Raw genomic sequence first — 51,856 nt, forward strand, 5'->3', positions numbered from 1 at the left:
AGTAATAAAGAGGCATTGTCAGGGAGAAGCAGTTGGTGCTGCAGACTCACAGCAACCCATGGCTGCAGAAGATGGACATCTATGCATTTCAGAAACAGAAACATGCACACAGGAGACCTCCTGAAAGCACCCAGAGCACCTGGAAGTTTGTGGTGCTCAGCCGAAAGTTGTGGTGGTGCAGACACTAACCATACAGTGCTGACAGCCCAGCAAACAGAGCTGATGTGATGAAGGTAGGCACAACACCTAAACAGAGATAGTGCCACTGACTTGACTTTAGCAGCCTTCAAGATTTTTACTAATCATTTGGATGCATAGACATCACTGTCTGTTCTTCTGTCTTCTGAATCTTCCTGTTTTTCACCATAGCTGACAGAGACTTTTACTTATACCAGGAACCATCTAACCATCACCCATGCAGCTGCAGAGTAATAGCAGAGTAGTGATCCCTGGTGTTCAATAACAGCCTCAGAATCCAACTCTGATGTCTTGGCAGCAGTATTGCCTACAGCAGCATATGAAGCACTGTGGAGAGACAAAGCCACCAATTTTCCAGGCAGTCTGAGCACACTAAGAGATGCCACCATCTATGGGAGAATTGCCAGGAACGCATTATCAGGAATGTCTCCTATCTGGAAGAGGCTTTTCTGTAGTGCACAGCTTTGACTAACATAGTAAGCTACTTATCCTAGTTCATGGGGTGTGACAGTGTTAGACAAGGTCCATGACCTCCTCTACCCATGCTTTTGCTGCACATGAGCAGTGCCTTACTGAGGGTACTGTGGCATGAGGATGCACTTATCAATAAGAAAGTGATGTGTACCATTACTGTGACCTATGTAAGCATTTTGGCCTACAGGCTCAGAGAAATGGTGACTACTTTGTGAGGAATACCTTCTCAAATGCTTTCTAAAAGCACTTTCTCTTAAAAGACTGGAAGAAGAGCTGGATCTCTTGCTGGCAGCCTTTTGTTTAATGGGCAAAAAGAGAAAATCAGATTCTATTTGAACAAACAGTAGCTCTGTCTTCCTTAAACTGCAGCTGCTTACATGCTGTGCAGACAGTGGGGGCTTGAACTGCAGGACCAGAGACATCTCAGTTTGGAAACATTAACCTTCAGAGTCACAGTCCCTTGTTGCCTCTTGGAGCCCTTTTGCAATCCTCAGAAGCTGAAGTAGTTAAGCACCAACTTCATGTCCAGAGGAATCAAAGCAACTCAATTTCTATGATTCACTGGTTTTACTATAGAAGGAATCACCAGCTGAAGGGTTAAGACACTTTAAGGTATGTTCCTTACAGGAGACAGAATCATTTATACCTATCAAAGGAAAATCCTTAACAAAACTCACTGCCTGGCAACACCAGCCCTTGTGCTGATCCTTCTCAGAGCAGCAGGAACTATCTCACCAGCCCCTAAGTTCGCTAAACCCTTCTCAGTGTCCAGGTGAGATATTTATTATTTCCTTTGAAGCACTGTACCACATAGCTTCACCCTGATTCACCTTTTTTTTCCACTCTCTCACTGCCTCCACTCTTGCTTTTTATAATATAAAGAAAGGAAGGTTCATTTAGTGGAGCAAAGTCAACAAGTATTTTTAATTAAAGCAAACACAACTGAAATCGTTTATATTTAGCAACAGGAATATTTCTTAGCTGCTGTAGAACCCTTTGACTATAACTCATCAGTGGGACCTCGAATAGTTATTGCAGGGAGCAGAGCTCCTAACCACTACCGTGGGGCCCTGGAGCCTTTGCAGGAGCCTGGGTGAACACACAGATGCATAGTAATGCCAGGTCAGCGTGAGGTATAGCCCACAGCATCTCCTGTGCCTTGCTTTCCCAAAAGGGAAACCCAAGCACAAGAGGCCAGAATGAGGTCACAGTGGTGTCCAAGAGCTCCTCCACTGGTCTAGATGATCAGTCAGAGAGTCAGAAGCTGGGAGGTAGATCCCAAAGGACATTTGCTCTGCAGTATAGACATAACCTCAGTTACACTGATTCCTGCATAGTGCTCTCAACTCAGAATAACACCCTGTCCACAGACTGTCCACTCTGTAATCTCTGCATTTTGATGGGTTATCCAATGTTGTTGTCATACAAAGGGTGTGTTATATACACACTCCACTGAGCTTGTGTGTTCTGGAGAAGTATCAGTTCCCTAAAGGGATCAAACAAAATACATTAATATAGATGAGAGAAACCTGGTGCTTTGCTTAAAAATGCCTATGATCATAAATAAATAAATAAATAAATAAATAAATAAAGCTTCCTACTTTTTCCCAGCTATTATTGGAGTTTCTTAGTCACAGGTCCTTACGGGCAGCTGTTCACACACAGAGTTTTCAGAACCTTCTGCTGATGAGACTTCAGGTTCATGTATAGGCAGTCAGATGCCAAAGAGGAAGAGGTAGAAAAAGGGCAGCAAGAAAGCACACTTTGTTAATTTATTTATCCAGAAGATCTGACCCTGTAACTCCTTTCCAGTTGTGTGATTACACCAATTTTTCCTTCTTCAGCAGTTCTTTGGTTTTGCCTCCTTGCCCAGCTGCCTTTTTTATTGTCCTCCAAACCTCAGCTTCTCTCCTTTGTGTTCGCACAGGTTACTAAATATTTGTTTGCACATGTTGTGCAGCATTTAGAAGCATTGTTCCCCAGAAAGCTTTGATGCACTTTGAATATAGATCTTCTATATCCAGACAATTCAGATTTCATGATAGCAAAGCTAAACACTGTGACAAACTAAGTTGTGTTTTTGCAGTAGAGAACTAATTTTCTGCATTCAAAGGTAGCTGTGTAGTCATAATAAGGAGAAATGCTAAGTAGATAAGTGGACAGTAGAAGGCCTCATTGTTCCCAAATAAGGTGGAAGCTTGAGAAAAACAGGACGAGCAGTGGGGGAAATGTAAAACAAAGATCACAGGTTCTCAAAACATATGAAAAGGAAAAAAAAAAAAAAAAGGAGAAATTAAAGGGTTGAAAAAAAAAGAAAAATTGTACATATACGGTATAGAGGAGTGTCGAGTAGCTTGTGAACCCGTAGTACTCAGCCAATAAGGAAACAGGGGAGGTGATCAGGTGTCAGGTAATAGGGAATAAAAGGTTATGATTTGTTTACTATAATGCGCTCCTAATTGGCAGGACACCCGCCATTGCAATCGCAAATAAAATAGCTTCACAGAAGATCTCGTCTGGAGAAAATTATTGAGATTTTTCTCACAACACAAAACCCAGATATGTAGTGTAACTGCCAGTTAGGTTAAAGTTAAACTGAAGGAATATGCTGCATTTATGCAGATCCTTTTTTATCAATGCAGGCTGAGTTGCTACTAAATAAATTTCACATGCACACAAGTCCCCAGGTAAAATAAATATTGATCCACAAAGTTAATGTTTCCTTGTTGTGCTGTTCATGCTGGTAAGACCTGATCATGCAACACTGGAATGAACTGAAGGTATTTATTAAGAGTTAATAAAGACCAAATTTTGTCACGAAAGAGTTCTTGTGAAATTTGAGAAGTGTATTTTTAGAAAAAGAGGTCAAACATAAATGCTGACCTACAAACCCACTTGAAGTTAATCATGACTTTGCACATAAATCAGCCACCAGACTATTTGTACATACTGTCATAGTAAATATTCCGCTTACAGCAGCACCACCCACAGATTTTTAACTGGTTTACATCAAATACACAATGCCTGTGTCATTGTTAATGTCCCTGGCCTACAGACATCCTTGAAAATTCCACCCCTTCCCTCCAGACCAAAATTAGCTACAGATGTCTCCCAATTTGTTTTTGCTCTCTGAATGCCATATACAGGGAGGAAAAAAAATTCTGTATTTGACAATATATCATGAAGCATCTATAATGTGTCACTCAGGAAGAGCTTTCCAGGATGATGCTGAGATGCTTTCATGGTTAAAGCTCTGCAGAAGAACTGCCACACAAGTGGAACAAAAGGGTGGGTAGTTAAGCCACTCTCGAGCAACCCATTGCAGATAATTCCAAGGCCTGCTGTATATGGGATGTTGGTCTCTGATCTAGGCTTTTCTGCTAAGCATTTTTTCTATGTGGAGAAATTTATAGGTCAAACAGTGTTGGTATAATTATCCCACTAGAACTATAACAGCGTGAATCTTTGCATGAACACTATCCTTCCTAAGATTGCTCACATGGGAATATATTCCAGCATAACTACAACAGTAGATTTAGATCAATATAGTTCTACTGGTAAAAATTCTCATCTAGAAAGTGGTATCAAAATTGCAAGAAGAAACTATACGAATTTGCTTAGCCACATTTCTTCACTTCGTTTTTGTTATATAGGATAAGAAAATAATTTTTCTTCTCTGCATAATGCAGAAGGAGGATTCTTTTACATTGTCTGGTGTACTATCATTTTCTGTGTCAACGGTAATTGCTATAAAACCTCACATCAAGCATATGGTAGTATAATGCAACTCAGAACCCAGGAAATCAAATGACAACACAGTGTTTTCCTTTTTTTTTTTTTTTTTTTGTTCCATTTAACACCCCAAAAAGGCAAAATACTACTTGGTGAGATACAACTAAGGGGGGAAATGGCAAATTTCCCACTCGGACTGATTAAACATAATCACAGCTGACAAGTAACTGTTCCCCTGAGGGACTTACAGAATCTGTTTGAAAGCTCTAATTCTAGATTAAGTCAAAGTACAAACAGTTCCAAAAGGCATCAGAGATAACATGGTCACTACTGGAATATTAAAATATAACATCAGCCCTCTGACACAAATCCATTGATTTCTTATCTGTCCAGTTCCCATCGTGATGAAAGACCCTGTTCATCCCAGTTTAACATTCTTTTCCTCTGCCTGCATGCAATAATTTGCTCCTTTCTCCACAGCTAGCAACAAACTGTGGAGGTGGAACAATGAACTCTTTCACGGCAAGAAAGAGAAGAAAATAAAACCCTTTTCACTGGAAATCTTTTGCTCTTGGTCCCTTTTCCTGAGACCTACTGGTCTACCTACTAGGCTGCCTACTCATCTTCAGAAAAAAGGAAAAAAAAAAAAAGGCTAAAGAAGTGATTATTAAAGTTATAATGGTCAGAGAGGACACCTTTTTGATAGAAAAGTTCTTATCTATACAATTTCAACATGAGAAGAGCCACACCTTTACCAGTTATAGGCTGGCACCCATTTAAAAATGCTGGAGAATCTCTGCAGGTACTCATGGTTTGACCCCATCTCTCCTTGTGTGGTAGCAGGCCTCCACACCGCTGGTCTCTGCAGAGGACAGGCACCCATGCCTCTGACCAGCACTGCTGATGTCAACCAACCATGCTCACATGGCTCCAGGACTCCACTGGCCTGAACCTGTGGGTGAAGCCAGCGTGATCCCCAAGGCCCATCTCTTTGGCCACGTGGCTTCCAGACACAGTTCAGGCTCACTCCTCACCTCCACGCACACCTGGGAAAGCTGAGGTAGCCCCACTACAAGTGCAACATGTGGTGTTGTGTGGATGGACGCACTGACCAGATGCAGCATGTAGGCACCGTACAGACTGGGCAGTGCTTCTCCTCACACCTCAGCGTGGCCCGCTGTCCTGGAAGGTCAGACCCACTCAGCAATGTTGTCATCATCATAAAACATCCCTGGCCAACATAAATGCATGTTGGTAACACCATAAAGCATGGACCCAGATAAGGAGTGATGTTCCCCAAAGCTGCCAGGTTTCTCCCTTTAGGACACTACCGTACCATTGAATTAGTAAAATCAATGGGGCTCGTGACAGGCCAAGGAGTTTGCTGGAACTCCCACACAGAGTGACTTGTGACACTGGGGCTTTCTTTTCTCGTTAAGTGGTGCACCAAGAGGTCAAATAATGATTTCCATAAGGATTCCTGGATTTTTTTAATAGGATCCCAACCGAAGATTATGGTTTTAATTACAGTTGGTAGAACTGAAATTTGTATTCTATCCCCTCAACCCCAATGATCTTTTTCCATGAGATTTTGATTTTAAAAATATGTTCTTATTGTTCCTCTGAGTCTTTTAAAATGCCTGCCCTTCTTTAAGAACAGTGTCTTAGGCTGTCTCCAGGGCTTTGTTTCAATATCAATTTATTTTCTCCTCTAACATATTCTTTTCATTAGAAAAAGACCTTGTCATTTACTACATGGTCTGGTTCCTCTGAGGAGTTCAGCAGCTCCTGAAAAGTGTGAGTGCCTAGCTCCTCATAGGAAAGGATCAAGACAGCATCCCTCAGGGAGCACTGAGAGGGAACTGGGAAAAGGTTGAATGCAATTCCCATATGACTAAAAAGCAGATGAATAGCTGCCCTGAGAACAAAGGCTGTATGAGCTGACAGAAAGAACTGAAAGTAATCCAGTATTATGGGCCTGGGACTTGGATTCCACTTGGAGCATCTTCACATTTATATTCAGCCTCCCAGACTGGAAGAGGAGAGGAAAGGAGAGAGCCTTGTATTGTACACCATTCAGGAAGAGAGGCCTGTAGCCCAGGCTGCTTTACACATCTCTGGTTTTACAGTTTAGCACTTTAGGAAACTTAAGCCACTTGGGCTGCTACAGCTATCAGTTACTCTCTTATTTGAAGTGGGTAGAAGAGTGCTATGATTCCTTATCTCTGTGTAGGACCCATATGACAGGTTGTCAGGAGAGCTCAGCAAAATGACTTCTTAAGCTTAAGGGGTGACTTCCATTAAGTTTAAAAAATCTCTGGAAATTACAGCCCCACATTTCCAGCTTTCTCCACACAAAAAGAAAAGCCTTATGCTAGATAAAATTTAACAGTGCAAAGTCAGACATCAAAAAGTTTATAACTGTTAGTGTTAAGGTAGGCAAGATTTTGAGTAGAAAGAAACTTATGCAACAACGTAATTAAAGTCTGTAGCATAATGCATAAGCCCAGGGAGGCTGAACTAAGGCTACTCAGCAGCCCTGACTTTTAAATGTGAGGGTTCACGGCATTAATGTTTCTTTCTAAGAGGTTTCTGGAGTTTGCTTGTAGCTGTATGGAAAACACCATTTCTTTAAAAACATGAATTCACAGACAAATTTGAAAAATATGGATTTTTAAAATACTCTAAAACATTTTTGTAGGAAAAAAAAAAAAAAGAAAGAGGAAGAAAGGAAGGGAGAAAGGAAGGAAGGAAGGAAGGGAGAAAGGAAGGGAGAAAGGAAGGAAGGGAGGGAGGGAAGAAGGGAGGAAGGCAGGAAGGCAGGAAGGCAGGAAGGCAGGAAGGCAGGAAGGAGGCCACTTGTATTAATTTGGAAAGTTTCAAGTTCCATGAAGTTTGCCTGTTCCTAAAGTCAAGCAAAATACTGTAGTGACTACTGTCACTGACTGACAGTGACTATGAGAAGGTATATTGTTCAGCACTTGCTTTTGAATTTCATAAAACAACCACAAAACCTTCTTCCTAGAAAACATGTCTTAACTCCCAGTTCTTACACTGAGGACACAGTCTAGTTGCTGATAGTATGGATCCGGCACTTCCAGTATTAGCACTTCTCTAAGCTCTTATGTTATTTGGCAGATCCCCATCTGTAGGCTTTGCCAGCCTTGTAGAGGTCTAACAAAGATCTTCCTGGTAAGTGGTGACATAATATTCCCACTAAATTACTCATACTGGACAAAGAAAAGGGAGAACAAGATGATGGTAATTAAGACTCGCAAACTGCCATCTTTGATGGATCTTAAAAAGCAGGTCATCCTTAAACACTTTGAAAGCTTCTAAAACAAGTGCAAGGCCAAAGCTCAAAAGGCCTGCACGCCTGAGTGGTACTACAGTGTTGTGTCATTTGTCACTGCTTTGGAAAGGCTTGTTGTAACAGCTGGGTGACTTCAGGCATGCAATTTTACTTCTTCAGAATAACCTTTTAATCTTATGAGCTTGATTTCTTGCAGTCTAAAGTGGCTTAAAACAAAATGAAAAAGCAGACTTTCACCAGTTAGATCAAACTGCATTTCTCTAATGAATAACATCTTCCTCTAAAGCACTAACATTATATAGAAGATTGAACTTTGAGTTGTTTTAATGTAAAATTAGCAGTAAAATTCCCCCCAGAATAATGATAGGATTTATCTATTTTGCATTGAAGTACAATCTCAAAACCAAATTTCCCAGTTAGAAAAAGAATAATTATAACAAAGTCAGTGACACTAGGAACTGAAAATATATAGCATGATAATTAGAAAGTGCTCATGTAACCTTAGAAAAAGCAGCTGAAAAATCTTCAGGGAAGCAATGGAGCTCTTGAGCCAAGGGAAACTTTGATGAAGATGATGCACAGATCATTCTTCAGAAAAATCTAAATTTATTAATAAAGTTGCTAAGATTCTTTAGTGGGTGGTAAGCAGTAAGAAATATACAGTTCCTGTCCATTTCCCCGACCAGTAAGAGTTCCTCTTTTATCAGACATGAATTTATGTGTGGATTAATGGCATCATGATCCCCAGAGTCAGAATATATATGTGGTAAAGTTTTACCACAGTTTTTCGTTTCAATAATATAAGCAGCACTGCTTACTGAACATCCTGAATAAATGTATGTATATATATAAATATGTAAAAGGAAAAAAAAGAAAAGAAAAAAAAGTTGCTCTCTTTGGAGATGTAGGTGAAAATCAACAACATTAAAATCTGCAGTCTTAGATACTCCAAAATTTAATCTGGGTTAGTAATTTGCATTGCACATCAGACATACAGTGACTCATGGTAATTACTGATGTATACAGAAACAGAGACTATTTGCAAATAGGCTACACATCAAAGTTGAATATAAACCTTTGCAGCTCTTTTGTTCTTATCATTTGACTCTTTTGGGACTCAGATAAATGAACATTTTAATAATACTGCGGTTTCTAGAAAGATGGTCTATAGGATTATTTCTGTCACCAGCTCCTGTGAGCTGCCAGATAACTCCTTCAATTGCCAGGGTGTGACCAGAGCCCCATAAAGCCTTTTTGTCATCCTTGCATTACCATGAAATAGGTTGGCTTCCCCTTTGCTCCACCTACACACTCTGATTCCCTGTTACTGTGATGTAAATCAGCACAATTCTGAACACAAAAAGGGAAAGAGAGATGCATTTTTACACTCCACAGTTAATAGAAGACATAGTTAGACGTACCATGGTGGCGTGGATGATAGATGGGGCTTGATGTCCAGGGCTGAAAGCAGGGAAAGCATGGAGCAAGACAAAAGTTACCAAAATATATTGCCAATGTAAGAGTACTAAAAAGTCATATCTTTTCTCCAAAATACCACATCAGGTAAAATGTAGGGAGACCAAAAAATAAAATAAAATAAAATACAAAACTATGTCAGACAAAATCTACTACTTACAGTGTGAGAATTCATTTGAAATTTTGATTAGGGGGGAGAGAAGCAGAGTGTCCAGACATTGGCACCGGGCCAGATGCCTCCCAAAGGCAAACACACACTGCCAAGTGTGCTCTGCTTATCCCTTTTTTCAGCAGTTTTGAGCCCACAAGCAGCTAACAGGCCATTCATTTCTTTTAACAAAAGCCACAGTTCATGACTGTAACCTCCCCAAAGTCACCAACCCACCGACTTGGCGCAAGCACTTATGAGCATGACTAATTTTACAGCTGAAATAAGCAAAGTCCTTGCACAAAGGGGTGACAGGAGCCAGAAGCGTGGAAAGCCTTCCACCACACTTCTGCTCAAACCCGAACATGAGAAAAGGCAGCAGCATACAGACAAGTCCAGCCTTTGTCTGCCTTTGTTCCCAGAGCACACACCAGCACCACCACCAAACAGCTGCAAGCTGGAGAGGGACTCAGTGCATTAACATTCATCTGTTCGACCACGCATCAGGCCTGAAGCACTTACTAATTCCTGGCTATTTAGTAGCAGCACCAAGGCTATCAGAGAAAACTGAAAATTAGCAGTGGGCTTGAGTGTGGCCTGGCTCTCTCTTTATACAGGGAACGGTAAAATGAATCAGTAAATTGTGGATGTGCCAAGATGATTTTTCAAGTCATAAGCTACAAAATTTTCATGTGGTATGGTTGGTTTTTAATTTTAAAGCATTTCTGCTAATGGCTGCAGGGCTGCTCTAAAGGCCAGGTAAAAAGCCTTCATACTAATATGAATGAAAGCTGATATATTGAACATGCGGGTTAAATGGCAGGCTTGTTGTGATCTGTGTATCACAGGAGGGGGACCTGGGTGGATTCATCGAGACCTCCTCCTAATAAGTACTGCACCACTGTGAGAAGATGAGGAAAGAAGAAGATGGGGAAGAAATGCTCTGGTCACCAAGCACAGGTATGGCAAAACTCTGCAGCTCATGGTCCATGTTAGGAGGCATATGACTGAGCAGCACTTTACTTGGTCTTTGCCTTCCCATGCTCCCATTTTCTGCAAAGTAGGAGGAACCATCTTAGAAAACCTCGGTAAAGTATCAACACAAACTTATGTTGCACTCCTGAACAGAGAGATTTCATGTGACTTGGGCCATTCTCAGGTTCTTCACAGAGCATAATAGCTTCATTAGTATAATATTTGAAACCTTTGCCTACTTATTCCTATCCCTGTTTCCTGTGGACTAGCCTCACCACATCTAGGTAGCGTAACACCTTTGAGAGACCATTAAAATCTACCTTGAACTAAAGCTAGCTAAACTGGTCAGGCTGTGAGCAAACAAACACCATGAAGATTTTCACATTACATTGCTGAGCAAACACAGCCATTCAGGCAGGACCCTCACTCTTGCTCCTAAATACAGTCTTGCCAGCAGTGTAAATCACATTTCCAGCTGGTGGTCACCAAAAGGCTGCCCTGAACTGATTTGCATACTTACTAGCCACAGGAAATGCCCAGCTTTTGCTGTGACCGGCAGAAGCCCTCACTTACCTGCATCCAAACATAGGTCTGGTGGCTCCCTCCAGTCTTTTTTGCCTCAGGGCAGAGTCCCAGAATCTGAATCTATAGCAGGAGGAAAAAAAAAAAAAAAAAAAAAAAAAAAAAACCTCCATGCAGTGCCTGGGTTAATTTTGCTGCATAGAGGGAAGTGATTGATGCCCAATATTCAGCCACAAAACTTTCCATGCACCTGTTGGAAGGGCAAGATGAGACACTATGACCAAAAGTTAACATCAGCATTGTTCACTACAATTCCTCTGAGATCCTAAAACTAAAAGCAGGAGTTACACTGAAATAATTTGTAGATTTTGCAGATTTAGATTTTGTATTTTCCTTTCATTACTACTAGTTCATTATTTTATATTATCTTATACCTTCATTGGTAATGACTTTAGTCCTTGATGTACTGAGACTAATATTCAAAAAGTTCTGGGATGGAAAGCCTTCAGTGTAGAGGGTAACCACAGTGTTTACTTTAACAATACCACTGCACTATTTTTCCTACTGTACAGCAAACAGAAGCAAAGAATGAGAAAATGCAGAATATAATCCCTTCATGGTTTGAACACCTTGATGCCCTGTTAATGTCATTTGCAGTGCTTCGGCTTCTTTGCATCTTTGGCATCTTCCTTCTATATCTGTAAGAGTTCTCTGTCTTCGTTATCCATTGGTTATAAAAGCAGCTTCCCCAAAAGAGATAAACTGGTATTTGGTATCTTCTACCCATAGGGATTTCAACAGGCATCTGATTGGGCTTGACAGATGCTGTGTTTATCCATCTTTGGCCCTCTTCTGGTGTCCTAACTAAAAGTACGCAATGCTTAATATTGTTTATGTTTTGCTCTGCTACAGCCAGCAAGAGTTTCACCATGAATTACAAAAGGAGCCCACTTACATAGTGATAATATGGTAGGCCTAATTGTATGCCTCTGTCGGCTGTCAACTTTTATCACTATTACCTAATCTCAGTTACGTCACTGCTAACTGCTTTGGGGTCATCATTTTGAGACTGATGACAATCACATTTGTGTTTCTTTTGGCTCTTCTAATGACTCAGCCAATTTCCTGCCCACTCTCCTCTGCTCCCCCACTACACCTCTGCCTTCCATCCTGTCAATAATTGGCTTCAGATCTACTTTCATCATTATGGCTTTAATATTGCCGAGTATGCGGGTCAGCTAACTGGGCTGTGCAGTTTGTGTCTCAAGAGAAATGCCTCTCCAAACTGAACCCTGGATTTTTGCACATAATCCCTGGTTGTACCTGAATTAGTAGCCCTGGGGAAGAAACAGAAAGCGCCAAATATGGCCTGTTAGCTAGAATTTAGGCAAATAGGAATGTTCGGTTTGTGGATTTTTTGGTAGACTCCTGGTCTGCCTGCTTGCACTGCCCTGCCTCAGTAGTATAGGGGTGCCCAGACCTCCTGCCTGCTCTCCTGTCTCTCTTGTGCACCCATCCCAAACAGCAGCACAAATCTTAACTCTGTTTTTTGTTGTTGTTGTTGTTGTTGTTGTTTGTTTGTTTTGTTTGTTTGTTTGCAGATTGTGCTTTTCCACTGACATTAGGAATTTTTGATCTCGAATGGTATCTTAATTTTCATAGGGCTTGCAAAGATGGTTAAGATTGCAAAATGAAGCAATGAAGCAAAGAAACTGCAAGATACCAGTATTAATGTTAAGTTTGCAAACAGGTTACAATGCAGACATCTCTGTCTTTGACAGAGCAAGTTTTCCCTTACAAAAAGCCTGCTCTGTTATTACTGGCAAATCACTGATGTTCCAGCAAAGTAATTCTGGCACTAGTATAATAAAATCTCACCGCTGTTCCTCTAACAAATGAAAGAAGCTATGTTGATGAAAACACAGTTATTGTCATTATAAATGTCCTGGCACTCAGAGAGTCTGTAGCACAGTCAGTGTGAGATAACATTGACAAAACATGCTTGTACCATAAACTCACCCCACAGACATCTAATCCCAAATTTGGGCCAATGGCAACTGAAAGCTCAGGTCTCGGCATTAGCAGCTGTTCCTGTAGACCTTACTATCAGGCCTCCTACTGAAACATCCTCCAGTTTCTTTTATCACTTTCTGTGGACTGGAGCAGTGAAAAATTTCCAAGCATAAAGCTGTAAGTTTTGTTTATTTGTTTTCTGTTCTTGCTTTGTGTGTGTTTATGTTTTGTGTTTTTTTGGTTTTTTTTTTTTTAGAAATATGTCACATATAATTTTACATTATTGGTTATATTTTAGACGTTTCTTTTTTTTCATAATGAAATCAGACTTCATGGAGCTCATCCACGCTATGTATTTTATCTTTGTTTCATATTTTATGAGCTATAGTAATCACTTTCTTCAAAACATGGCTTACAAGTATATTGCCTCAGTCTTGCAGAAGTTGTAAGAATTGAAATAAATGTTTTAAATATTAAACTACACATTTGGGTGTTACATTTTACTGTGCACTTCAAATGTTGAAGTAATACATCAAATGAAGTGAAAAGATCTCAGTGTGATAACCTTTTTCCTTCCACAAACTGCTCGAATAGGAGGGAAGACCAGGCTAAGAAGGTGACATTCAATTACTTGCTGAAAGCTGGCTATTTAATAAAGGTACCTGATAACTGGATCTCTTTCCAGGAAAACAAAACAAACAAACAAGAATCACAGAATCATCTAGGTTGGAAGAGACCTCCAAGATCACCTAGTCCAACCTCTGACCTAACACTAACAAGTCCTCCACTAAACCATATCACTAAGCTCTACATCTAAACATCTTTTAAAGACCTCAACTTCTGCAGGGCTGAGAATCCAAAGTCCTGAGAGTTCAGTGAAATCTGACAAATTTTCAGTAAACTCCTTAGTGGCTATTTAGATTCAAAATCTTCTTTATTCATAAACAGTGAGACTTAAAAAATAAAATGTGATGCTAAAAATAGATGATAATATGCAGGTTATCAAAAGTAGAAAACCAACAGAAGGAACGAGAAGAAAAAATCAGAACTGCATAAACCAAATCAGTTAAGCCCAGGCACTGAACAGCTAACAGGATGGAAGTATATAAGTGTATAGGATACTTAGGATATTTAGACTTAGTGGAAAAAGAAGCAGGAGAAGACAAGTATAGTTTAAAGAATGAATACCTCCTTGGTGTTCTGTTAAATGGTGATGGTAATATCACTTACCAGATGGAAAAATCTGTATGACAATTTTATTATTTTACTTTTATTGTTGGAATTCTCAGTTTAAAGAATCAACAACAACAACGACAACAAAATAACATTTTTAGGCCCAGGATGACAGAGAATGCAAGATTACTGATGGGTGAACTAAGCCAAAGTGCTTGGGGAGGTATCATTGACTTTGCTCAGGGCAGGCCTGGAAATCTCTATCAGTACTTAAAGATTGAATGCCATTTCTCCAAGGAGATTCTCCCTGCCTCTGCAGCTTTTAAACTCCTTATTATCAAACAGTAAAACTTATCTAGCAGCAGAGTAAACTGTCTAATCTCTGCAGATCAGCACAGTAAAAACAGCAACCCAATGCCATGAAGAGGCTCATTCAATGAGCAAATTTGCTTCTTGGAGTTATACAATGTCTGGAAACAGATTTAACTGAGTTTGTATGAACTAGCAGGGACTGACTGGGCTCACCTCTTACAAGGAGGAGTACTTGGAGTATTGAAGCAGTCTCCTAGAGATTAAAACAATGGCACAGTACCAAGACTTCTGGCATCCTTCTTGGATTCTCCCAGAGCTATAATTTATGTCCTTGTCCCAATCTCTTAGGTCAACATGTTCAACAAAAAATAAGTAGCTAAATGCATATTTTGGCATCTAAACCTATATGGCCCTGCTTTCTAGATGTGTTCTGTATAATTCCCGCTTTGATCCCCGTCCAGCCAGACCCCTCCAGCTGAAGACAGAAATGCATCTTCTCCCTAGCAGCTGGGATGGACTTTCTAAAAGAAGAAGCACATGTGATGAGATGAGCAGTTCCAAAATGGCTATGCATGCATGTATCAGTGTTACAGACAAACGGTGCAAATGTTGCCTTTGTTTTTATTATTCCAGATTAAAATGCAAGGGAGCATGCAGCATTACCGAAAATGGCAGGACAGTCTGGCAAAAGACTCTGAATAGACAGGCTTGCTTGTTGTCTACATTGCCATCTGTATCATCATTGCTGTATATAATAGCCCAGTTAAACACTATTCTTATTGTTTTAATAAACAAATCCTCTATTATTCTATTTGTATTAAGACTACCGAAGGGAAAAGCACAAGTAACAAACTGATGCTGTCAGATACCTGGAAGAGGTCAGGAATACTTAGACAAAGAAATCTCACAGTGCTGAGACATACCAAAGTTTTCTGTAGGTTTGTGCTGCCTTTGGAGTGCAATGAAGGAAATGCTTTCACTGATTTCCTACTTTTGCATATTCATTATGTTTCAAACTGCATTCTCAGCAGCAGTTGCATGCTTTTTCCAAAAGTATCTTACCTCTGGAAATGAAACATGAATGACAAACTGACATCTTAATGAAAATTGCATGCATTTGTTTACACTTATAAGGCTTTTAAAGTTGACTAAGTTACAAGGAGTTTAAAGACTTGCCAAAACAAACAGACAGACACTTCTGAAAGGAGTCTGAGGCAAATGGCTTGTAAGTGAAAGATCATCACAAATGTTTTTAAATTCACAACTTAAGTAAACATCTTCTGAGGCTCTACAGCAAGAAGACTGCTGCATGCACCTGACTGGCATGAAAAGAATTCATTTTCAGAAGTTCAGACTGGCTAGTACAAAAAAAAATAGAATCTGTCGAAATAGATTAATTCACATCCTGGTTTCACTGATCTACTGCACAGCTACTAGAAGGCATTTAAGTCAAGATTTTCAAAGGCTTTTAGAAATCTTGGCTAGATTGCTCTTCAGGTGCCATACCTACAATACTTTGTAAAAAACATTATGCTTAAGGTTTGTCTTATGGGAACGTTGCCAGGTCATCTTCTCTAAAGGATTTCTCAGCTTGGTTACGCACCAAACTGCTAGCTTCTCTTGAAAAGCAGTGCTTTAACTTCAGTGTGAGTTATAGCAGGAATACCATGGGATATAATGGAGAAGTTTTAGCTTCCTGAAGTGCTTGCAAATCTAAAAGTGTTACATGTAAATTTGGTGTTATCAGTTAATGAAATTCTACAGGTGAGTAATTATGTGGTTACAGGGAAGTGCCTATTAAGTCACCCTTAAAACATTAAGGGGTGCTACCGTGCCATTTCACATACTTGCACATGCTACAGTACATTGGAGCACTCTACTGCATCTTTCACATAACACATAAAATTTACAAAATCCAGAATAATAATTGTAAAAATTGCTAATACGGTATCTCAGAACTATATTAGCATTTTAATTAAAAATGCTAATAAATGTCTTAATTAAAAATGTCTGTATACTTTCAGTTTCAACACCAAGCAACTTTGATACTAATGCTTTCTGAAGGGGATATGCTTTATACAACATAAACCAAATTTTCAGTTGGTTTTAATTCTCCCAGAAGAGTATGTTAATATAGAAATCTAGGTTTGCAGAGAGAAATTATATGTGTGCTGATCACTCTTCATCCAGTTTTGCAAGCAAATATTTGTGACTATCATTTTTAGACACCTGTGATGTGAACCAAAGTTCAAGCAAACTGCTTTTAAATTGCCAGTATTGAAGTAGCCTCCCCTCAGTACTGAAGTGCATAGGTATATCAGAAGAGAAAATCAGACCCCACCCTGTTAATTTTCTTTAAAAATTTATTGTTTAATTTACATGTATGCCCATCTAAAGTGTCTGAACATTTGTCATGTTTAATTTTGATAGCACACAAATACTGCCTTTAAACTATTTTGCTTTGAAGTCAAATTTTATTTAGCAGCTTACTTTTTCTAGCTTTATCATGTGACAATTATTGTTTTCTTTGTTCTACAAATTACATGAATCTTTATGCACCCTTATCCACCTTTGAAGTCAAAATAACACAATAAATAATACATAATATACAATGTAAGTAATGCTATAAAAGAATATAATAACTAACTCTTAGAAATGGGGTCTATCAATAGCTTATATCACAAAATATTACTTTCAGCAAAAAGTTAGCATAATTTAAATCCTTCAGTTATGCACTGTTGAAAACTTCAGTGGGAAGTAAATTTTCAAAGACCAATAACTCTGATCAATGCTTTGCGTGATATACAGCCTTCTGAAGATATCAGGACTCTCTTATTTCAGTTACTACAAAACATATTCTTCCTGATGTGTGAGTTTGAGCTATGCCTTTAAAACTCCAGTCCACGTTAGTCATAAAATAAATTTGGCTTCAATATACCCAACACCCTGGAAACACTCTTTACAACTCCGCTACTATTGCATGAGTCTCCATATGGCAGCATATCTAAAGCTCTATCCTTTCCATTTCATTGATCTGGTCTCAGCTCCAAGGCACAAGGGGTCCTGGGGTTCTTTTGTGTGAAGGATCTAAGTAGCTTAAAAGGGTAAATTTCTTTTATGTTTCTACCAATCCACACTCAATTTTTCATTTCTCTGAGGAAATTTACTCTAGGTTGTTTTTGACCTAATACTATAAGGTTCCCACAGAAAAGCACATGAAAGTGTTAGTATATAGGAAATGGAGACCAGAAGGTATTTGCTGAGCAAACTGATGAATTATCCCTGAGTTCTTCCTCGCACAGAGAAAACAAAAATAGTACATTCGTGAGAACTCTTAGCAATAGATAGTTACGGTTTTGCTGTGGTGTTTTTTGTTTGTTTGTTAGTTTTGTTTGTCTGTTTTGTTTTGTTTTCCTTAGACTGAGTGAGGACAGTCAAAGATCATTACCAGTGGTATCCTGGCAAATACTTACAACCCAGCAAATTATAAGCCATATGAAAATCAGCTATTAAAAAAAAAAAAATCCACTTTGATGAAAAGGTGACCTGTTCCAAATGAAGTCCTTGCAAGGATCTTATTGCCTCACACAGAAATCTGAGTAATTGCTGTGCCCTGAAGAAATGATCTCTTATATTATATATATTCTTGTATTGGTCAAAAAAGATTAGCTTACATTTACATCAGACAAAGAACTGCATTGTAACAAGGGAAATTGTTCACAAGTAGAGCTGGGTAGCTTAGCAGGGTCTGTATAGCTGCACAGACAGCCGAAAGGCGAATTTGGCCACCAACAACTGCATTATGTTAACCAGGGCATTAATATGCTGTATTAAAAAAACACATGCTGCAGATTCACCTGCTTTCATAATGCAGTTTCTCTGCTTACCTAAGCCCTCCTGTCTCATCATCTACCAACAGTACAGCCACAACATCTACCTTTAACTACTAGCCTCCTTTCTGAAAAATGAAAACTTGTGCTAATTCTCCACAAATGAGACCTGGTCATGTTTCAGGCTTTCTGTGTCAGGATGTGTGGTTATGCAACACCAGAAGTACAGTCTGATCTTTGCCCAAGAGATGACCAAAAATACAAAGAAATCTGACAAGGAAAATTAAGACAAAGTTAAATTCTGAGGTGAAATAAAATAACGGGTTAGGAAGAAACTCCCTGTTGTTTGAGTAACCATATCTGATTCCTATTTAAATGCAGAAAAAATATAATATTACCAAGAGAAATGGATGCACTCAAGTGGTAATGTAGTTTTCTCAGGAAAATCATTGTAAGGAAGATGCATGACTGAACAGAGTGAACAGTTTGTCCTTCTGTCCCTCTAAAAAACAAGCAAAGAAACAAACAAAAAAACAATGCCTAATATGCTTTGGCTATAATTTGCTAACACTTCAGAATGACATCTTCAAGAGTGCCAGTGTTGCTGTAATTCTGCTCTCACTCCAGCTTACAGTAAAAGTCAATTGAATTTGTATTTTTAACTGTAATGCAGCAAGGATGAAAACCAAGCAGAGATTTACAACATTTCAAATGATGATGTTTCTTAAGCATTTTTTACCTGTCATCATGTGGCTATTCCAAATATCCACGGAAGTATCTATGGTCGGAATTATGTCCAAGAAGATGAAAAATTGAAATAAAAAATCTTGAAGGTTTGTGTATTTACCTACTTCATTTTTCAACCCAGCTGAGATAAAGGTCTGCACCAGAAGGGAAAAAAAAATTAGGCCACAGGTAATTTACTCAGAAACTACCTGATATATACACTTTTTATACAATGTAAGCGTTTTTCATTTGTATTTTATTGATGTACATATTTAATTGTAACATGCTCCTTTTCCACAGAAGTTATAGACAGCCAAGACTGAAACACAGAACATGAAAGAACATCATGCAAAATATGAAGTAACTAGGGAAAACCAGAGAGAGACCTCAAGGGTATTACAGAGATCAATAGCAGAAAAATATCTGAAGATGATGAAAGAAAGTAAGTTTGTTTACGAGATTTCAAATGATTCTATTTATTATGAAAAAAAAATGTATTAAAATAATTTAATCAGCAACAGAGATTTCAGTAAATGAACAATACATATATTCATTTCAGGACACAGCTGAAAATAATGTTAACAAAATTACTGTGTAAACTTTAATTTTTGTAAGAAAACAGTTTTTGATGAATAATTTGGAAAGTAATTTTTTTAATGAAAATCCTTATCTATCTCTACTCTTACTACATTCTACAAATTTCATTCTTTAAATATGTAAAACAACTATGCTCATATAGTCAAGATTTAGTCTCGGAAACAGATTTCAAACAGACTGAGATACAAGCAGCATATTCCCAACTCATACCTTATATTCATATTTCAGCATAGCCTCTCCATATGGACTGTCAGTTCAAGAATCAAGAAAAGTTCCAGGAGATACAGAAAGGTCTCCAGACTGATCTGCTAAAAGCTGAACAGTCAATGCCTAATACAACGTGATCAATGTCCGCAATACACTTGAGTCTTGGTTTAAAAGATTTAGTAATTACTTTATGAAAGAATCAATGTATTTTTTTCAAACAGAATACCAGAAATGTATGTGATGTGAGGTGCTTCTTGGTGCATAACACAGTGTTAATTCTCCGAACACTGACATTTTGTTCTTGCAGCAGCCAGACTTGATAGATGTGATCGACTGACATAATTTAAATAAGTGGTATCCAAACTTTTTGGGTCATGCACCCCTATTAGTAACAGATTCTTGAGTATGCACACCCCATATGTGTACATTTGGTTATAAAATATAAACACATATTTCTGAAGTTGCAGCATTTTCCTCCTGCACCCCAACAGATCTCCTACACCCCACTTTGCAGACCAGAAAAGAGGTGCTTTGGATGACACAGCCACCTGGGCATCTTCTGTGCTGCACTATAGAGCCCATTCAGATGCACAAATCTGTAGTCCCCATGGTCAGATATAGTTTGCTCACCACAAGTGCAGGCTAGTGAACTAACTACAGATTAGACTCTGCTTATTGATTTTGGTTTTAGGATAATGTAGCAGTCAGAGAAATTAAACTAGTAGTCAAACCAGCTACTAAGTAAACCACTGATACAAAGCTATCTAGAGCACACTCAGAAGCAATTCAAAATATTAACAAAAGCTCTTAGAGGGTAAAAATGAGAGATGAGAGAAGGATGCGAGACTCGTACAAAGAGCAGGCACACTGTTCAGAACAGCCCATGAATTGCCATGTCTTTAGGACATGGCAATTTAGGTTCTGAAAGCGAAAATGGACCTAGACAAGACTGAGAAACGACAAGCACTGCCTAGGCTCAGCATCGCGAGCCAAACTGAGGCACCATCTGCCACAGCCACAGAGGTTCACAGCCTGGCACGTCTTGAACCAAGGCCTGCTCTTGTGGCACCCATAATGCCGACCACTTTCATCTGCTTACGAATTTGGGCATTTCAGTCACATAAAGACCTTTCTATACCCAATGATGCATTTTCTTCATTGCAATTAGGTTAATGTAACATCACCCATGCTGAAACTGCCCAGCATTTCAGATTAATATAAAATATGGATGAGGATTTTCCTGGTAAGTCCGTTACCACTGTTCTATAGCTCAGGTTTGCATCTGAGAAAGCTGCAGATAGCAATGAAGATGTTCATTTAATTTAATAATTAAATCCCAAAGGAAACTTGGGACATGATTGCCTAAGAGGCAATGGCTTTGCCATGCAGCACTACCGCTGATCCGTTTAAAGAAGACATGAGACTTAGATGTTCAACAAGAATACTCAACAACGTGTTTTCCATTAAAAATGTGTTTTATTCTTCATGTTTTCCATGAAAACACCTCAGGGTGGGGCAGCTCCAGCAATCGGAGCGCTGCATGGGACAGCGATGAGCCCCTCAGGGGGGGCAGGGGTAGAGGAGGAAGTCCTCGGGGAAGGAACTGCTGACGTGTGGGGCTCAGACCGGGGCTGGGGGGTCGGGCCGGATCGGGCCGCGTCGGGTCAGAGGGGCAGCGACCAGCCCCGACATGGCGGGGGCGCTGCAGACCAGCGCCCGGCAGGGCCCCTCACGACACCCCCAGCCGCCGCCCCCTCCCTAACCGTGGGGGCTCCAACCGACCGACTCCGCGCGTGCCTCTGTGACGTCACCGCAGGGGGCGGGGCGCGACTCCGCCGGGCGGAGGCTCTGCCCCTCCCCTCCCACTCCCCGTTTCCCCTCCTCTTCCTCGAGGCAGCGCGCATGCCCCGTCGGCGTGCCTCGGCGCGGGCCGGCAGGAGGCGGAGCCGCCGCCAGCGGGCGGGCCCCGCCCCCTCCCCTTCTTCTTCTTCCTCCTCCTCCTCCTCCTCCTCCTCCCCGCCCCCCGCCCGCCGGCTCCTTCCCGCCGCCCGCCCCTCGCGCCGCGCGCGCCTCGCCTCGCGCCGGCGCCGCTGCCCCGACGGCCGCGGCTGCTGCGGGAACAAAGGAGGGAACCGGCGGCGGCGGCTGCTGCTGCGGCCGCGGCTGCTCCGCGCCCCTCGCCCTGCCGGCAGCGGCCCGCAGTCACCCGACGAGCCCGCCGCGGGGCACCCGGCCCCCGCCGCGAACAGGTAGGGGGGGCGCCGTGGAGCGAGCTGGGGCACGGGAGGTGGCCTCACCCTTCGGTTCCAGCCCGCTCCCTGCCGGCCCCGCCGCAGACAATGAGGCGGCCGCGGCCCGGCCGTGACTCAGGGCTTCGCGAGGCACGGCCCGGCCCGGCCCCCCCCCCCCCCCCCGGTTTCGGATCCTGGTCCTCGGCCCGGCAGCCCGCGGGCCTTTGTGCGGCGGGGGGGGGGGCGCTGAGCGCCTGGCGCTGCCGTGCCTTTTGTCTGGGCCCGGGCGGCGTTTTAAATCGCGGCCCGTCAGCTGCAGGGTCGGCAGCCCCCGGGTTTCGCCATACGTGTGTGTGTGTGTGTGTGTGTGCGCTTCGGATGGGGGACCGCGGGGACGCTCCGTTCACACACCGGGCAAAACATCCCCCTTCGACCTCGGGGAGCCCCGGGGAGCACCACTCGCTCACCTTGGAGGCACAATAAAATCATCGTATTTTATCCCCCACAAAGGGAAACAGCTTGGCTGTAAACCCCTCCCCCTCCTTCCCCCCCCCCGCCAAAGAGCTTTGTTGGGAGGTGTTTTTGTGACCCTCTGGTCATCCGTCAGGCCCGCTGCCCGCCGCTCCTGTTGCCGGCTGGGGATGAAAATGGCTGTTGGAGGCGCCTGGCTCGTGATGCTGCATTTTCCCGGCCGAAATGAAGCCTCCGCGCTCGGCCCTCCCTCTGGAAAGGAAGCCGGCGTCGTGCTAATCGGATTTTATATTTTCCCCTCGCAGTGGGTGTATGCTCGGCTGCCTCGGCTCTGTGGGCTGTGTAGGAGTTGGCAGCCTTCGGAGATATAAATAGAAGCTGATTTCAGAGGCCCCTGTTGACGGGGTTTTGTGTCTGAGCCTGTGGCTCAGCCTGTCACATTGCAGCCTTGTGACAGGCGGAAGCTAATGCGCTCACACATGTGACCCGGGCTTCTGAGAAATGCTACGGCAGGCGGGCAGGCGCATGTGATGGCATTAGGAGCTGGTTTTCCAGGGGAGTAGGGCTCAGTCTGGGGGAAGCCGTCAGATCGCTGCTGGTACTCCCAAGGAGAGGTCCAGCAGGGGAGGACTGATTGGAGAAGCGTGGGATTTGCCTCGTCTGAAGCCCTCGCTTTTGCTGTTGTTGGTTCAGGAGGTTATACAGCCAAATCTACTGTGGAGGATAGTAGATTCACTTTGGGTAGGTGCCTTATAACTGTTTGCCTGCTGGTGATGCTTTCTTTTAGAAGAAACAAGTGACACTCAGACCTTCTTCAGGAACCTAAAAAGCACAGTTCGTAAAGTGCTGGACAACAACTTGACCTTTTTGATCAGGGGCATGTGTTTCAAGTAGTGGGGAAACGTGCTGACAAAGGAGCTGTGAAGACTGTTGTTTGTAATGTTCTAAAAACAGCATTAAGACCTAAAGATAGGTTTAGTGAGTGGTGAAACAGCATGTTAATTTGAAAGTGAGATTGATGGTGGCAGCATATTTGATAACTCTTTGAGCTTACCTGCTTACCAGGAGGGCAGAAGTAGGGTCTCTGCTTTAGATAAGCATAAACCTGCAATGTAGATAAGGTTGGGTTTTTGTTTGCTTGTTTTGATTTCTCTAGTTTGGTCATAATTTGTGCTGACTTCCTCGGCTGGCGTATGTGGCTATAAATCCATAACTTGTTCTATCAGAGCAAGTGTGAAGCTGTTCTGCAGGACTACCTGTACCTATACAGTTATCTATACCTGGAGAAATGAGGTCACCTGCAGACAAACAGATTAATTTTACTTGTTCATCTCCTGTTATTGATTTACTTTTTTTTCCCAGAAATTTAGTTTAACTAAACAAAGGTTGTTTTGCCCTTAGTTGCAGTTATCATACTATTGAAATCTAAGTTTACGAATTGCAGTGTAGTGTTTCTGAATTGTATTTTTTCTGTACAGTGCAGTAAACCTGCTTTTGACACTTTTGAGTTCTCACAAACATCAAGTGGTCAAGTATCTTTCATTATTATGTGTGCTCCTGAGTAGGAAGATAGTCATCAAGAGATAACGCTAAAATAAATCTCCCCAAGTGCCATGTATAGTGCTTCTTCTAAATCTTGGGAGGACAAGTGCAGTATTCTTGTGTGTCCTCAATTTGTAGTAGATTGCTTGATTGCCATGCTCTAGTTTTGTTGCCCTTGGGAATGAAGGATTTGGTTGCTGTATCAGTTTTTCTACTAACCTTGCTTTGCAGAGGTTAACCAACAGTGAAGGTGAAGTATTTTTGTTCCTAGTAACTGCAGTGCGTGGCAGAGTTAGTGTTGTCTACATTTGGAAGGTTCAAAAGTCTCGCTGTAACTTTATTAAGATGAAAGATTTAACTGGCAACGTGATAGAATGAATCCAGCAGCCTAAAGTTGTTGATTTTCTTTTTTTTGGAAGAGTAAGATCAGGTCTAAGCTTATTTCAGAAACGCTGTTTAGGTTCTGTTGAAGAGCGTGTTGTACACATGTTGTTGCCAGTTAATACCGAGTATCAGCTTTCATACACAACCTGAGGAGTATTCAAGGCCTTGTTTTGGAAACTCCTTCTAAAGATAGGAATACAGATTAATGGCTGTTGCCAATACTTAAGGGATTTTTACTCTTCCTTTTAATAAGTATATTGTGCAAATCAGACCTACTAATAGTGGAACTAGCATCAAAATGATGCAAGATCAACATTACTGAAAACGTGGGGTTCTCCTGATGGAGCCTGAAAAACTAAGCTATGTTAGTTGCCACAGTTATTTGGCAGATACACGTTTGGTCTTGCTTATTCTGCATATGCACATTAATGTTCAGAAGTTGGTAATAAAGGGCTGTTTTTGCCATTATGTTGAATTTGTTCGTAACCTGCACACACATCTGTGTCCAACAAGCACATTGTTGTTATACTGATACTGAGAAGTACTTTTTCTTCCTTTGAAGGTTCATAATGATGTTACTTAGCAATACGATTGCAGTATTGAATGGTATATTAACGTCCATATAAACCTCTTTAAGAATGCTGATATCACCTTTTGGGGGCAGGGTGAGCAGGCATACTTTAATTCTGTAACCCTGTAATTGATTTTGGTGACATGCCAGCTCCTAATGCAGTTCTTGGTTTTATTTACAGCATCGAGATGACTCAGGAGACAAACCAGACCCCAGGGCCCATGCTGTGTAGTACAGGATGTGGATTTTATGGAAATCCTAGGACAAATGGGATGTGTTCTGTTTGCTACAAAGAGCATCTTCAGCGACAGCAGAATAGTGGCAGAATCAGCCCAATGGGTAAGGGTGTCCAGTGTGTGTTTTTTTTGTTTGTTTGTTGTTGCTGCTGGCTTTTTTAACTAAAACATACAGATGAAGAAGAATCCCGGAACGCATTTGATAAGAACTTCTTAAGGCTGTGTGCTAAAATAATGAATGTCAAAGAGAATACTACTTTAAACATAGCAAAAATAAAAATGCATTTGTGTAGCATGTCAAGGTCCACCTTTAGTTTTCTTTTCCACTTACCCTTCAGTGTAAGTATATTGTTACACAATCTCTGTATTTTGGCTGCTGGCAGTGTAGTTTGTCTTGTAAGAAAGAAGTAACGTGCAGTATAATGAATAATGTGTGCAGTGTATTCTTGTGCACAGTTCATAATCATGTACAAGAATATTTGACTAATGTATTCTACAACTCATTTCTAAATGGCTTTTCAAATCCTTGTTATATAGGAACAGCCAGTGGTTCAAACAGTCCTACCTCAGACTCTGCGTCTGTACAGAGAGCAGATACTACTAGCTTAAACAGCTGTGAAGGTGCTGCTGGCAGCACATCTGAAAAATCAAGGTAAGTTGAAAGTATTGTTTTGAGTTTGAATGAGCTTGTGAGTGTGTAGCAAGTTAAAGGCTGGCAGTAATTTTGACCTACTGCACTGAATTTCTACAGAGCAAAAGGGGACAGTGTACCTGACAGTGCTTTATGAATCTTTATAAGTGACGAGTGATTAAAATCTTTGGTGTTGGGCTGCTGCATTTTCAGTTTATCTGGAGAAGTACTTTGCTGCAGATTTGACTATTTCCTTCTAGGGGGAACTAAAGTAGAGTCCAAAATGTGTTTTGAAGATGGTAGAAGCAGAGGTCAGCAACATGTATTAGTAGTAATTAAACAGGTAGCTTGTTGATGGGTTTGGACAACTTAAGCTTTTATTATGTATTCAAAACTAATGTAAAATTACATGTTTCACTGTACATAAACAGAAATGTGCCTGTTGCCGCTTTGCCTGTTACACAGCAAATGACAGAAATGAGCATTTCAAGAGAGGAAAAAGTAACACCGAAAACAGAGACTGAGCCAGGTATGTTTGCAGCATAACACTGGGTACCACTGGTGACTTAAGAGGCTGATGGTTTACGTTTTCCTGAGGAGACATCTCACATTGTAGTGGTGGTCTTGAGGAGGTGTTAAGGTGGTTGTTGAAGATGCATTTTTGAGTACTCTCCCCTCAGAATCAAGAAAAATAACCAGTGCTAGAATATATTTTTTTTGTCCATGTTTGATGTCAGTAACAAAGAAGTTTACACCTGTGACGGCAGTTTTTGCTTCCAAGCTTTCATTTAGTTATTTTTAAAGTAAGGCACTCTGAAATTACATGATGGCAAGGTGGTCAGTTTTGAAGTCAGTGTTGAGATTTCTGTTTATAATCTAGCAGTGCAATTCCTGCTGACTCATGGCAGTCAAAATGTCTTGTTGCATTTAGAGAGTGGAGTTCTTAATTCTATTCTACAGAGGAATGAGAGTGTGGGTGGAGGGAATACATGGTTTAAAAATAGTAACAAAAACTGTTAAAGGTTCATGAACTTGTGTAATCTGTAGGTGTAACCAAAGCATTGTCTTGTGAATGTAGGATACTTAAAGTCTTAGTTGCTGGGAGTGCATCTTAAGTTCAGAAGTTTTATTCTTATACTGGAAGGTTGTAGCTGTAGTAGTTAGTTCAAAGTTTGAAGTATAAACTTCTTGGAGGGAGTCAGGAAGGTACTGCTTCCATACTTGCAAGTGAGTGGCTGAATTCATGTATTGGTCTGTTCAAATGGGTATCTTAATGCACTTGTTCAATACCTATGTGTTCACATTTTTTGATTTAACTTAGCAGTTGTGAACAGTCTTAAAACATTGAAAGCTGAAGTTTGATTGCAACTTTGTTCACTTAAACTGAAGACAAAATTAATTTTCTCAGTTTTGAACTCAGCGGGATGAAAAATGCAGATGCTTCTCAATACCATATAAAAATGATTTTTAGCTAATCTTTGCCACAAAAATGACCGCAGCAACATCTGATATTTAATTGCTTACCATTTGTAGAAAGGAGTTTACCATTTGCAATAAAACATGCTAAGTTAAGATTCTGTGAGAGCTAAAGCCAAGAAAAAAACACTATGTACAGACTGAGAAGTGTGAGAAAAATCTCAAATAATTTTCTTCAGACAGGATCTTCTGTGAAGCTATTTCATTTGCAATTGCAATGGAAGGTGTCCTGCCAATGAGGAGCACATATTAGTAAACAAATCATAACCTTTTATTCCCCATTACCCAACACCTGATCACCTCCACTGTTTCGTCATTGGTAGAGTACTACAGCTTCACAAGCTACTCCATGCTCCTCTATACCATATATGTACATTTTTTTCTTCAACCCTTTAATTTCTGCTTTTTCCCTTTTTTCTCCTCTCTTACGTTTTGAGAACTTGTGATCTTTGTTTTACTGTTCTCACACTGCTCATCCTGTTTTTCTGAAGCTTCTACCTTGTTTTGGAACGGTGAAGCCTTCTCCTGTCCACTTATCTACTTAGCATTTCTCCTTGTTATGACTACACAGCTACCTTTGAATACAGAAAATTAGTTCTCTACTGCAAAAACACAACTTAGTTTCTCACAGAAGGGATTTTTTTACATCTATTAATTTTGTATATAAGTAGATGTTCTGTAGGTAACTGTAGGTAAGAGTCTAAGTTATTTTTATAAACACATGCATCCTTGTTAAGAATTCCTATCTGAAACGGTGTAAAGAAAGAGGAATATATAAAATGGTAGCAGTGGTGAAGTACTAGTGAATTTACTCTTACTAGAACTGCCAATAAATAGGAGTTAGTCATTTTGCGAGGTGTAAAGGGCAATCTTCAGTTTCTTTTGACATAGCACCTGTTTTTTCCTTAACAAGTGAACTGTACGTTAGCTAGTGTCACACAGCGCTTGGTTGATTAGAAAAGGGGAGAAAAATCCAAAAGCTCAACTAAAGAGACTTATGTATTGTTCTAAATAATCTTGCAGGTTGAAACAAGCTACAAAGCTGTCACAAGCTGGTGTAGATGTCAGTGGAAAAACTACCATAGAACTTAAATGTGTCTGAGGAACAAAAGTTCTGGAACAGAACTGCCTGCCTTAGTACATATTGCAGCCTTTCAACACTTAAAGGGGGTTTATAATAAAGACGGAGAGAGACTTTTTACAAGGGCATGTAGTGAATGAGATAAGGAGTAATGGTTTTAAACTGAAAGAGTAGTTTTAGATTGGATATAAGGAAGAAACATTTTACAGTGAGGGTGTTGAGGCACTGGAAAACATTGCCCAGAGAAGCTGTGGATGCCCTATCCCTGGAGGTGTTCAAAGCCAGGCTGGATGGGGCTTTGGGCTACTTGGTCTACTGGGAAGGGTAGAGTGCCTATGGCACAGGGGTTGGAACCAGGTGGTCTTTAAAGGTCCTTTCCAATCCAGAGCAGCCTGTGATACTGTGATACCTATAAATCTTTGAAATGGCCTCAACTGCTGTGAAGTGCCAAGTTTCCTCTTAAGTGCTAAGGTTTGGCACAGATTGTAGACAGCATAGGATGGTGTCCTTATGTATTATTCTTAGGGTTTGCTGGATATGTAATATTCACAAATTGGTGTATTCAATGGTATGTCAAGCTCCATATGTTGCATGCCACAGAATCTGGCCTGGACTTTAGAATCCCTGTCATGTCTGGACTGGTTGCATTTTTCTTCTTTTCCTTTTTCCTGCAACTTCTTGTGTGTGCTGTTCTCTCTTCCTGAGGAGGAAACAATAATAAAGAATAAATAATTCATGTCACCTCATAACAACAAAGCTAATGCTTTCTGGGAGGTGTAATTCTCTAAGAAAATGCCACAGTCATGAAGTTGCTAATGAAAACATGGTCTAGTTTAAGCACAGTCTGAATTTTGTAACTGTTTATCAGATAGTAGTAGATTGTGAACTAACAGTGTAGCCTTCAAGTAAAGTAGGTCTTTCTCTCTTTAACATTTCAATGGCATCAAGTTGTGTTCTCTTCTGCCAGATTTTAATTAGCAATTGAAATTTTTTGATATTTCCCTTGGAAGCCAGAATGTAATAAACATCTGTTATTGACATCTGGTCAATTGACTTTTTTTTAACTATAGCGTGAAATTGTACTTGTTTGCTGATAGAATTGAAGCATCAGACTTCAGAAGTTGCTGTGGTTGAGGACAATAAAACATTAAATTCCTATTTTGCTTAATTTGTTTTCCCAGGTTGAAGTGTCAACCTGGATTTTCATTCAGACAAATCAAGTTCTAAGACAAGCATGTCTTAAGAATTGAAGGGAGAAGAAATACATGGCAGAAGTAACTGACCCAGTTGGTTGTAATTAATATCTATCATGCTATATTTTCTTATAACTTGTAATTCTTAATTCAGCTTTATTGTTTGTAGTTTCATACTTGAATTGTGGTGTGTTCAGTTCAGCTGCTTATATGATGAACTACTCAGAAGTCAGAGAAACCTAAATCCCTTTACTTCCAAACTCCAATTCATAAGTGGGCACTACTTAATAATATTTTTATAAGCTCTTGATATGCTTTTACATTCCTTAGTAAGGATTGAATTCTAGTATGGTCTTTAACATTGGGATTTACCCAAAACATTCTAGAAATGATTTACAGCTGGTTTTTTCCTCCATGCTGTGTTACAGGAATTAAATTCAAAACCTAGCTAACTTTTTTCCTTCTTTGTGGTAGTCAGAACAATATACTTACCAAGTTGGTGAGGCATGCTGGAGCCCTTCCTTAAGAAACCTGTTTTGTTTTAGCAGGTATACAAGTAGAAATAAAAAATACGTATGAGAGAGAACTGAGCTACATATTAAGCATTAAAAGTAAACTCTTGAAAACAAGTATGTTTAAACAATCATGTTGTTTTGAGTTGCAGCATAGTTTTAGCATTTTTTGTGGTTTTGCAGGTCAGTTACCTTGTTCAGCGACGAGTTTCCTGTCGGGTCTGTCAGTGTTACCAGACATAATTAGTATCAGCATGGTAAACAGACTTTGTTTGGTTTTGTTTTTTAACCCAGTAATATCTTTGTTTTAGGGAGTAGAGTGTGGTAAGTTCTTTCTGTGAAACCACAGCTATGGAGTAGCACTGCCTGTAAAAAAAAAAAAAAGTGAATAGGAAATTGAATTCATATAAGTCATGTCTCATTTAAAATACTTATTTTAAAAATACCCAAGTACTGCTAACTTAAGGTCTAATTCCATCCATGTTGTAGGTTACCCATTCTGTTCTTGAAATTGGTATTTAATGAGCTTCAGAAGACAGTGGAAGGTAGTGATTGGCTTACTTGTCTTTTGACTCTACAAAGCCAATCTGATTATTTTACAGCTCTCCGGCATTCAGGTTCGGATCCTGCTATGTGTTGCCCTAACTTGCATTGTAGATAAAGTCACTGTGTTTTATCTGTGATGTATACAGTGTGTCACAGATAATATTGTAAGATGCGGAATAGACAGCTAGCTTATGAAATATGGTAGGCTTGCGATGGTGTCTAAATGTTATTCCTTAGATCTTTGTGTTTCAATAACTGCCTTGTTAATTCTGACTTGGCTTCACAAATGCTTATAGTATATAACCGTGTTGTTATCTGTAGATAGTTCCTTTGTGGCTGTCAGTAAAATTATCTGACATAACTTATGTTCAAAATAATTAGTTTATCTTCATATTTCCCATGTCTGTTATAGCACCAGTAGATATCCCTGCTTGAAATATTTCAGAAATGTAATCAGTAATCTCTTGGAAGTCTTGAAGCTGTACACCTTGGAAAGTGGTCCTGTGCTTGTTGCTGATAGAATGTTATTTAATCTTTTTAACAGAGAGGTATACGTCAGAGATCAAGCCTTCGTGGGTCCAAATTAAAGTGTATTTCTGTGTGATATTTAAACTGGGGTATCATTATGTTGTATTAATGCAGTGGTAAAGATATTCCATGTGTCTGTTAGTTGGGTACATGGGAAATAAATTACGTGCTGCATAATATGTTCATCCCCTTTCTTTGACATGAAATTAAAAATGGTGTTTATTCTTCAGCCTTTCATCATGAGCACCTAGATTGCCATAGCAGCTGTGGTTTCTGAAAAATAAAGTATTTACTCTCAAGAAGCTTGATACAGCATAAATAGAGCATAATAAGTACCGTCCATTTTTTCAGACTCAAATTTTACATACAAGCCCTTTGTATGTAAAATGCAATACAAGACTGTAATAATTCGTAGTTTCTGCTCTGTTACTGCAGAAGTGCAGTCTGTCTTCCTGATGACTTTTGACTTTATTTTTTTCTGTTCTAACTTTTGCCAGTTCTTCTTTGGTGGCTAATGGGGTTAGCATCATGAAGTCAGGATGTTAAAAACAGTTCTATTTTATCCTTTCAAGACTTACTTTGCTCCACTGCCATGCTTTCTACTTGATAATACCTTGGCAGTTATGCAGTCTAAGCTGTTGGGATCTTATTTTTGGTTAATTTATGTATGGTCAGAAGAAGCTTCGTGTTAATTTGGTATCCTCTTCTGGTTGCTTGTAGTATAGGGAGGGTTGAAGAGCGGTATTACTTTATTTTTATCAGGTTTTATTCAAGTGAAAAGTGACAGATCGTTCTCTCAGTGGAGAGGTCTCAGCAGAAAAATACCTGCAGTAGGTATGCTCTTCTGCAGCAGCCATGTTGGTTGATACAAGCAAAACTACTGTTAGTATTGAAAATCTAGTTATTTAAGTGGTTGTCACTTTTGAGTATAGTCACTGAGGGTTAATAACTTGGTCACAGAAGAGCTTTGTTTTCCTTTTTGTAGGACGCCTCCATGCGTAGGTTGAGTAGAACATGCTGTGGCGTGTGGCTAACTAACTTCATTCCCTAGTGGTCTCACTGTTCCCACACGCCTTCTGTAAAGATGCATCTTATGTTCAGGCTACGTGTGAAAGAAGCTATCCCAAGTCTTGATGCAGTGAGTGCAGTTAAGCCATGGTGATCGTATGGCAAACATTTAGTGTTCTCACCTGGTGTTTTGTAGTATGTGGTTTACAGTATAAAATTAATTTCATGTATTGAGGACTAGAGTCGTACTTGCCCAGTTAGATTTGGCTTCTCTGCCAAAGGAAGCCTTCTGTGACAACCTGTTGTCAGGACAGTAGCTGATGAATTTATGTTGGCTCTATTAATTTGGATTTAGGGAGCTCTTCCCTATCTTATTGTATTGGGACCTTTTTAGTGCCTGTTCCTGCATACTGCCTACTGCTTCTCCTTCTTTCCTGAATATAGTTTATTGAAGGATCCTATTCTGCAGCCCATTCAGGAAATGGGCCTCTGCAGTTTCTTAGGAACTGGGAGTAATGAAAATAATCCTGTGCTGAGATGTGTGGCAGTGAATACTTGTCACAATTTCCTTATGCAGATGAGGAAGCATACCTGTAGTAGCTGATAATGTTCTCCTTTAGATGGATTTAAATGTGTTTGTTTAGTGGCACAGAGTGATCTACTAGACTTTCTTTATGCATTGGTGATTCCTGGGAAGCTGTCATTTGCACTTTTACTTCCGTGTGAGCATGTTAGGCAGTGATAAAGGTTGTTCCTGTTCTTGTTTTCATTTTCTCTTGGTTCATGCTGTGAGTGACTTCAATTACTTAAGTCACTCTTGATTTGTCCCTTCTCCATTTTCTCTTTCATCTGATTGAAACAGCATGCATCCTTCTATGGCTCATACTATGAGTTGGTTCTGATGCAGATGAAGGTTCCCTCTGGCTAGCTATACACCTAATTGCAGAGTGCAGAAGTATCTTTGTTCTTTATTTGTGATGGCTTATGATTAGCTTTTCTTTTCCCTTTTTTTTTAATTAGCAGTATAACAAATCTAAAAGGAGTTTGTTTGGCCATACTTGTTGGGAGGTGGTGTATCAATTTTTCTTTAATGCCATAGCTGAGGCCTGTTAGTTAAGGTGACTAGGATCCAAGAGGTTTACATTATTTGTGGTATCACTGGGTTTTAACCTGTTCTAGTTAGAAGCTCTTGAATAGGTTAACTGATACCAAACGCTCCTTTCCTTGGGTTTAAAGACAAGCTCAGAGCATGATATCTGCTGATCTAGAAAACGTTAATTAATTTTAAAGACAAAAGTTGTTTTCTCCACAAATTCAGTAGCAGAAATTACTCCAAAAAGTACTGATAGCAGTACTAAATTATAGTGCAAGTTCTGTAGTATCTTGTGACCCTTGGACTTAATATCAGGGACTTCCTAAATTGTTAGAAAAATCTCTGCAAGATGACAAAAATGTAGAGAAGGGCCTTAGTGGGTCATTATATGAATTGCTGCTTATAAGAGAATATCAGTAGCTGTTGTCTTACTGTGTAACATTTCTGGGTATGAGCGGTGAGGGCTCCTTATTACCTCTGAGAACTTGTCACTTTTAAGCCTTGATTAGACTGTGAACTCCTGGCTGAGGGCTGTTTTGTACAGTGAATTGTGAGGTTTTCTAGGTGTTAGTGCTAATTGTGAGCTTTTATTTTTTATTATACATATGAACGTGATAATACAAATGCAACTTAAATATTTATATAAAAGTAAAGAGAAAAATAGTCAACGTAAATAATTCTTTGTCTGGAAAACTCCACTTCTCACAGGATGCAAACAAATCTGGACTAAGAAACCCTATTTGAGTGCATAACATTGATTACAAATGTGTCTTTAAGACTTATGTACACCACTTATTCTGGAATGCATCTTCTAGTTTGCTTTTTGTATTTTGAAATAATGGATGTCGTCATAACAGCTGGGAGAACTCAGGCTAACTGTGCTAAGAGCAGACTTCATGAGTTGTATGTGTTAAAGTTGGTGTACAGGCATATCTGTTTTCTTCCATGACACTTGTCTGTAAAGAGGATATTAAATAAAAATGAAAGGGTTTTTTAATTATTTGAGAAAATATTAAACAGATCCACAAAAGGACAAAATTTTATCCTTTAGAGAACTTGTGACACAGATTTGACTGAATGTTTTCATGACAAAAGGCAAGTGAAAAAGGAGTCATTTTGACTCCACCTGTTTGCATGTTAAAACTGAATTCAGTACAAGAATACAGATACTTAGTGTGAAAATCTGTACTTCATTCTTCAAGTTACTGAAAGTGTCTCAATGAGGCTCTTGTGAATTCTGTGCTTTGTTGCTGCATCTGTCTTGGAATCATCAGTTTGCTAGGAACTGTTTCGTTTAACTGTTTCAGGTTTTGGTTCACCTGACTTCATAAGTATACTGGCAGACTAATCCAGTACTCTGACAGTAACACATTACTGAAAACTTGGTTGGTTTCTAAAATATGTTCCAGTTAATTGTATTGTCTGCTGGTATCCTGCCTGTTCAATAATTTTAACCATAACCGTTGTTACTGTTTTAGATTAGACTGTACCTGATTATATGATTTTTTTTTTAATACTAAGCGTACATGGAACTTGCGGAGTGCTTCCCAAGCCCTTAGCACTTGTATGGGCCTTAGATTTTCTGGCTGGTGGAACTGTGGGGAAAATCTCAGTGTCTTGTGCAGACCTGAAAGGGAAATTTGTAGGGTACCTAAAACTCTTTATTCCTGATTTACATGTTCATAGACTAGTGCGTGTAGTACTTCAGACAATGGACTTCAGGGTCTTAGTAAGGGGAGTTAATCCTTAAGAACTAAATACTTGCTAATGAACTTCAATACGGAAGTGAAGGAAAGGGAGAAAATTAACCTTTATTTCTTTTGCTTGCTTTAACAGTTGTTACCCAACCAAGCCCATCAGTTTCTCAGCCTAGTACTTCGCAGAGTGAAGAGAGAGCTCCTGAACTGCCCAAACCAAAGAAGAACAGATGTTTCATGTGCAGAAAGAAGGTTGGCCTTACAGGTATGGGAACACTTTGTCAGTGTTCAACAGATCTGTACGAATAGCTGCCTCTTACTAGTTTAGACTTAATGAAATATCCGTGAACGTTAAACTTACTGCTGATTTGAAATCCAAACGACTTAGTACAATAGGTATTTTGGAAACGTTCATTTTTTCTTATGCTGGGTATCAGACAAACATGCCACCTTTGCCTGCAGTGACTAAGGCCTTAATTTACAGCTTACTTAAATATGAAGCTTCCTGGTGATTGTGTGTATTTTTTCTTTGTACAGGATTTGACTGCCGATGTGGAAACTTATTTTGTGGACTTCACCGTTATTCTGACAAGCATAACTGCCCATATGATTACAAAGCAGAAGCTGCAGCAAAAATCAGGAAAGAGAACCCAGTTGTGGTGGCTGAAAAAATCCAGAGAATATAAATTAACCTGCCTGTGAAAAGACTGATTTTTTTTTTCTTTTTAATATATCCTAGGAAAACATTGAAGAGCAGGTGCATGACCATTTTCCTTTGTTCTCCAAAGTTTTACTTTTAGTCTCGTCTGTCTTAATGATATTTCAGAATCTTTGGGTGTTTGTTACAGGCAGAATTGGATAGATACAGCCCTTGAAAACATATATGCCCTCCCCAGAATATAATTGGATGATCAGAAACCTGCACAGGAATACACATGCACAGAGGACAGACTCTTTAGTTCATGTGTGCCAAACAGATGTATGCTATCTGCATGTTTGCAGCAGATCTGCCTTTTGAGGTGTGTTTGAGGTATATAATCTTTGACTAGTGTTATGTGCCTGTTTTGGAGAAGGATACATCAAAAAGGTTGGCAGTCAACTTCTATCATTTAATATCTCATTCTAGTCTTAGTTTCAATGCTCCATTGTTTTCCACCAGAATGTCAGCTATGTAGAGGGGTCTACATTTGCAGTAGGGTAAGTGTTAGTGCCATATTTAAGAAAGTCACTTAGTTGCACTGAGGGAAAAATGGAAAAAATCGGATGCATGTGAGGAAAAAAAAAACTGTTTTGAAACAGATCACATTAACTTTATAATCATGAAAATAGGTTCCCAAAGGAAATATCCTGTTGGGAACTTAAGAACTGGCCTGCAACAGAATTGTCTGCTTTTCCTTGCATAGCTAAAACTTGTGTAGCACAATATTTTAAGATTGGTTTAAAAAACACAAGTTACATACATTTTTAGACATACAACAACAGCTCTATCAAGCAACACGTGTCTCAGTAAGTTGCTGAAGTATTAGAGCAGTTTATTATTCATATACTACTTATGTTCAATGTGTTCTGAGTTCAAAAGAATATTACATTTTTTTTCTAGTTTTAATGTAACAGTTGCACCATTCTGCATGGAAAACCATACCCAACATGGCTGCTGTAGACTTAAGTGGTAGCTGGAACCACTCTTGGAGGGCTGCTTTATCATTTTTAATTGTACTTGGGTGTAGGACTGTAGTGTTCTTGGGTGTATTGCATGGGCTGCATTATCTACAGCATTGTACAATAACAACTCTAGAAAAGGCAGTATACTTCACTGATGCTTGTCTGGTAATATCACTTCTGTGTTATAATGGAAGGGTTTTTTGTGATGTATGAAACTTGTGTTTTTTATATAAACAAGTACAGTTTAGACTAGTGTTGTGGTAATGCCTGTTCTCATCTGTAAATACGTATGTACACAAGGCGCTACTTCTGAACTTCTGATTTTTATTGCAGTGTTCAGTCTTAGTTTTTACTTCACTATTAAAAGCATCAGGTTTTTGCTTTAACATTGTTCTTTCAATTGAGTTATTAGATATGAAACATGTACAGATAGTTCATATTTATGTATTGCACATAATCATGCTACCCAGCATTTATGCTATATTGTATTATGTAAATAATAAAAATCATGTACAGAGGGAAATACTTTTGTGATAGTTTTTGTTTTAGTTATTGCCATAATCCAAAGGTGACCTCCTTGAGATTGGATACAAAGTTAATACTAGGTTTACACAGATGTCCTCTTTTTGCTTAAGCCTCTGTGTGTCTGACTTTGTGATTTGGATAGACCAACTTCTCTAACATGACTTGCTGAGGTCAGAGAAGCATGAATGGCTGGAATAACTACTTGATGGACAAACAAAAATGCCAGTGAACAGTGATGTGCTTCAAGGGAGCAAAGGAAAGCATTAATAATGATCTTCAAAGGTAGTGGGGTCTTTCTGGTTTTTTTTGTTTGCTTGTCCCCCCCACCCCCCAAAAAAAAATCTTCTTTCAAAAGGATCTGTTCTAATAAAGTCGGTATATTGACAATGTCATTCTGCCCACATCTTCACCAGCAGACCCAGGCAGGATTACTGTCAAGGTCAGCATCAGCATCCAAATGCAAAGGTGCGAAGGTTAAATATGCCAGTTGTATCCTTTCCAGTGAGAAAGACGAGTACAGAGTGCATGATCACTTGCAAGAAAACATCTTCACTGCTGGATAATGTATAAAAGTTGATTATATTAAGAATGGAAAATGTTCATCCTAATGGCTAGTACTACACTCACGTGGTAAGTAAGCTTGTACTGCAGCCATTGTATATACCTTCAATAACGGAGCAAGGGCATGCTCTGGAACTATTTTCTGGGGTGGTTTTTATGACTTAATCATGGAACTGCTTTAAAACACCAAAATTTTCATTTTTAAGCCTTCTGTAGTAAATTTGTAAACTATTCAAAAACAGCATAATTATACATATTTCAAGCTAAGAACACCTTGTAACAGTATTTGGGAAGAATGTGTCTGTATTGTGTGTGTGTGTATGTAATGACATGTATATACTGTCATGGTTAGGGCTAGAATACTGTAGGAAAGCTAACCATGCTGGTACCAGTAGATCATGATTCTGTTGGTTTCAACCTTGCTATCTGTTTTATCTGAACACAGGCTGTGCTTGGGAAGGGTTGTTGGAGCAACTGATCTCAGTAGATCTATGGATGAAAGTAAGGAATGAGAAATACGTCATTTTCTGTAAAATCATGAACTGTGTTAAATATGTAAGTTGTCCACAAGTGGAGTGTGAGTGTATACTAAAAAGTAAGTCTGTAAGCCCCACTGAGCTCTGTTCTGTGGTAATAGCTTAAATAGTGATAATAGTCATTCAGGAGCCCTATTTCTGTTGAGGAACACTAAACACCCAAAGGTAGGGAAGGTTGTTTAAAAGGAACAGGTACTGCCAGAGGTTGGTTTGTTTACATCTAACTTAAAATACTTTTAAATAAACAATGGTACATAATCCTGCCCCCACCCCCTCACTATAACCATGGAGACTGGTATATATTCCTCAAATAAGTGTCTGACTACCACTGGACCACTAGTCAGTTTTAATACAGTGGTATTAAAATCTTTTGAGGTAAAGAACCTGTCTTCTATAACATCTAAACAGAAGTCACTCAAAAAGCTGCTGTCACTTGCTCTTTTGATTTAAAATGACAAATGACTATGAATAGTATACCCATCTTCCAAGAAAGAAACACCATCACTTCACGTGATGCCAGTCCTCATTTAACATTTGGCTGTTAGACTGAGATGTTCTGAACTTACACATAAACACATGGTTCTGGGAAGAATCTTCCTATGCCCCCAACATGTTTACCAGATGATAGCAATGTTTTTAGTTAGCAAATAAAAAGGATCATAGAAACAAATCTTAAAGCACTTAAGTAACTAAAAATGGTTTGATAATCTTCAGTCTATTAAACATCTGCCTAGCTCATGTGTTCTGCCTGTACAGTACTGTGTTCCACGGGGCTCTGTGCAACCTGACTGACATGACAGCTGTTGCTGTTAAACCTGAACAACAAGCTTCCTTTGCTGATTCCAACCCCAACCTGTTGCTGTAATGATGACCTGGTAGATCAACAGCTGCCAGAAGGCTTGGTTGGTTGTGGCTTTCAAGAATGCAGCGGAATTGAGAAGCCCTGACTACATCCTGTAATTTTTCTGATATTTAGCCCTTTGAAAATTGCCCAGAGAAGCTGTGGATGCCCCATCCCTGGAAGTGCTCAAGGCCAGGTTGGATGGGGCCTAGAGCAACCTGGTCTGGTGGGAGGTGTCCCTGCCTATGGCAGGGGGGTTGGAACTGGATGGGCTTTAAGGTTCCTTCCAACCCAGACCATTTTGTGATATGCTAATCAATAATCAGTTATTCAGCCACGCATTTTTGTATGTAAGGCGTAAGGGCATGTCTTATGTGCTAGTGTTCATCATGTTTGTTAGTCTCAATCACTCAGAGGATATTTAAGGATTTGACTCATATCATAGTGGGTCAAAATTTGACATTTTCTCAGTATTCCCAAGCAGCTCTGCAATATCACTTGATATATATGGCTGAAGGAGGGAATGTGCACCATTGAAGGAAATCAACTTTTTCCAGGTATATGTGTGTGTTAGACAAGCAGCAATGATTCGGTAAGAGAAGAACTTCTCTGCCTATATAGCTGTGTGATTTTGAGGTTTATTTCATTAGTTTCTCAGCCAATCATGCAAAATATTTTTTTCACAAATAGCCTGTTCTGGATTGCCTTGATCTTTTTTTGCAATTACATTCCTTGGAAACCTGATGGACTTTGTTCTCAGATTCATGATACACAAAGGGCTCTGGCAGTGCTCCTGAAAGTAACTGGGTACCACTGGAATTAATAAATGACAAACCTGAACTGTTAACGGAGGGGAACAGCTAGAAAACCTGAGTGGAAAAAATGAGAAGTGCTATGTGTGGAAATGTGCAAACAGTGCATAAGCAGAGTTTCCTCTGGGTTCATGGGGTTACCACCATGGTAAGTAAGAACAATATCCAAGAGAAGAAAGTTTTACATGCAATCTTACAGTTTTGTGTAACCCCCTTAATGTTCTTGCAAACACTTCAGCAGAGAGTGCTTCAGCCTTTAGATTGTGCCTGGTAGTGTTAAATCAGTGGTGGGCAGTGAAGAAACTTTTTGGAAAGGGGTGGGATTTTGTTGGTGGTTTTTTTCGTTGTTGTTTTTGTTTTTCCTGTGTCTGATTGAAGAAAATGCTGAGACCATTTCTGCCTGATTTTGAGAGAACCTGTCAAAGGGCACATCAGTACACAGAAACAGAAGCAAGGACTGTATTTCTGACTTGGATAAAGGATTGAATTCAGTGGAATAAGTATGTGTTTGCATGTGGAATGCAAAACAGCTGAGTATCAGTGGCCTGTGATTTAAATGAAACTAATAGGTTTAAAACTGTTAAAGAACAGTATAAAGAATAAAGAATCAATAGCTACAGTAGCAACCCAGAACACTTTGTTTTGCATCTTTATGTAGATAGAAATCTGTACTGGTTTTAAAAAAAAAAACTTGATGAGGGACCTTGACAGGTGGGTCCTGTCTTGTTGTGACCCTCATGAAGTTCAGCAAGGCCAAGTGCAAGGTCCTGCATGTGGGCTGGGGCAGTCCTAAGCACAAATACAGGCTGGGTAATGGGTGCATTGAGAGCAGCCCTGAGGAGAAGGACCTGGGGGTGTTGGTTCATGCATGGCCAGCTGGGCAAGGGAGATGATTCTCCTCCTCTACTCTGCTGTCATGAGACCTTACCTGGAGTGCTGTGTTCAGCTCAGGCGACCCCAGCACAAGAAGGACATGGACATATTAGGGCAGGTCCAGGGGAGGGTCACAAAGATGATCAGAGGGTTGAAGCACCCCTCCTATGAAGACAGGCTGAGGGAGTTGAGGTTGCTCAGCCTGGAGAAGAGAAGGCTCGGAGAAGACCTCATTACAGCCTTCCTTTACCTAAAGGGGACCTACAGGAAAGCTGGGGAGGGACTCTTTGTCAAGGAATGTAAGGATAGGACAAGGGGGAATGGCTTTAAACTAAAAGAGGGGAGATTTAGATTAGATATTCAGAAGCTCTTTACTCAGAGGGTGGTGAGCACAGGCTGCCCAGAGAAGCTGTGGATGCCCCATTCCTGGAGGTGCTCAAGGCCAGGCTGGATGGGGCTTTGGGCAACCTGGTCTGGTGGGAGGTGTCCCTGCCCATGGCAGGGGGTTGGAACTGGATGGCCTTTAAGGTCCTTTCCAAGCCAAACCATTCTATGAGTCTATGATTAAAATGACTGAAATCACAGCTTCTTGAAGATGTCTCACCATTGCCTCTATTGGCTTTTGTACTAGGTGATAAGATGTAAAGGGGAAAGAATTTTTAGTGATGGTTTCTTTTCAGTGTGTTTGTCTCCTGTAAGATTGTGGCCAGCACAGTAGCCGTGCTTCAGCAATGAAGTTACATTCCTTGTGTGCCATAAGCCCCCTAAGTAGGATAACTGTATCTTTACTAAATCTCCTTGTAGCCATGCTTTTTATCCCTACTTTTCTCTAAAATCAGCTTGCAGCACTAACTTTCCCAATTGGAAAAATGTCTGTTCCAAACCCATATTTATTTAGTGTAAAGGGAATCAAAAGTAAGTATGACAATTATATCTACTCACATCTGAGTGCAAGCATGTGCAATAGAATATCTTGTGTAATCCTGACCCACGGCAGGTTATGTCTTGTACTGAACTGACCTTACAGGAACCTGGAAGTGTTCTGTAGGGTCAGGTTCTTCCCTCTCTGCCAGCATTGTGCAGTGAAATTACCTGCAGCCCATGCCCAAAGAAAACATTGCCACAGATTCCCTCTTCGGTGCACCTCCTGTACAATCCACATGCTCCAGCTTGGACACCTCTCATGCTAAATGGCTGGCATTGGGGCAGGATGCTGTTTTTAATCCTCCCACAAGTGGCAACACCTCAGTTATTTTCCATGTTCTTACTTTGTCTTTTTTTAATTGCTGTGCATGTATTTATTTATTTATTTATTTTGAATATGTGTAGGGGTATGTGTGTATTGAGTAATTTTGTATATAACATAAGAAGTTCCTCCTTTTTTTTCAGTTTTCTTCCAGTTAATATTCCATATTTTAAAGGCCTTAGCTGAACTGACTTTTGCAATGCTGTACACTGTAGTTAAAAAAGTGACCATCTCTGTGTAAGACCAACAAAAATATCAGTGTAAGATGACCTTCTTTAGTGATAGACCAGGGCCAAGTTTGCTGCATGAACCATCAAGATCAGATCTCTCATGGAAAAATGTTGAAATCCAAGGAAAGGATTAAGAGTCACTGACTGTGTAATAGGCCAAATATACTTACCTAATTGGACTCGAGACACCCTGGCTGCCTGGCACTCCACTTGCTATTCCTCCAGCAAAACATACTTGAAAATGTGGCTGCCTCTGAATTGGTTCAACTCATCTGCAGCCCTAGAGCCAGCCAGCCTCACACCATGGTTTAGTGTGCTCTTAGGGAAAAAATCGGTTTTAATATGTTTAGTTTGGGGGTTTTAGGTTTTTGAGTTTGTTTTGATAAGGCTGTGGGAACTCTTCACAGTGAGTCACTTTCAACTTGGTGTTCCTGGTTCAGGTATTTTCAGGCTCTTATTGCTCTCTCTGATGGTACAATAATGAAAGTAATATAAATAGAGACAGCGTGAACAAAGGACAAGCTGAAGCCATGACTCAGGATGAAGCCCTTCTCACAGCAGACCTTTTCTTTCAGCTTCATTGTCTCACTGTAACCATAACGATTCTCAGGCCCATTAAAGTACATCCAGTCTCTGAAAGGTGTCATAAAAATGCTAGCCAGGTGTATTTAGACATGTGTATTTGGCGTCCTCTTTAGTGGTTGATTTTATTTTCAAATTTTATTGACAGTGGCCTGTACATGTAGTTAATCTATTTTGTTCCCTCAGTGAATTTTGGTGGTGGTATTTATGAGTTTCTTGGTGTATGCTTTTGTGAGAGAGCTATTAGAAGAAAAAGCCAAGCTACTGCATGGCAAACATACCAGTGGAGAGATGGTCTCTACAGGTCAGAGCCTTCATCTTTGGAGTCCTGCAATGCCACTCTCTAATTTTTTTTGTCTCATTGGTGATTTTGAAGAATAGCAAGACAGGATGAAGACCCACTATGAATCTTCACTTGTACTGTCACTGAGACTGGAACACAGACCTGGAGAAATGAAAAGCAATTTCATTCAGTTTTTCTTGTTCCTGTTTATCTACTCTTTACCACAGTGTATGTTTATATTTACATTGTTTAAAAAATTGCGAAGTCTACCCAACCTGCCTAGAGTTGACTCTTTGGTGTATGCTGATCATGATTTTCATTGAACAGATAGCATTTTTACTGTCGATTTGATTGAAGGTTAGTAGGTCAGCAAGAAGTCGGACACTAGAGGAATACACCAGGAGTTCTCAAACGAGCCCTTGAAATCACTTCAAGCGCCATTTAACTTCGATAATGCTTCTGGGAGACCAGGTCAGACTAGGTTTAAACAGAATTAGACTAAAGTAGATTTTCCTTAGTTGTATTTTAAGTACTAATCGATTTGTATGAAGGGAAGGTAGGTTTATGACCCTGGAAGAATCTTGATCCCTTTCAGCCTAGTTACAGGCTTCGGTGTTAGAAGGAGATTGAGTCAGTTCCTCTGGTTGCTGCATTGGACTCATCTGTTGGCCAACATCCATCTGGATTTGTCTTTCTACTAACAGCCCACCTTCTGACTGACCATGTAGGATCAAAGGTTTGGATGCTTTTCTGACTAACCATCACCAGAACAGCTCATGGAGAGATCACTGAGTACTGGATTTAGTGTGAGGAGGAGGAAGGAACAGACAGGCAAGCTGAGATCACCAGAGCAGAATTGCTTTGGCTGCTGTGGCGTTGCAGTTTCAGTCTCAGTGCCGAGGTTAATTGTCTGGTAGCTTCAAGTACACAGCAGTGATACAAAGTCTGCTGATTTCCATCATAGCTTCAGGGTTAGCTAGCAGAGGCTAAGCCCTTAACATGACGGCTGCAGAAATGGGTTTATGTTTGATTTAAGGTGGGATTCCTTCTGATATTAGGAATTCCGTATCTTACATGTAAGCATTTGGCAATAAATAAAGATCAACGGTGGGAAGAGTTCGCTGACTCCTCAGGAAGACTCTCTAAACTAGAGTTTGGAAATTATATTATGTAAGGAAATGGCCTTAAGGTCCAAGTTAATTTACTCAGCATTTAACGTAAGCAGAGGTTGTTGTGTTTAATGGTTTGTCATCTGGTGGGGGTGAGTCACAGGTCAGCACAGAGTCACCAGCCTTCAATAAACAGAGGCATTTAGCTCTGTACACAAACAGCTGCTGGAGAGCAAAGGTTACACCAGTGAATAATAACATTAGCACTTCTGCAGCCCTGTCCTTGTTGTTTCCCAAAGCCCACCACCAGGCACTGCTCGCACGAGTGGGAGGCTGAAGCTCATTTCCATGGGTCCGCCCTGCCCTCCCAGGTCCAGCTGAGACCTATCCCCGTGTGCTGCCCCAGCCCCTGCACCCTCCACAGCCCAAGCCTTTCACCCCCCTACATCCAATGCAATCCATGCAATCACTCCACAGCTAGATTTTGCCCAAACAGGCACATTGTAATGAGTGGTGGGTGAGGAGTAGCTGCCAGGGCAGAGGTGCAACCTCTGGGCAGTGCCCCTGTGGCTGAGAAAAAGCCCTGGTGTGTGACACCCCACTGTCCTTCACCCACCTCCTTCACTGCAGTCCCCTCTCCTTCTGGGGGCATATGAACTGTGCTTGTCTGAAGCAAACCTGGCCATGATTTCCTCAAAGCAACTTGCGTGACTTGAGAAGCTGCTGAGGGGGTTGTTTTTTAACTAGCTCAGCCAGAAGATCATGTCCAGAACGTATCTGTGCAAAACTTATTAGTATTGGAGAAAGAAGGCTAATATATGTAGAGCCTGCTTCTAAGTATAAGTAGTGTGTTATTTAGGGCTGGAAATAGAAGGCTATTTTTAGAAAAAGCTGACACAAGAATATCATTATCAACTGCAAATCCCAAGCAGTCAGGATAACTTCCACTTTTTCTGCCAACTATACCTTCTGTTTGGGTATGTTTCACTATCATAAGTTCAACTGCCAGCCTCTGTTTATCTTTTTAACCAAATAAAATTTAGCTAGGTGGAGTACAGGTAAAAGGGCTGTATGTAATCCCTGTGTTTTCCCAAAGCTGGCCCTTAGTTTTTAGGAAGTTTGCTGCTCAAACAGCTCTTGTTTGCACATGGGTCTACTCTGGATGAGAGCTGGGTCTGAACATCCCTGCCCCTCACTTATCCACCTGAGCTGAGTGCTGAGCATAGAGAACCAAACTCCTGTGTTTTGCAGAGATCAAATGCATATTTTTGCCTCTTGAAAAACCTTTCATGTTCCCAGGATTCCAGCCACAAAACACGGCACATAGGGTTTTTTTCTACTGCAATGAAAATACCTTTCTCAGCCCACAAAAGTAGTAACAAAACCAGCTGAGGAGTCTGATTCAGTTTAAAATAACCTGTGGCTAACCACAGCCTTCCCTGTGCCTCTGCCTCCCTGCAGACACATAAGAAGGTGATTGCTTGCAGTAGGTCCCAGAACATTGCAAAATTTGCTGGAGAGAAAGGGTTATCTGTGGGATCCTGAGTGGTACGTGTTGCTGTGCCCTTGCCTGTCCCATCGCCTCCATCCCAGCAGTGCCAGGGCAAGCATCTACCAACAGGGACTCAGCACCTAAATATCAACATTTGTTTTGTTGTTTTGTTTTTGCCTTTTTTCTTTCTTTTCCCTGTGTATTCACAAGACATTTCAATATAAGGAAATAGTTTTTGTAAAGAAATTAAAAGCAAAGAAGTTAACCAGTGTCTTAAGATTTCCCTTTCCCAAAGCTACAACCTAGGAAAAAAAATTCTCCATTTGTTTAGTTAAAGAAATCATTGGGCACATCAGGTAGTCCCTTAACAAATTTTCAAGGCCAAGCAAATATTTTGGGCAGGCGTATTTGTTTTATCTGCACTGGTAGTGCCGAGATCCAGCACCATGAAATCAGACTGCTTCAGCTTTATCCCGCCAAGCACTCAGAGGGGCCCAGAGCAGCCCAAAAGGGGCACACAAAGGGCAGGGCCAGCTGCCAGGTGCTCTGTGAAGGTGTAAAGCATTTAGGCCCATCACACTGCCTCTGCTGGCCCTGGAACATCAGAGCATATGACTAAAAGACAGATTATTAAAAGATGAAGTTGGCTAAGCCTGCATCTGGGCAGGACAGCATCGCCTCTGCCAGCATTGCTCTAGCATAAGCAGTTCCACACCCCCATGCTTACTGCAAGTGGTAAAGTGGCAGGGAAGATTGAATTTCCCCAGGGGATGCTGACCTCTCTTTTACCTGTGCTCAGAAGAAAGGCACAAACATGCCACCAAAGAACCTACAAAGTTGCATGTGCCACCTTGAGGTTCGCTCTAGCAAGCTCAGTTGCCTTTTTTTATTTTATTTCATTTATTTATTTTCAAGGTGATATTTTTCTTTTAAAAACAATGAAGACAGAATTTCTGTATTATGTTTTTGTCCTTTGCAGGGCCTCCGATCAAATTTTGTCTATGTCTGACCCAACTTACCAGATTTTGAAGCAAATGTTTTCCAGCCTGCCCACGCAAACTGCAAGGAGGACAACACAAGAAAATAAATGAAAGTGCCAGGGAAATTATTTTTTTGGCAGGGGAAGGGGAGGTAATTTCTTTTTACTGTCTATTTTATGATTTTATAGAAATTTGCAGCCAAGAGTTACATGTCATGTTTCAGTGATCTGACATGCAAGCAGCAATAAATTGGTTCTATTGGTTCTAAACATTGGTTCTATTTTTATGATGATAGGATAAACTGTTAAAAGAGGAGTCTCAAAGTCTAGTATGCAAATATTTTAATCTCTTGTGTCATGTATTTTGTTATTTTAATATTGAAAAGGATGCAATTCCCTAAAGGTGATGACCCCCTGCGCAGTAAATGGGCCAGGGAAAATGCGGAGGAGAATGACAGAGCTGTTTATGACAGTGAGAGACACCATGTAAATCAGGCTTGTACTCAATTTTGTCAGATTATTAGCCTGTACTTCTGCGGGCAGTGGAGGAATCTGCTTATTAGTTAAAGAAATCATTGGGCACATCAGGTAGTCCCTTAACAAATTTTCAAGGCCAAGCAAATATTTTGGGCAGGCGTATTTGTTTTATCTGCACTGGTAGTGCCAAGATCCAGCACCATGAAATCAGACTGCTTTGAAATCCATTAGCTCAGCCCCCGTATTTTAAGGTTAAACATGCAGAGATTTAGTGAATTCACTGATCTCAGCCAATGCGAAAGTCAGCTCCATGCATTTAGCACTGGTATTGCTGTACAACTAACACTTCAGAAGCCTGGTGAAATAACAGAAACGCCCAACACAATCATTTAAGAGACATTAGAAACCAAACTGCAACTTTCTGTGCTGAACAGGTAAGAGTCTCCTTTATAAATATCTTCCAATGCTGCTGAGGCTGGAAGTAGTTGGCAAAATGGATGCAGAAAACTTTAACTCTCCCAAAGCAATGTGAACTTTGCTTTGAGAGCAATAAGATGCACAGTTTCACTACCTTTCTGAGCAGGTTGCTTATACCTTTACAAGCAGTCAGAAGCGGCTGGTTTTCTTCTGAGGGGCAGACATGGCAGCTGAGTTCCTGAGGAAAAGGAGATGCACATCACTATATCCCCTTTACCAGCTGAGAAAGGGCAACATTCAGCCTGTCTTCCTAGGCCTCTGCCAAAGTGAGACAAAGCAACGAGGTGATGCCCATTTTCTTACCCTCTCCTATAAAATGATGAATAAGTCTTATTAAAGGACAGTCATGTTATTGCAAAATAATTTTTGATAATGTCTAGGACCTTGGTTTTGCAACTTTTTTTCCACAAGGGAAGACCAGCTGAATTTTTCACGGTCTTTGTATGCATGAGAATGTCAGGGTTGCACAGTAATCCTGGATTTAGAAAACAAGACACAAACTCTTATCCTTACTATATACTAATATCATGCTGTTCATCCATCCATCCTACATTCATTACCATGGTATCTGAAGGCTTATCTAATTGTACTTAGAGGACAATTTATAAAACAAAATGTTATTATTCTGAGTACTTGCATGAACAATGGCAGTGAGTATGAATCATGATCCGGAGGGTCGTATTATTATCTTGCACTTTTTGTGTCTTTTTGCAGTTAAGCTATTTTAACAGCGAATTTGCTGGGGTCAGAACTCAAGTCTGGCGGTGGTTTTGAAGCAGGGCTCTAAACTTGTCCCAGAACATAAAATATGGGTCGTGGTCATAGACTGCATATCTGCAGGAACTCAAAAAACTACTCTGGAAGGACTTGTGAGGAGCGAAACCACTGATGGTGCCTTTTCCTCTCATGTTCTTAAGAGGAGGATGAAATAACCATGTTATTACACTGTTCTTTTTCTATTGGAAAGGATCACTTTTAAGAATTACATTCTATATTGGTAAAGGCCAGTGGTGAGGAAAGAGAAAATATCTTCCTCTTGCCTCTCCCCTCTCTTTCTTTGCCCTGCAATAACACCGCTGCTCTCTTTTTATTAGCAGCTCTCACCCCCTGCACCACACTTGTACAGGCAGAAAGAAACCATGGATGGCTGATTTGGTTAATCTGGTCTTGGATCAGAATAAGGGCATTAGCTGCACAATATTGTTTCTAAAGCCTGGCCAACGCTGAGTCTGACACCATCCTTCAGTGATGTCTAATTCAACTCGTTCACCAGCCTTGGCCGGCAGAGGTCCGATGTCTCTGTGGTAGCAGGCAAACCCAAGTGGTTTGGCTCTTGCACAAGACGTACAAAATGTTCTGCTGCTCCCAGGTCCATGAAATGTCCTGTACCGTAAAGGAATAGGCAGGACTGGCCATCAGTCCATGCCTTCTGTGAAATCAGCCCAGTCTATTTCATGTTAGGTTGCTGTCCAGCCTCAATCTTTCTGTGCCAAAGCAAATTGCAAAATAAATAAATGAAAACACCCTTTTAATAAACACACGCCAAAATGATAAGAAGTATAAAATATTCCTAATTTTCCTTGAAACTATTTTTAAGAACAGTGATGCTAACGGAAAAGTTGTCAGTGATTCACTATGGACCACACTCTGGGAACCAGGCGCGCACATGAAGTCACATTTAGGCAGCTGGTTTAAAACAAGCAGAAGTGATTGTGTCACCTGACACATAATCAGTAGGTAAAACTCACTGTTACTGGATGTGATGGAAAAGAAAAATGTCAGTGGTTTCAGGAAGGAACTTGACAAGCTGCGGAACTAAACCAAGCTTCCCTGCTGCAAAGCTGACTTTGAAATTCTTTGACTTCCTGGCTGAAAACAGGAGAAGCTACAAGGGAAGCCTCAGCTCATGACATGCCTTGCTGTTTTCCCAGATACCTGTGTTTGTCACCCTTAACAGCAACAGGACAGTCCTGCTGGACATCCCTTTGGTCTGACACAGGTTAGGTACTCATACATCGCTGCATAAAGAAGTGCACAGCTTCCCCTGCAGGAGAACAGATGCGATGAGCAGTGGCCAGCGTGCCATCCACTACATCCCCGCTCTTCACATGAAGACCATGACCCTGTCAACAGCTCCTGGGCTCCTGAGACAACTCCTCTTTCACATAGCTTTTTTTCAGATGGAATATTTTAAATAAATGAGAAAGGGATTTATCTATTTATTTATTTATTTATCTGTCTCTTTTGGTCTGAAAATGGGCCAGGGCCATCAGTGTGAGAGCTGAAGTCCTCCAAGGTTTCACAGAAAAGGTACTGAATTAGGAATGCGTGGTGGTGGTCAGAAAGGAGAATCACTGAAACCTCTGTGATGCCCAAACAGCCCTCAGCAGCCTAATACACTCGGCAGAATTTACAGATAGCATTTGACAGTGGCTAATCAATTCTATTTGCGGTGGGTGACTTTTTCTTCCACCTGTTCAGTTTGATTTTGGTTAGCAGACACCACTAAACAATGGTTAGCTCACAGTAACTTTCTGCGGTTGGATGCCTAAACTGGATTTATTGGATACCCTGAAAGTACCCTATCAGTACCCTCCGGTACCCTCTGTGTACCAATTATGGGAAACAAACACATCACGCAAAATTCATTTTGGATCAAACTGAGAGAGTAAGTGCATTAATAGCATGTTTTTACCTTTCCTCATTTGCCACGCTGTTAACACCGCCTTTAGTGGACCACAGCAGCAGGGGTGGAGAATCATTTCCCACCTCCACTGTTTGTATTTACAGCAGCCAGAGGTGGGTGGCCACATGCTTGGTGGGGAACTAAGCAATTCCCTCAGTGCCTTTCAAGGCTCTGCAAATACCCACCCCGTTCCCAGTCACCCCATGCCCAGCCTGTGCCCGGAGGGAGTGAGGAGGATGCCCTGGCTCCCAGTGGGCCCCCGATGGTTTCCTTCACAGCCTCAATACCTGAAACCACCTGATTTAATGAGGTTATGTGACAATGAGGCAGAGCCATTTCCTTTCTCAGTCCTGTATTTCACTAAGTTTAGCTTTCTTCTGCACTGACAGTGTTTCATTCCTCCCACAGGGTCACTTATGCCTGAACGCACGCATCTCCTGTTGTTATTTACCATCACGGACAGAAACAAAGGCCACCTCTGCCAGCATTAACAGCAGATGCTATTTACTCAAGCAGGGATTAATAATGTTTCTAACAGCATATTTAGAATAAATTCCATTGTAACCCATTCTTCCTTCCTGTTGGGCTTCATCCTTCTTGTTTGGGGTCAAGACTCAGGAACATGAATATAAAAACACCCCTTCTTGGGGAACACATTGACTGGATAAAAGGACTGGAAGAGCTGACTTTCCCTCGAGGCAAACTAGTGCTTACACTGGATTAGGCTTTGATTTTCAAGCTTCCACTTCACAGAGGTAGACAGCAGCCCATATGTAGCAGGGGACACGTCATCGGTATTTTGGCAGCAAAAGGCCCCTGTTGAGCTCCCACGAGCCTCACAGAGGCAGACAGGGCAGGGCCAGAGGCTGGGCAGGTGCTGGGATGGGATGGGGCAGGGAGGGATGTGTCGGAGGGCACGAGCCCCGGCTGTCACACCACACAGCTCCTCCCCACTACTGCACCCAGGAGAGGGTCTGGGGACAGACCCCACTGTCTGCAGTCATATTTCCACAGCATTAGTAGCTTGGGTCAAAGTTCACTTGTGTTTTTTTGACAGGAACTAATTTGGGAGTGATTTATTTCTGCTGTGGCTCTATAAAGGATTTCCTTGAGCTCTGTGATTAAACGGTCTTTCAAGGGAAAAATAATCTAGAATAAGAGTCCCTGAGGCTTCTTCTAAGGGCGAACTGTGCTTGTGGATGTGCGTGGTTGAGGAAAGCCAGGGGCAGAAAGGTACCAGTGGATACACCACCCCTTCTCCCACTCCCTGGCTGTCACTTCTTGCTTCCTTTTCCACCACCTTAAATCACAATTATTTTCATTTGGCAGCTTTTCTCTCTGCAGGTAAGTATTACCAAGCTATTTCTAGGCATTTAAATCATATATTTGCATGAAACACATAGAAAATCATAAGGAAGGTTGGCACTGATCAGAACCACACCCGAGCCTTTTGCACAGCATCCTGTAGGGCACCTCTGCCACAAATCATGGCCCTGACCCTGCAGCCACACACATACTAGCAGGGCTGGTGACAGGCACACTGGGGTCCAGCACCATCGTGGTGTTTCGTGCTTTGGCAGGCTGCAGCC

At 40.7% G+C, this 51,856-nt stretch overlaps 1 protein-coding gene across 2 annotated transcripts; it reads left to right on the plus strand.

Annotated features, from left to right (window-relative positions):
* Nucleotides 1-21,650: 21,650 nt before the first annotated feature.
* Nucleotides 21,651-37,081, plus strand: ZFAND5 (zinc finger AN1-type containing 5). 2 transcript variants are annotated; one of them, XM_040540010.1, is made up of 6 exons: nucleotides 21,651-21,945; nucleotides 25,077-25,234; nucleotides 25,669-25,783; nucleotides 26,194-26,291; nucleotides 35,036-35,161; nucleotides 35,434-37,081. In XM_040540010.1, the coding sequence occupies exons 2-6, from the start codon at nucleotides 25,084-25,086 to the stop codon at nucleotides 35,580-35,582; spliced, it is 639 nt and encodes a 212-aa protein (XP_040395944.1). In that variant the 5' UTR covers nucleotides 21,651-21,945; nucleotides 25,077-25,083; the 3' UTR covers nucleotides 35,583-37,081. The 2 variants fall into 2 exon arrangements, with proteins under 2 accessions (XP_040395944.1, XP_040395945.1); XM_040540011.1 differs by lacking the exon at nucleotides 21,651-21,945 and adding an exon at nucleotides 22,868-23,139.
* Nucleotides 37,082-51,856: the final 14,775 nt, after the last annotated feature.

Source organism: Cygnus olor, chromosome Z (genome assembly GCF_009769625.2).
Source record: "Cygnus olor isolate bCygOlo1 chromosome Z, bCygOlo1.pri.v2, whole genome shotgun sequence".
In the NCBI taxonomy this organism is placed as follows: domain Eukaryota; kingdom Metazoa; phylum Chordata; class Aves; order Anseriformes; family Anatidae; genus Cygnus; species Cygnus olor.

Bases quoted from the DNA above. Each gene is read 5' to 3' on its own strand.
- ZFAND5 (XM_040540010.1), top strand. From the start codon at position 25,084: ATGACTCAGGAGACAAACCAGACCCCAGGGCCCATGCTGTGTAGTACA. The intron at 25,235-25,668 runs GTAAGGGTGTCC...CTTGTTATATAG, and splicing joins TGGCAGAATCAGCCCAATGG to GAACAGCCAGTGGTTCAAAC. The intron at 25,784-26,193 runs GTAAGTTGAAAG...GTACATAAACAG, and splicing joins AGCACATCTGAAAAATCAAG to AAATGTGCCTGTTGCCGCTT.